The sequence below is a fragment of the Episyrphus balteatus genome, chromosome 2, assembly GCF_945859705.1.
Source record: "Episyrphus balteatus chromosome 2, idEpiBalt1.1, whole genome shotgun sequence".
NCBI lineage: Eukaryota > Metazoa > Arthropoda > Insecta > Diptera > Syrphidae > Episyrphus > Episyrphus balteatus.
Genome location: NC_079135.1, coordinates 82,207,271 through 82,279,359, shown reverse-complemented (window position 1 = coordinate 82,279,359; position 72,089 = coordinate 82,207,271). Strand labels below are relative to the sequence as shown.

Sequence of the window (72,089 nt, the reverse complement as noted above, 5' to 3'; positions counted from 1 at the left end):
TTTTGGACTTGTAGTTTTGTTTTTAAAGAATTTTGAATTTTGCAAGTTTGATAGTGTTTAGACGCTTGGTTAAGGAGTTATGACGATTTAAACATTTTTAAAAGTCATTTTCTCCAAACGTGAATTTTTCAACTCCAATTGAATTGTATGCGAAGGATATCGACTCACAGAGCACAAAAATGTATTTTCTATAAGTTTTGGACTTGTAGTTTTGTTTTTAGAGAATTTTGAATTTTGCAAGTTTGATAGTGTTTAGACGCTTGGTTAAGGAGTTATGACGATTTAAACATTTTTAAAAGTCATTTTCTCCAAACGTGAATTTTTGCAAGTTTGATAGTGTTTAGACGCTTGGTTAAGGAGTTATGACGATTTAAACATTTTTAAAAGTCATTTTCTCCAAACGTGAATTTTTCAACTCCAATTGAATTGTATGCGAAGGATATCGACTCACAGAGCACAAAAATGTATTTTCTATAAGTTTTGGACTTGTAGTTTTGTTTTTAGAGAATTTTGAATTTTGCAAGTTTGATAGTGTTTAGACGCTTGGTTAAGGAGTTATGACGATTTAAACATTTTTAGAAGTCATTTTCTCCAAACGTGAATTTTTCAACTCCAATTGAATTGTATGCGAAGGATATCGACTCACAGAGCACAAAAATGTATTTTCTATAAGTTTTGGACTTGTAGTTTTGTTTTAAGAGAATTTTGAATTTTGCAAGTTTGCAAGGAGTTATGACGATTTAAACATTTTTAAAAGTCATTTTCTCCAAACGTGAATTTTTGCAAGTTTGATAGTGTTTAGACGCTTGGTTAAGGAGTTATGACGATTTAAACATTTTTAAAAGTCATTTTCTCCAAACGTGAATTTTTCAACTCCAATTGAATTGTATGCGAAGGATATCGACTCACAGAGCACAAAAATGTATTTTCTATAAGTTTTGGACTTGTAGTTTTGTTTTTAGAGAATTTTGAATTTTGCAAGTTTGATAGTGTTTAGACGCTTGGTTAAGGAGTTATGACGATTTAAACATTTTTAAAAGTCATTTTCTCCAAACGTGAATTTTTCAACTCCAATTGAATTGTTTGCGAAGGATATCGACTCACAGAGCACAAAAATGTATTTTCTATAAGTTTTGGACTTGTAGTTTTGTTTTTAGAGAATTTTGAATTTTGCAAGTTTGATAGTGTTTAGACGCTTGGTTAAGGAGTTATGACGATTTAAACATTTTTAAAAGTCATTTTCTCCAAACGTGAATTTTTGCAAGTTTGATAGTGTTTAGACGCTTGGTTAAGGAGTTATGACGATTTAAACATTTTTAAAAGTCATTTTCTCCAAACGTGAATTTTTCAACTCCAATTGAATTGTATGCCAAGGATATCGACTCACAGAGCACAAAAATGTATTTTCTATAAGTTTTGGACTTGTAGTTTTGTTTTTAGAGAATTTTGAATTTTGCAAGTTTGATAGTGTTTAGACGCTTGGTTAAGGAGTTATGACGATTTAAACATTTTTAGAAGTCATTTTCTCCAAACGTGAATTTTTCAACTCCAATTGAATTGTATGCGAAGGATATCGACTCACAGAGCACAAAAATGTATTTTCTATAAGTTTTGGACTTGTAGTTTTGTTTTTAGAGAATTTTGAATTTTGCAAGTTTGATAGTGTTTAGACGCTTAGTTAAGGAGTTATGACGATTTAAACATTTTTAAAAGTCATTTTCTCCAAACGTGAATTTTTCAACTCCAATTGAATTGTATGCGAAGGATATCGACTCACAGAGCACAAAAATGTATTTTCTATAAGTTTTGGACTTGTAGTTTTGTTTTTAGAGAATTTTGAATTTTGCAAGTTTGATAGTGTTTAGACGCTTGGTTAAGGAGTTATGACGATTTAAACATTTTTAAAAGTCATTTTCTCCAAACGTGAATTTTTCAACTCCAATTGAATTGTATGCGAAGGATATCGACTCACAGAGCACAAAAATGTATTTTCTATAAGTTTTGGACTTGTAGTTTTGTTTTTAGAGAATTTTGAATTTTGCAAGTTTGATAGTGTTTAGAAGCTTGGTTAAGGAGTTATGACGATTTAAACATTTTTAAAAGTCATTTTCTCCAAACGTGAATTTTTGCAAGTTTGATAGTGTTTAGACGCTTGGTTAAGGAGTTATGACGATTTAAACATTTTTAAAAGTCATTTTCTCCAAACGTGAATTTTTCAACTCCAATTGAATTGTATGCGAAGGATATCGACTCACAGAGCACAAAAATGTATTTTCTATAAGTTTTGGACTTGTAGTTTTGTTTTTAGAGAATTTTGAATTTTGCAAGTTTGATAGTGTTTAGACGCTTGGTTAAGGAGTTATGACGATTTAAACATTTTTAGAAGTCATTTTCTCCAAACGTGAATTTTTCAACTCCAATTGAATTGTATGCGAAGGATATCGACTCACAGAGCACAAAAATGTATTTTCTATAAGTTTTGGACTTGTAGTTTTGTTTTAAGAGAATTTTGAATTTTGCAAGTTTGCAAGGAGTTATGACGATTTAAACATTTTTAAAAGTCATTTTCTCCAAACGTGAATTTTTGCAAGTTTGATAGTGTTTAGACGCTTGGTTAAGGAGTTATGACGATTTAAACATTTTTAAAAGTCATTTTCTCCAAACGTGAATTTTTCAACTCCAATTGAATTGTATGCGAAGGATATCGACTCACAGAGCACAAAAATGTATTTTCTATAAGTTTTGGACTTGTAGTTTTGTTTTTAGAGAATTTTGAATTTTGCAAGTTTGATAGTGTTTAGACGCTTGGTTAAGGAGTTATGACGATTTAAACATTTTTAAAAGTCATTTTCTCCAAACGTGAATTTTTCAACTCCAATTGAATTGTTTGCGAAGGATATCGACTCACAGAGCACAAAAATGTATTTTCTATAAGTTTTGGACTTGTAGTTTTGTTTTTAGAGAATTTTGAATTTTGCAAGTTTGATAGTGTTTAGACGCTTAGTTAAGGAGTTATGACGATTTAAACATTTTTAAAAGTCATTTTCTCCAAACGTGAATTTTTGCAAGTTTGATAGTGTTTAGACGCTTGGTTAAGGAGTTATGACGATTTAAACATTTTTAAAAGTCATTTTCTCCAAACGTGAATTTTTCAACTCCAATTGAATTGTATGCCAAGGATATCGACTCACAGAGCACAAAAATGTATTTTCTATAAGTTTTGGACTTGTAGTTTTGTTTTTAGAGAATTTTGAATTTTGCAAGTTTGATAGTGTTTAGACGCTTGGTTAAGGAGTTATGACGATTTAAACATTTTTAGAAGTCATTTTCTCCAAACGTGAATTTTTCAACTCCAATTGAATTGTATGCGAAGGATATCGACTCACAGAGCACAAAAATGTATTTTCTATAAGTTTTGGACTTGTAGTTTTGTTTTTAGAGAATTTTGAATTTTGCAAGTTTGATAGTGTTTAGACGCTTAGTTAAGGAGTTATGACGATTTAAACATTTTTAAAAGTCATTTTCTCCAAACGTGAATTTTTCAACTCCAATTGAATTGTATGCGAAGGATATCGACTCACAGAGCACAAAAATGTATTTTCTATAAGTTTTGGACTTGTAGTTTTGTTTTTAGAGAATTTTGAATCTTGCAACTTTGATAATGTTTAGACGCTTGGTTAAGGAGTTATGACGATTTAAACATTTTTAAAAGTCATTTTCTCCAAACGTGAATTTTTCAACTCCAATTGAATTGTATGCGAAGGATATCGACTCACAGAGCACAAAAATGTATTTTCTATAAGTTTTGGACTTGTAGTTTTGTTTTTAGAGAATTTTGAATTTTGCAAGTTTGATAGTGTTTAGACGCTTAGTTAAGGAGTTATGACGATTTAAACATTTTAAAAGTCATTTTCTTCAAACGTGAATTTTTCAACTCCAATTGAATTGTATGCGAAGGATATTGACTCACAGAGCACAAAAATGTATTTTCTATAAGTTTTGGACTTGTAGTTTTGTTTTTAGAGAATTTTGAATTTTGCAAGTTTGATAGTGTTTAGACGCTTGGTTAAGGAGTTATGACGATTTAAACATTTTTAAAAGTCGTTTTCTCCAAACGTGAATTTTTCAACTCCAATTGAATTGTATGCCAAGGATATCGACTCACAGAGCACAAAAATGTATTTTCTATAAGTTTTGGACTTGTAGTTTTGTTTTTAGAGAATTTTGAATTTTGCAAGTTTGATAGTGTTTAGACGCTTGGTTAAGGAGTTATGACGATTTAAACATTTTTAAAAGTCAACGTGAATTTTTCAACTCCAATTGAATTGTATGCGAAGGATATCGACTCACAGAGCACAAAAATGTATTTTCTATAAGTTTTGGACTTGTTGTTTTGTTTTTAGAGAATTTTGAATTTTGCAAGTTTGATAGTGTTTAGACGCTTGGTTAAGGAGTTACAACGATTTAAACATTTTTAAAAGTCATTTTCTCCAAACGTGAATTTTTCAACTCCAATTGAATTGTATGCGAAGGATATCGACTCACAGAGCACAAAAATGTATTTTCTATAAGTTTTGGACTTGTAGTTTTGTTTTTAAAGAATTTTGAATTTTGCAAGTTTGATAGTGTTTAGACGCTTGGTTAAGGAGTTATGACGATTTAAACATTTTTAAAAGTCATTTTCTCCAAACGTGAATTTTTCAACTCCAATTGAATTGTATGCCAAGGATATCGACTCACAGAGCACAAAAATGTATTTTCTATAAGTTTTGGACTTGTAGTTTTGTTTTTAGAGAATTTTGAATTTTGCAAGTTTGATAGTGTTTAGACGCTTGGTTAAGGAGTTATGACGATTTAAACATTTTTAAAAGTCAACGTGAATTTTTCAACTCCAATTGAATTGTATGCGAAGGATATCGACTCACAGAGCACAAAAATGTATTTTCTATAAGTTTTGGACTTGTTGTTTTGTTTTTAGAGAATTTTGAATTTTGCAAGTTTGATAGTGTTTAGACGCTTGGTTAAGGAGTTACAACGATTTAAACATTTTTAAAAGTCATTTTCTCCAAACGTGAATTTTTCAACTCCAATTGAATTGTATGCGAAGGATATCGACTCACAGAGCACAAAAATGTATTTTCTATAAGTTTTGGACTTGTAGTTTTGTTTTTAGAGAATTTTGAATTTTGCAAGTTTGATAGTGTTTAGACGCTTGGTGAAGGAGTTATGACGATTTAAACATTTTTAAAAGTCATTTTCTCCAAACGTGAATTTTTCAACTCCAATTGAATTGTATGCGAAGGATATCGACTCACAGAGCACAAAAATGTATTTTCTATAAGTTTTGGACTTGTAGTTTTGTTTTTAAAGAATTTTGAATTTTGCAAGTTTGATAGTGTTTAGACGCTTGGTTAAGGAGTTATGACGATTTAAACATTTTTAAAAGTCATTTTCTCCAAACGTGAATTTTTCAACTCCAATTGAATTGTATGCGAAGGATATCGACTCACAGAGCACAAAAATGTATTTTCTATAAGTTTTGGACTTGTAGTTTTGTTTTTAGAGAATTTTGAATTTTGCAAGTTTGATAGTGTTTAGACGCTTGGTTAAGGAGTTATGACGATTTAAACATTTTTAAAAGTCATTTTCTCCAAACGTGAATTTTTCAACTCCAATTGAATTGTATGCCAAGGATATCGACTCACAGAGCACAAAAATGTATTTTCTATAAGTTTTGGACTTGTAGTTTTGTTTTTAGAGAATTTTGAATTTTGCAAGTTTGATAGTGTTTAGACGCTTGGTTAAGGAGTTATGACGATTTAAACATTTTTAAAAGTCAACGTGAATTTTTCAACTCCAATTGAATTGTATGCGAAGGATATCGACTCACAGAGCACAAAAATGTATTTTCTATAAGTTTTGGACTTGTTGTTTTGTTTTTAGAGAATTTTGAATTTTGCAAGTTTGATAGTGTTTAGACGCTTGGTTAAGGAGTTACAACGATTTAAACATTTTTAAAAGTCATTTTCTCCAAACGTGAATTTTTCAACTCCAATTGAATTGTATGCGAAGGATATCGACTCACAGAGCACAAAAATGTATTTTCTATAAGTTTTGGACTTGTAGTTTTGTTTTTAGAGAATTTTGAATTTTGCAAGTTTGATAGTGTTTAGACGCTTGGTGAAGGAGTTATGACGATTTAAACATTTTTAAAAGTCATTTTCTCCAAACGTGAATTTTTCAACTCCAATTGAATTGTATGCGAAGGATATCGACTCACAGAGCACAAAAATGTATTTTCTATAAGTTTTGGACTTGTAGTTTTGTTTTTAAAGAATTTTGAATTTTGCAAGTTTGATAGTGTTTAGACGCTTGGTTAAGGAGTTATGACGATTTAAACATTTTTAAAAGTCATTTTCTCCAAACGTGAATTTTTCAACTCCAATTGAATTGTATGCGAAGGATATCGACTCACAGAGCACAAAAATGTATTTTCTATAAGTTTTGGACTTGTAGTTTTGTTTTTAGAGAATTTTGAATTTTGCAACTTTGATAGTGTTTAGACGCTTGGTTAAGGAGTTATGACGATTTAAAAATTTTTAAAAGTCATTTTCTCCAAACGTGAATTTTTCAACTCCAATTGAATTGTATGCGAAGGATATCGACTCACAGAGCACAAAAATGTATTTTCTATAAGTTTTGGACTTGTAGTTTTGTTTTTAGAGAATTTTGAATTTTGCAAGTTTGATAGTGTTTAGACGCTTAGTTAAGGAGTTATGACGATTTAAACATTTTAAAAGTCATTTTCTTCAAACGTGAATTTTTCAACTCCAATTGAATTGTATGCGAAGGATATCGACTCACAGAGCACAAAAATGTATTTTCTATAAGTTTTGGACTTGTAGTTTTGTTTTTAGAGAATTTTGAATTTTGCAAGTTTGATAGTGTTTAGACGCTTGGTTAAGGAGTTATGACGATTTAAACATTTTTAAAAGTCGTTTTCTCCAAACGTGAATTTTTCAACTCCAATTGAATTGTATGCCAAGGATATCGACTCACAGAGCACAAAAATGTATTTTCTATAAGTTTTGGACTTGTAGTTTTGTTTTTAGAGAATTTTGAATTTTGCAAGTTTGATAGTGTTTAGACGCTTAGTTAAGGAGTTATGACGATTTAAACATTTTTAAAAGTCATTTTCTCCAAACGTGAATTTTTCAACTCCAATTGAATTGTATGCGAAGGATATCGACTCACAGAGCACAAAAATGTATTTTCTATAAGTTTTGGACTTGTAGTTTTGTTTTTAGAGAATTTTGAATTTTGCAACTTTGATAGTGTTTAGACGCTTGGTTAAGGAGTTATGACGATTTAAACATTTTTAAAAGTCATTTTCTCCAAACCTGAATTTTTCAACTCCAATTGAATTGTATGCGAAGGATATCGACTCACAGAGCACAAAAATGTATTTTCTATAAGTTTTGGACTTGTAGTTTTGTTTTTAGAGAATTTTGAATTTTGCAAGTTTGATAGTGTTTAGACGCTTGGTTAAGGAGTTATGACGATTTAAACATTTTTAGAAGTCATTTTCTCCAAACGTGAATTTTTCAACTCCAATTGAATTGTATGCGAAGGATATCGACTCACAGAGCACAAAAATGTATTTTCTATAAGTTTTGGACTTGTAGTTTTGTTTTTAGAGAATTTTGAATTTTGCAAGTTTGATAGTGTTTAGACGCTTAGTTAAGGAGTTATGACGATTTAAACATTTTTAAAAGTCATTTTCTCCAAACGTGAATTTTTCAACTCCAATTGAATTGTATGCGAAGGATATCGACTCACAGAGCACAAAAATGTATTTTCTATAAGTTTTGGACTTGTAGTTTTGTTTTTAGAGAATTTTGAATTTTGCAACTTTGATAGTGTTTAGACGCTTGGTTAAGGAGTTATGACGATTTAAACATTTTTAAAAGTCATTTTCTCCAAACGTGAATTTTTCAACTCCAATTGAATTGTATGCGAAGGATATCGACTCACAGAGCACAAAAATGTATTTTCTATAAGTTTTGGACTTGTAGTTTTGTTTTTAGAGAATTTTGAATTTTGCAAGTTTGATAGTGTTTAGACGCTTGGTTAAGGAGTTATGACGATTTAAACATTTTTAAAAGTCGTTTTCTCCAAACGTGAATTTTTCAACTCCAATTGAATTGTATGCCAAGGATATCGACTCACAGAGCACAAAAATGTATTTTCTATAAGTTTTGGACTTGTAGTTTTGTTTTTAGAGAATTTTGAATTTTGCAAGTTTGATAGTGTTTAGACGCTTGGTTAAGGAGTTATGACGATTTAAACATTTTTAAAAGTCAACGTGAATTTTTCAACTCCAATTGAATTGTATGCGAAGGATATCGACTCACAGAGCACAAAAATGTATTTTCTATAAGTTTTGGACTTGTTGTTTTGTTTTTAGAGAATTTTGAATTTTGCAAGTTTGATAGTGTTTAGACGCTTGGTTAAGGAGTTACAACGATTTAAACATTTTTAAAAGTCATTTTCTCCAAACGTGAATTTTTCAACTCCAATTGAATTGTATGCGAAGGATATCGACTCACAGAGCACAAAAATGTATTTTCTATAAGTTTTGGACTTGTAGTTTTGTTTTTAGAGAATTTTGAATTTTGCAAGTTTGATAGTGTTTAGACGCTTGGTGAAGGAGTTATGACGATTTAAACATTTTTAAAAGTCATTTTCTCCAAACGTGAATTTTTCAACTCCAATTGAATTGTATGCGAAGGATATCGACTCACAGAGCACAAAAATGTATTTTCTATAAGTTTTGGACTTGTAGTTTTGTTTTTAAAGAATTTTGAATTTTGATAGTGTTTAGACGCTTGGTTAAGGAGTTATGACGATTTAAACATTTTTAAAAGTCATTTTCTCCAAACCTGAATTTTTCAACTCCAATTGAATTGTATGCGAAGGATATCGACTCACAGAGCACAAAAATGTATTTTCTATAAGTTTTGGACTTGTAGTTTTGTTTTTAGAGAATTTTGAATTTTGCAAGTTTGATAGTGTTTAGACGCTTGGTTAAGGAGTTATGACGATTTAAACATTTTTAAAAGTCATTTTCTCCAAACGTGAATTTTTCAACTCCAATTGAATTGTATGCGAAGGATATCGACTCACAGAGCACAAAAATTTATTTTCTATAAGTTTTGGACTTGTAGTTTTGTTTTTAGAGAATTTTGAATTTTGCAAGTTTGATAGTGTTTAGACGCTTGGTTAAGGAGTTATGACGATTTAAACATTTTTAAAAGTCATTTTCTCCAAACGTGAATTTTTCAACTCCAATTGAATTGTATGCGAAGGATATCGACTCACAGAGCACAAAAATGTATTTTCTATAAGTTTTGGACTTGTAGTTTTGTTTTTAGAGAATTTTGAATTTTGCAAGTTTGATAGTGTTTAGACGCTTAGTTAAGGAGTTATGACGATTTAAACATTTTTAAAAGTCATTTTCTCCAAACGTGAATTTTTCAACTCCAATTGAATTGTATGCGAAGGATATCGACTCACAGAGCACAAAAATGTATTTTCTATAAGTTTTGGACTTGTAGTTTTGTTTTTAGAGAATTTTGAATTTTGCAAGTTTGATAGTGTTTAGACGCTTAGTTAAGGAGTTATGGCGATTTAAACATTTTTAAAAGTCATTTTCTCCAAACGTGAATTTTTGCAAGTTTGATAGTGTTTAGACGCTTGGTTAAGGAGTTATGACGATTTAAACATTTTTAAAAGTCATTTTCTCCAAACGTGAATTTTTCAACTCCAATATAATTGTATGCGAAGGATATCGACTCACAGAGCACAAAAATGTATTTTCTATAAGTTTTGGACTTGTAGTTTTGTTTTTAAAGAATTTTGAATTTTGCAAGTTTGATAGTGTTTAGACGCTTGGTTAAGGAGTTATGACGATTTAAACATTTTTAAAAGTCATTTTCTCCAAACGTGAATTTTTCAACTCCAATTGAATTGTATGCGAAGGATATCGACTCACAGAGCACAAAAATGTATTTTCTATAAGTTTTGGACTTGTAGTTTTGTTTTTAGAGAATTTTGAATTTTGCAAGTTTGATAGTGTTTAGACGCTTGGTTAAGGAGTTATGACGATTTAAACATTTTTAAAAGTCATTTTCTCCAAACGTGAATTTTTCAACTCCAATTGAATTGTTTGCGAAGGATATCGACTCACAGAGCACAAAAATGTATTTTCTATAAGTTTTGGACTTGTAGTTTTGTTTTTAGAGAATTTTGAATTTTGCAAGTTTGATAGTGTTTAGACGCTTAGTCAAGGAGTTATGACGATTTAAACATTTTTAAAAGTCATTTTCTCCAAACGTGAATTTTTCAACTCCAATTGAATTGTATGCGAAGGATATCGACTCACAGAGCACAAAAATGTATTTTCTATAAGTTTTGGACTTGTAGTTTTGTTTTTAGAGAATTTTGAATTTTGCAAGTTTGATAGTGTTTAGACGCTTGGTTAAGGAGTTATGACGATTTAAACATTTTTAAAAGTCATTTTCTCCAAACGTGAATTTTTCAACTCCAATTGAATTGTATGCGAAGGATATCGACTCACAGAGCACAAAAATGTATTTTCTATAAGTTTTGGACTTGTAGTTTTGTTTTTAGAGAATTTTGAATTTTGCAAGTTTGATAGTGTTTAGACGCTTGGTTAAGGAGTTATGACGATTTAAACATTTTTAAAAGTCAACGTGAATTTTTCAACTCCAATTGAATTGTATGCCAAGGATATCGACTCACAGAGCACAAAAATGTATTTTCTATAAGTTTTGGACTTGTAGTTTTGTTTTTAGAGAATTTTGAATTTTGCAAGTTTGATAGTGTTTAGACGCTTGGTTAAGGAGTTATGACGATTTAAACATTTTTAAAAGTCGTTTTCTCCAAACGTGAATTTTTCAACTCCAATTGAATTGTATGCCAAGGATATCGACTCACAGAGCACAAAAATGTATTTTCTATAAGTTTTGGACTTGTAGTTTTGTTTTTAGAGAATTTTGAATTTTGCAAGTTTGATAGTGTTTAGACGCTTAGTTAAGGAGTTATGACGATTTAAACATTTTTAAAAGTCATTTTCTCCAAACGTGAATTTTTCAACTCCAATTGAATTGTATGCGAAGGATATCGACTCACAGAGCACAAAAATGTATTTTCTATAAGTTTTGGACTTGTAGTTTTGTCTTTAGAGAATTTTGAATTTTGCAAGTTTGATAGTGTTTAGACGCTTGGTTAAGGAGTTATGACGATTTAAACATTTTTAAAAGTCATTTTCTCCAAACGTGAATTTTTCAACTCCAATATAATTGTATGCGAAGGATATCGACTCACAGAGCACAAAAATGTATTTTCTATAAGTTTTGGACTTGTAGTTTTGTTTTTAAAGAATTTTGAATTTTGCAAGTTTGATAGTGTTTAGACGCTTGGTTAAGGAGTTATGACGATTTAAACATTTTTAAAAGTCATTTTCTCCAAACGTGAATTTTTCAACTCCAATTGAATTGTATGCGAAGGATATCGACTCACAGAGCACAAAAATGTATTTTCTATAAGTTTTGGACTTGTAGTTTTGTTTTTAGAGAATTTTGAATTTTGCAAGTTTGATAGTGTTTAGACGCTTGGTTAAGGAGTTATGACGATTTAAACATTTTTAAAAGTCATTTTCTCCAAACGTGAATTTTTCAACTCCAATTGAATTGTTTGCGAAGGATATCGACTCACAGAGCACAAAAATGTATTTTCTATAAGTTTTGGACTTGTAGTTTTGTTTTTAGAGAATTTTGAATTTTGCAAGTTTGATAGTGTTTAGACGCTTAGTCAAGGAGTTATGACGATTTAAACATTTTTAAAAGTCATTTTCTCCAAACGTGAATTTTTCAACTCCAATTGAATTGTATGCGAAGGATATCGACTCACAGAGCACAAAAATGTATTTTCTATAAGTTTTGGACTTGTAGTTTTGTTTTTAGAGAATTTTGAATTTTGCAAGTTTGATAGTGTTTAGACGCTTGGTTAAGGAGTTATGACGATTTAAACATTTTTAAAAGTCATTTTCTCCAAACGTGAATTTTTCAACTCCAATTGAATTGTATGCGAAGGATATCGACTCACAGAGCACAAAAATGTATTTTCTATAAGTTTTGGACTTGTAGTTTTGTTTTTAGAGAATTTTGAATTTTGCAAGTTTGATAGTGTTTAGACGCTTGGTTAAGGAGTTATGACGATTTAAACATTTTTAAAAGTCAACGTGAATTTTTCAACTCCAATTGAATTGTATGCCAAGGATATCGACTCACAGAGCACAAAAATGTATTTTCTATAAGTTTTGGACTTGTAGTTTTGTTTTTAGAGAATTTTGAATTTTGCAAGTTTGATAGTGTTTAGACGCTTGGTTAAGGAGTTATGACGATTTAAACATTTTTAAAAGTCGTTTTCTCCAAACGTGAATTTTTCAACTCCAATTGAATTGTATGCCAAGGATATCGACTCACAGAGCACAAAAATGTATTTTCTATAAGTTTTGGACTTGTAGTTTTGTTTTTAGAGAATTTTGAATTTTGCAAGTTTGATAGTGTTTAGACGCTTGGTTAAGGAGTTATGACGATTTAAACATTTTTAAAAGTCAACGTGAATTTTTCAACTCCAATTGAATTGTATGCGAAGGATATCGACTCACAGAGCACAAAAATGTATTTTCTATAAGTTTTGGACTTGTTGTTTTGTTTTTAGAGAATTTTGAATTTTGCAAGTTTGATAGTGTTTAGACGCTTAGTTAAGGAGTTATGACGATTTAAACATTTTTAAAAGTCATTTTCTCCAAACGTGAATTTTTCAACTCCAATTGAATTGTATGCGAAGGATATCGACTCACAGAGCACAAAAATGTATTTTCTATAAGTTTTGGACTTGTAGTTTTGTTTTTAGAGAATTTTGAATTTTGCAAGTTTGATAGTGTTTAGACGCTTAGTTAAGGAGTTATGACGATTTAAACATTTTTAAAAGTCATTTTCTCCAAACGTGAATTTTTGCAAGTTTGATAGTGTTTAGACGCTTGGTTAAGGAGTTATGACGATTTAAACATTTTTAAAAGTCATTTTCTCCAAACGTGAATTTTTCAACTCCAATATAATTGTATGCGAAGGATATCGACTCACAGAGCACAAAAATGTATTTTCTATAAGTTTTGGACTTGTAGTTTTGTTTTTAAAGAATTTTGAATTTTGCAAGTTTGATAGTGTTTAGACGCTTGGTTAAGGAGTTATGACGATTTAAACATTTTTAAAAGTCATTTTCTCCAAACGTGAATTTTTCAACTCCAATTGAATTGTATGCGAAGGATATCGACTCACAGAGCACAACAATGTATTTTCTATAAGTTTTGGACTTGTAGTTTTGTTTTTAGAGAATTTTGAATTTTGCAAGTTTGATAGTGTTTAGACGCTTAGTTAAGGAGTTATGACGATTTAAACATTTTTAAAAGTCATTTTCTCCAAACGTGAATTTTTCAACTCCAATTGAATTGTATGCGAAGGATATCGACTCACAGAGCACAAAAATGTATTTTCTATAAGTTTTGGACTTGTAGTTTTGTTTTTAGAGAATTTTGAATTTTGCAAGTTTGATAGTGTTTAGACGCTTGGTTAAGGAGTTATGACGATTTAAACATTTTTAAAAGTCATTTTCTCCAAACGTGAATTTTTCAACTCCAATTGAATTGTTTGCGAAGGATATCGACTCACAGAGCACAAAAATGTATTTTCTATAAGTTTTGGACTTGTAGTTTTGTTTTTAGAGAATTTTGAATTTTGCAAGTTTGATAGTGTTTAGACGCTTGGTTAAGGAGTTATGACGATTTAAACATTTTTAAAAGTCGTTTTCTCCAAACGTGAATTTTTCAACTCCAATTGAATTGTATGCCAAGGATATCGACTCACAGAGCACAAAAATGTATTTTCTATAAGTTTTGGACTTGTAGTTTTGTTTTTAGAGAATTTTGAATTTTGCAAGTTTGATAGTGTTTAGACGCTTAGTTAAGGAGTTATGACGATTTAAACATTTTTAAAAGTCATTTTCTCCAAACGTGAATTTTTCAACTCCAATTGAATTGTATGCGAAGGATATCGACTCACAGAGCACAAAAATGTATTTTCTATAAGTTTTGGACTTGTAGTTTTGTCTTTAGAGAATTTTGAATTTTGCAAGTTTGATAGTGTTTAGACGCTTGGTTAAGGAGTTATGACGATTTAAACATTTTTAAAAGTCATTTTCTCCAAACGTGAATTTTTCAACTCCAATATAATTGTATGCGAAGGATATCGACTCACAGAGCACAAAAATGTATTTTCTATAAGTTTTGGACTTGTAGTTTTGTTTTTAAAGAATTTTGAATTTTGCAAGTTTGATAGTGTTTAGACGCTTGGTTAAGGAGTTATGACGATTTAAACATTTTTAAAAGTCATTTTCTCCAAACGTGAATTTTTCAACTCCAATTGAATTGTTTGCGAAGGATATCGACTCACAGAGCACAAAAATGTATTTTCTATAAGTTTTGGACTTGTAGTTTTGTTTTTAGAGAATTTTGAATTTTGCAAGTTTGATAGTGTTTAGACGCTTAGTTAAGGAGTTATGACGATTTAAACATTTTTAAAAGTCATTTTCTCCAAACGTGAATTTTTCAACTCCAATTGAATTGTATGCGAAGGATATCGACTCACAGAGCACAAAAATGTATTTTCTATAAGTTTTGGACTTGTTGTTTTGTTTTTAGAGAATTTTGAATTTTGCAAGTTTGATAGTGTTTAGACGCTTGGTTAAGGAGTTATGACGATTTAAACATTTTTAAAAGTCATTTTCTCCAAACGTGAATTTTTCAACTCCAATTGAATTGTATGCCAAGGATATCGACTCACAGAGCACAAAAATGTATTTTCTATAAGTTTTGGACTTGTAGTTTTTTTTTAGAGAATTTTGAATTTTGCAAGTTTGATAGTGTTTAGACGCTTGGTTAAGGAGTTATGACGATTTAAACATTTTTAAAAGTCGTTTTCTCCAAACGTGAATTTTTCAACTCCAATTGAATTGTATGCGAAGGATATCGACTCACAGAGCACAAAAATGTATTTTCTATAAGTTTTGGACTTGTTGTTTTGTTTTTAGAGAATTTTGAATTTTGCAAGTTTGATAGTGTTTAGACGCTTAGTTAAGGAGTTATGACGGACGATTTAAACATTTTTAAAAGTCATTTTCTCCAAACGTGAATTTTTCAACTCCAATTGAATTGTATGCGAAGGATATCGACTCACAGAGCACAAAAATGTATTTTCTATAAGTTTTGGACTTGTAGTTTTGTTTTTAGAGAATTTTGAATTTTGCAAGTTTGATAGTGTTTAGACGCTTGGTTAAGGAGTTATGACGATTTAAACATTTTTAAAAGTCATTCTCCAAACGTGAATTTTTCAACTCCAATTGAATTGTATGCGAAGGATATCGACTCACAGAGCACAAAAATGTATTTTCTATAAGTTTTGGACTTGTAGTTTTGTTTTTAGAGAATTTTGAATTTTGCAAGTTTGATAGTGTTTAGACGCTTGGTTAAGGAGTTATGACGATTTAAACATTTTTAAAAGTCATTTTCTCCAAACGTGAATTTTTCAACTCCAATTGAATTGTATGCGAAGGATATCGACTCACAGAGCACAAAAATGTATTTTCTATAAGTTTTGGACTTGTAGTTTTGTTTTTAGAGAATTTTGAATTTTGGAAGTTTGATAGTGTTTAGACGCTTGGTTAAGGAGTTATGAAGATTTAAACATTTTTAAAAGTCATTTTCTCCCAACGTGAATTTTTCAACTCCAATTGAATTGTATGCGAAGGATATCGACTCACAGAGCACAAAAATGTATTTTCTATAAGTTTTGGACTTGTAGTTTTGTTTTTAGAGAATTTTGAATTTTGCAACTTTGATAGTGTTTAGACGCTTGGTTAAGGAGTTATGACGATTTAAACATTTTTAAAAGTCATTTTCTCCAAACGTGAATTTTTCAACTCCAATTGAATTGTATGCGAAGGATATCGACTCACAGAGCACAAAAATGTATTTTCTATAAGTTTTGGACTTGTAGTTTTGTTTTTAGAGAATTTTGAATTTTCCAAGTTTGATAGTGTTTAGACGCTTGGTTAAGGAGTTATGACGATTTAAACATTTTTAAAAGTCGTTTTCTCCAAACGTGAATTTTTCAACTCCAATTGAATTGTATGCGAAGGATATCGACTCACAGAGCACAAAAATGTATTTTCTATAAGTTTTGGACTTGTAGTTTTGTTTTTAGAGAATTTTGAATTTTGCAAGTTTGATAGTGTTTAGACGCTTAGTTAAGGAGTTATGACGGACGATTTAAACATTTTTAAAAGTCATTTTCTCCAAACGTGAATTTTTCAACTCCAATTGAATTGTATGCGAAGGATATCGACTCACAGAGCACAAAAATGTATTTTCTATAAGTTTTGGACTTGTAGTTTTGTTTTTAGAGAATTTTGAATTTTGCAAGTTTGATAGTGTTTAGACGCTTGGTTAAGGAGTTATGACGATTTAAACATTTTTAAAAGTCAACGTGAATTTTTCAACTCCAATTGAATTGTATGCGAAGGATATCGACTCACAGAGCACAAAAATGTATTTTCTATAAGTTTTGGACTTGTAGTTTTGTTTTTAGAGAATTTTGAATTTTGCAAGTTTGATAGTGTTTAGACGCTTGGTTAAGGAGTTATGACGATTTAAACATTTTTAAAAGTCATTTTCTCCAAACGTGAATTTTTCAACTCCAATTGAATTGTATGCCAAGGATATCGACTCACAGAGCACAAAAATGTATTTTCTATAAGTTTTGGACTTGTAGTTTTGTTTTTAGAGAATTTTGAATTTTGCAAGTTTGATAGTGTTTAGACGCTTAGTTAAGGAGTTATGACGGACGATTTAAACATTTTTAAAAGTCATTTTCTCCAAACGTGAATTTTTCAACTCCAATTGAATTGTATGCGAAGGATATCGACTCACAGAGCACAAAAATGTATTTTCTATAAGTTTTGGACTTGTAGTTTTGTTTTTAGAGAATTTTGAATTTTGCAAGTTTGATAGTGTTTAGACGCTTGGTTAAGGAGTTATGACGATTTAAACATTTTTAAAAGTCATTTTCTCCAAACGTGAATTTTTCAACTCCAATTGAATTGTATGCGAAGGATATCGACTCACAGAGCACAAAAATGTATTTTCTATAAGTTTTGGACTTGTAGTTTTGTTTTTAGAGAATTTTGAATTTTGCAAGTTTGATAGTGTTTAGACGCTTGGTTAAGGAGTTATGACGATTTAAACATTTTTAAAAGTCATTTTCTCCAAACGTGAATTTTTCAACTCCAATTGAATTGTATGCCAAGGATATCGACTCACAGAGCATAAAAATGTATTTTCTATAAGTTTTGGACTTGTAGTTTTGTTTTTAGAGAATTTTGAATTTTGCAAGTTTGATAGTGTTTAGACGCTTGGTTAAGGAGTTATGACGATTTAAACATTTTTAAAAGTCAACGTGAATTTTTCAACTCCAATTGAATTGTATGCGAAGGATATCGACTCACAGAGCACAAAAATGTATTTTCTATAAGTTTTGGACTTGTTGTTTTGTTTTTAGAGAATTTTGAATTTTGCAAGTTTGATAGTGTTTAGACGCTTGGTTAAGGAGTTATGACGATTTAAACATTTTTAAAAGTCATTTTCTCCAAACGTGAATTTTTCAACTCCAATTGAATTGTATGCCAAGGATATCGACTCACAGAGCACAAAAATGTATTTTCTATAAGTTTTGGACTTGTAGTTTTGTTTTTAGAGAATTTTGAATTTTGCAAGTTTGATAGTGTTTAGACGCTTAGTTAAGGAGTTATGACGGAAGATTTAAACATTTTTAAAAGTCATTTTCTCCAAACGTGAATTTTTCAACTCCAATTGAATTGTATGCGAAGGATATCGACTCACAGAGCACAAAAATGTATTTTCTATAAGTTTTGGACTTGTAGTTTTGTTTTTAGAGAATTTTGAATTTTGCAAGTTTGATAGTGTTTAGACGCTTGGTTAAGGAGTTATGACGATTTAAACATTTTTAAAAGTCATTTTCTCCAAACGTGAATTTTTCAACTCCAATTGAATTGTATGCGAAGGATATCGACTCACAGAGCACAAAAATGTATTTTCTATAAGTTTTGGACTTGTAGTTTTGTTTTTAGAGAATTTTGAATTTTGCAAGTTTGATAGTGTTTAGACGCTTGGTTAAGGAGTTATGACGATTTAAACATTTTTAGAAGTCATTTTCTCCAAACGTGAATTTTTCAACTCCAATTGAATTGTATGCGAAGGATATCGACTCACAGAGCACAAAAATGTATTTTCTATAAGTTTTGGACTTGTAGTTTTGTTTTTAGAGAATTTTGAATTTTGCAAGTTTGATAGTGTTTAGACGCTTGGTTAAGGAGTTATGACGATTTAAACATTTTTAAAAGTCATTTTCTCCAAACGTGAATTTTTCAACTCCAATTGAATTGTATGCGAAGGATATCGACTCACAGAGCACAAAAATGTATTTTCTATAAGTTTTGGACTTGTAGTTTTGTTTTTAGAGAATTTTGAATTTTGCAAGTTTGATAGTGTTTAGACGCTTGGTTAAGGAGTTATGACGATTTAAACATTTTTAAAAGTCATTTTCTCCAAACGTGAATTTTTCAACTCCAATTGAATTGTATGCGAAGGATATCGACTCACAGAGCACAAAAATGTATTTTCTATAAGTTTTGGACTTGTAGTTTTGTTTTTAGAGAATTTTGAATTTTGCAAGTTTGATAGTGTTTAGACGCTTGGTTAAGGAGTTATGACGATTTAAACATTTTTAAAAGTCATTTTCTCCAAACGTGAATTTTTCAACTCCAATTGAATTGTTTGCGAAGGATATCGACTCACAGAGCACAAAAATGTATTTTCTATAAGTTTTGGACTTGTAGTTTTGTTTTTAGAGAATTTTGAATTTTGCAAGTTTGATAGTGTTTAGACGCTTAGTTAAGGAGTTATGACGATTTAAACATTTTTAAAAGTCATTTTCTCCAAACGTGAATTTTTCAACTCCAATTGAATTGTATGCGAAGGATATCGACTCACAGAGCACAAAAATGTATTTTCTATAAGTTTTGGACTTGTAGTTTTGTTTTTAGAGAATTTTGAATTTTGCAAGTTTGATAGTGTTTAGACGCTTGGTTAAGGAGTTATGACGATTTAAACATTTTTAAAAGTCATTTTCTCCAAACGTGAATTTTTCAACTCCAATTGAATTGTATGCGAAGGATATCGACTCACAGAGCACAAAAATGTATTTTCTATAAGTTTTGGACTTGTAGTTTTGTTTTTAGAGAATTTTGAATTTTGCAAGTTTGATAGTGTTTAGACGCTTAGTTAAGGAGTTATGACGATTTAAACATTTTTAAAAGTCATTTTCTCCAAACGTGAATTTTTCAACTCCAATTAAATTGTATGCGAAGGATATCGACTCACAGAGCACAAAAATGTATTTTCTATAAGTTTTGGACTTGTAGTTTTGTTTTTAGAGAATTTTGAATTTTGCAAGTTTGATAGTGTTTAGACGCTTGGTTAAGGAGTTATGACGATTTAAACATTTTTAAAAGTCATTTTCTCCAAACGTGAATTTTTCAACTCCAATTGAATTGTATGCGAAGGATATCGACTCACAGAGCACAAAAATGTATTTTCTATAAGTTTTGGACTTGTAGTTTTGTTTTTAGAGAATTTTGAATTTTGCAAGTTTGATAGTGTTTAGACGCTTGGTTAAGGAGTTATGACGATTTAAACATTTTTAAAAGTCATTTTCTCCAAACGTGAATTTTTCAACTCCAATTGAATTGTATGCCAAGGATATCGACTCACAGAGCACAAAAATGTATTTTCTATAAGTTTTGGACTTGTAGTTTTGTTTTTAGAGAATTTTGAATTTTGCAAGTTTGATAGTGTTTAGACGCTTAGTTAAGGAGTTATGACGGACGATTTAAACATTTTTAAAAGTCATTTTCTCCAAACGTGAATTTTTCAACTCCAATTGAATTGTATGCGAAGGATATCGACTCACAGAGCACAAAAATGTATTTTCTATAAGTTTTGGACTTGTAGTTTTGTTTTTAGAGAATTTTGAATTTTGCAAGTTTGATAGTGTTTAGACGCTTGGTTAAGGAGTTATGACGATTTAAACATTTTTAAAAGTCATTTTCTCCAAACGTGAATTTTTCAACTCCAATTGAATTGTATGCCAAGGATATCGACTCACAGAGCACAAAAATGTATTTTCTATAAGTTTTGGACTTGTAGTTTTGTTTTTAGAGAATTTTGAATTTTGCAAGTTTGATAGTGTTTAGACGCTTAGTTAAGGAGTTATGACGATTTAAACATTTTTAAAAGTCATTTTCTCCAAACGTGAATTTTTCAACTCCAATTAAATTGTATGCGAAGGATATCGACTCACAGAGCACAAAAATGTATTTTCTATAAGTTTTGGACTTGTAGTTTTGTTTTTAGAGAATTTTGAATTTTGCAAGTTTGATAGTGTTTATACGCTTGGTTAAGGAGTTATGACGATTTAAACATTTTTAAAAGTCATTTTCTCCAAACGTGAATTTTTCAACTCCAATTGAATTGTATGCGAAGGATATCGACTCACAGAGCACAAAAATGTATTTTCTATAAGTTTTGGACTTGTAGTTTTGTTTTTAGAGAATTTTGAATTTTGCAAGTTTGATAGTGTTTAGACGCTTGGTTAAGGAGTTATGACGATTTAAACATTTTTAAAAGTCGTTTTCTCCAAACGTGAATTTTTCAACTCCAATTGAATTGTATGCGAAGGATATCGACTCACAGAGCACAAAAATGTATTTTCTATAAGTTTTGGACTTGTAGTTTTGTTTTTAGAGAATTTTGAATTTTGCAAGTTTGATAGTGTTTAGACGCTTAGTTAAGGAGTTATGACGAATTAAACATTTTTAAAAGTCATTTTCTCCAAACGTGAATTTTTCAACTCCAATTGAATTGTATGCGAAGGATATCGACTCACAGAGCACAAAAATGTATTTTCTATAAGTTTTGGACTTGTAGTTTTGTTTTTAGAGAATTTTGAATTTTGCAAGTTTGATAGTGTTTAGACGCTTGGTTAAGGAGTTATGACGATTTAAACATTTTTAAAAGTCGTTTTCTCCAAACGTGAAATTTTCAACTCCAATTGAATTGTATGCGAAGGATATCGACTCACAGAGCACAAAAATGTATTTTCTATAAGTTTTGGACTTGTAGTTTTGTTTTTTAGAGAATTTTGAATTTTGCAAGTTTGATTGTGTTTAGACGCTTGGTTAAGGAGTTATGACGATTTAAACATTTTTAAAAGTCATTTTCTCCAAACGTGAATTTTTCAACTCCAATTGAATTGTATGCGAAGGATATCGACTCACAGAGCACAAAAATGTATTTTCTATAAGTTTTGGACTTGTAGTTTTGTTTTTAGAGAATTTTGAATTTTGCAAGTTTGATAGTGTTTAGACGCTTAGTTAAGGAGTTATGACGATTTAAACATTTTTAAAAGTCATTTTCTCCAAACGTGAATTTTTCAACTCCAATTGAATTGTATGCTAAGGATATCGACTCACAGAGCACAAAAATGTATTTTCTATAAGTTTTGGACTTGTAGTTTTGTTTTTAGAGAATTTGAATTTTGCAAGTTTGATAGTGTTTAGACGCTTAGTTAAGGAGTTATGACGATTTAAACATTTTTAAAAGTCATTTTCTCCAAACGTGAATTTTTCAACTCCAATTGAATTGTATGCCAAGGATATCGACTCACAGAGCACAAAAATGTATTTTCTATAAGTTTTGGACTTGTAGTTTTGTTTTTAGAGAATTTTGAATTTTGCAAGTTTGATAGTGTTTAGACGCTTGGTTAAGGAGTTATGACGATTTAAACATTTTTAAAAGTCATTTTCTCCAAACGTGAATTTTTCAACTCCAATTGAATTGTATGCTAAGGATATCGACTCACAGAGCACAAAAATGTATTTTCTATAAGTTTTGGACTTGTAGTTTTGTTTTTAGAGAATTTTGAATTTTGCAAGTTTGATAGTGTTTAGACGCTTAGTTAAGGAGTTATGACGGACGATTTAAACATTTTTAAAAGTCATTTTCTCCAAACGTGAATTTTTCAACTCCAATTGAATTGTATGCGAAGGATATCGACTCACAGAGCACAAAAATGTATTTTCTATAAGTTTTGGACTTGTAGTTTTGTTTTTAGAGAATTTTGAATTTTGCAAGTTTGATAGTGTTTAGACGCTTGGTTAAGGAGTTATGACGATTTAAACATTTTTAAAAGTCATTTTCTCCAAACGTGAATTTTTCAACTCCAATTGAATTGTATGCGAAGGATATCGACTCACAGAGCACAAAAATGTATTTTCTATAAGTTTTGGACTTGTAGTTTTGTTTTTAGAGAATTTTGAATTTTGCAAGTTTGATAGTGTTTAGACGCTTGGTTAAGGAGTTATGACGATTTAAACATTTTTAGAAGTCATTTTCTCCAAACGTGAATTTTTCAACTCCAATTGAATTGTATGCGAAGGATATCGACTCACAGAGCACAAAAATGTATTTTCTATAAGTTTTGGACTTGTAGTTTTGTTTTTAGAGAATTTTGAATTTTGCAAGTTTGATAGTGTTTAGACGCTTGGTTAAGGAGTTATGACGATTTAAACATTTTTAAAAGTCATTTTCTCCAAACGTGAATTTTTCAACTCCAATTGAATTGTATGCGAAGGATATCGACTCACAGAGCACAAAAATGTATTTTCTATAAGTTTTGGACTTGTAGTTTTGTTTTTAGAGAATTTTGAATTTTGCAAGTTTGATAGTGTTTAGACGCTTGGTTAAGGAGTTATGACGATTTAAACATTTTTAAAAGTCGTTTTCTCCAAACGTGAATTTTTCAACTCCAATTGAATTGTTTGCGAAGGATATCGACTCACAGAGCACAAAAATGTATTTTCTATAAGTTTTGGACTTGTAGTTTTGTTTTTAGAGAATTTTGAATTTTGCAAGTTTGATAGTGTTTAGACGCTTAGTTAAGGAGTTATGACGATTTAAACATTTTTAAAAGTCATTTTCTCCAAACGTGAATTTTTCAACTCCAATTGAATTGTATGCGAAGGATATCGACTCACAGAGCACAAAAATGTATTTTCTATAAGTTTTGGACTTGTAGTTTTGTTTTTAGAGAATTTTGAATTTTGCAAGTTTGATAGTGTTTAGACGCTTGGTTAAGGAGTTATGACGATTTAAACATTTTTAAAAGTCATTTTCTCCAAACGTGAATTTTTCAACTCCAATTGAATTGTATGCGAAGGATATCGACTCACAGAGCACAAAAATGTATTTTCTATAAGCTTTGGACTTGTAGTTTTGTTTTTAGAGAATTTTGAATTTTGCAAGTTTGATAGTGTTTAGACGCTTAGTTAAGGAGTTATGACGATTTAAACATTTTTAAAAGTCATTTTCTCCAAACGTGAATTTTTCAACTCCAATTAAATTGTATGCGAAGGATATCGACTCACAGAGCACAAAAATGTATTTTCTATAAGTTTTGGACTTGTAGTTTTGTTTTTAGAGAATTTTGAATTTTGCAAGTTTGATAGTGTTTAGACGCTTGGTTAAGGAGTTATGACGATTTAAACATTTTTAAAAGTCATTTTCTCCAAACGTGAATTTTTCAACTCCAATTGAATTGTATGCGAAGGATATCGACTCACAGAGCACAAAAATGTATTTTCTATAAGTTTTGGACTTGTAGTTTTGTTTTTAGAGAATTTTGAATTTTGCAAGTTTGATAGTGTTTAGACGCTTGGTTAAGGAGTTATGACGATTTAAACATTTTTAAAAGTCGTTTTCTCCAAACGTGAATTTTTCAACTCCAATTGAATTGTATGCGAAGGATATCGACTCACAGAGCACAAAAATGTATTTTCTATAAGTTTTGGACTTGTAGTTTTGTTTTTAGAGAATTTTGAATTTTGCAAGTTTGATAGTGTTTAGACGCTTAGTTAAGGAGTTATGACGAATTAAACATTTTTAAAAGTCATTTTCTCCAAACGTGAATTTTTCAACTCCAATTGAATTGTATGCGAAGGATATCGACTCACAGAGCACAAAAATGTATTTTCTATAAGTTTTGGACTTGTAGTTTTGTTTTTAGAGAATTTTGAATTTTGCAAGTTTGATAGTGTTTAGACGCTTGGTTAAGGAGTTATGACGATTTAAACATTTTTAAAAGTCGTTTTCTCCAGACGTGAATTTTTCAACTCCAATTGAATTGTATGCGAAGGATATCGACTCACAGAGCACAAAAATGTATTTTCTATAAGTTTTGGACTTGTAGTTTTGTTTTTTAGAGAATTTTGAATTTTGCAAGTTTGATTGTGTTTAGACGCTTGGTTAAGGAGTTATGACGATTTAAACATTTTTAAAAGTCATTTTCTCCAAACGTGAATTTTTCAACTCCAATTGAATTGTATGCGAAGGATATCGACTCACAGAGCACAAAAATGTATTTTCTATAAGTTTTGGACTTGTAGTTTTGTTTTTAGAGAATTTTGAATTTTGCAAGTTTGATAGTGTTTAGACGCTTAGTTAAGGAGTTATGACGATTTAAACATTTTTAAAAGTCATTTTCTCCAAACGTGAATTTTTCAACTCCAATTGAATTGTATGCTAAGGATATCGACTCACAGAGCACAAAAATGTATTTTCTATAAGTTTTGGACTTGTAGTTTTGTTTTTAGAGAATTTGAATTTTGCAAGTTTGATAGTGTTTAGACGCTTAGTTAAGGAGTTATGACGATTTAAACATTTTTAAAAGTCATTTTCTCCAAACGTGAATTTTTCAACTCCAATTGAATTGTATGCGAAGGATATCGACTCACAGAGCACAAAAATGTATTTTCTATAAGTTTTGGACTTGTAGTTTTGTTTTTAGAGAATTTTGAATTTTGCAAGTTTGATAGTGTTTAGACGCTTGGTTAAGGAGTTATGACGATTTAAACATTTTTAAAAGTCATTTTCTCCAAACGTGAATTTTTCAACTCCAATTGAATTGTATGCTAAGGATATCGACTCACAGAGCACAAAAATGTATTTTCTATAAGTTTTGGACTTGTAGTTTTGTTTTTAGAGAATTTGAATTTTGCAAGTTTGATAGTGTTTAGACGCTTAGTTAAGGAGTTATGACGAATTAAACATTTTTAAAAGTCATTTTCTCCAAACGTGAATTTTTCAACTCCAATTGAATTGTATGCGAAGGATATCGACTCACAGAGCACAAAAATGTATTTTCTATAAGTTTTGGACTTGTAGTTTTGTTTTTAGAGAATTTTGAATTTTGCAAGTTTGATAGTGTTCAGACGCTTGGTTAAGGAGTTATGACGATTTAAACATTTTTAAAAGTCATTTTCTCCAAACGTGAATTTTTCAACTCCAATTGAATTGTATGCGAAGGATATCGACTCACAGAGCACAAAAATGTATTTTCTATAAGTTTTGGACTTGTAGTTTTGTTTTTAGAGAATTTTGAATTTTGCAAGTTTGATAGTGTTTAGACGCTTAGTTAAGGAGTTATGACGATTTAAACATTTTTAAAAGTCATTTTCTCCAAACGTGAATTTTTCAACTCCAATTGAATTGTATGCGAAGGATATCGACTCACAGAGCACAAAAATGTATTTTCTATAAGTTTTGGACTTGTAGTTTTGTTTTTAGAGAATTTTGAATTTTGCAAGTTTGATAGTGTTTAGACGCTTGGTTAAGGAGTTATGACGATTTAAACATTTTTAAAAGTGATTTTCTCCAAACGTGAATTTTTCAACTCCAATTGAATTGTATGCGAAGGATATCGACTCACAGAGCACAAAAATGTATTTTCTATAAGTTTTGGACTTGTAGTTTTGTTTTTAGAGAATTTTGAATTTTGCAAGTTTGATAGTGTTTAGACGCTTGGTTAAGGAGTTATGACGATTTAAACATTTTTAAAAGTCATTTTCTCCAAACGTGAATTTTTCAACTCCAATTGAATTGTATGCGAAGGATATCGACTCACAGAGCACAAAAATGTATTTTCTATAAGTTTTGGACTTGTAGTTTTGTTTTTAGAGAATTTTGAATTTTTCAAGTTTGATAGTGTTTAGACGCTTAGTTAAGGAGTTATGACGAATTAAACATTTTTAAAAGTGATTTTCTCCAAACGTGAATTTTTCAACTCCAATTGAATTGTATGCGAAGGATATCGACTCACAGAGCACAAAAATGTATTTTCTATAAGTTTTGGACTTGTAGTTTTGTTTTTAGAGAGTTTTGAATTTTGCAAGTTTGATAGTGTTTAGACGCTTGGTTAAGGAGTTATGACGATTTAAACATTTTTAAAAGTCATTTTCTCCAAACGTGAATTTTTCAACTCCAATTGAATTGTATGCGAAGGATATCGACTCACAGAGCACAAAAATGTATTTTCTATAAGTTTTGGACTTGTAGTTTTGTTTTTAGAGAGTTTTGAATTTTGCAAGTTTGATAGTGTTTAGACGCTTGGTTAAGGAGTTATGACGATTTAAACATTTTTAAAAGTCATTTTCTCCAAACGTGAATTTTTCAACTCCAATTGAATTGTATGCGAAGGATATCGACTCACAGAGCACAAAAATGTATTTTCTATAAGTTTTGGACTTGTAGTTTTGTTTTTAGAGAATTTTGAATTTTGCAAGTTTGATAGTGTTTAGACGCTTAGTTAAGGAGTTATGACCATTTAAACATTTTTAAAAGTCATTTAATCCAAACGTGAATTTTTCAACTCCAATTGAATTGTATGCGAAGGATATCGACTCACAGAGCACAAAAATGTATTTTCTATAAGTTTTGGACTTGTAGTTTTGTTTTTAGAGAATTTTGAATTTTGCAAGTTTGATAGTGTTTAGACGCTTGGTTAAGGAGTTATGACGATTTAAACATTTTTAAAAGTCATTTTCTCCAAACGTGAATTTTTCAACTCCAATTGAATTGTATGCGAAGGATATCGACTCACAGAGCACAAAAATGTATTTTCTATAAGTTTTGGACTTGTAGTTTTGTTTTTAGAGAATTTTGAATTTTGCAAGTTTGATAGTGTTTAGACGCTTAGTTAAGGAGTTATGACGATTTAAACATTTTTAAAAGTCATTTTCTCCAAACGTGAATTTTTCAACTCCAATTGAATTGTATGCGAAGGATATCGACTCACAGAGCACAAAAATGTATTTTCTATAAGTTTTGGACTTGTAGTTTTGTTTTTAGAGAATTTTGAATTTTGCAAGTTTGATAGTGTTTAGACGCTTAGTTAAGGAGTTATGACGATTTAAACATTTTTAAAAGTCATTTTCTCCAAACGTGAATTTTTCAACTCCAATTGAATTGTATGCGAAGGATATCGACTCACAGACCACAAAATGTATTTTCTATAAGTTTTGGACTTGTAGTTTTGTTTTTAGAGAATTTTGAATTTTGGAAGTTTGATAGTGTTTAGACGCTTGGTTAAGGAGTTATGACGATTTAAACATTTTTAAAAGTATTTTCTCCAAACGTGAATTTTTCAACTCCAATTGAATTGTATGCAAAGGATATCGACTCACAGAGCACAAAAATGTATTTTCTATAAGTTTTGGACTTGTAGTTTTGTTTTTAGAGAATTTTGAATTTTGCAAGTTTGATAGTGTTTAGACGCTTGGTTAAGGAGTTATGACGATTTAAACATTTTTAAAAGTCATTTTCTCCAAACGTGAATTTTTCAACTCCAATTGAATTGTATGCGAAGGATATCGACTCACAGAGCACAAAAATGTATTTTTTATAAGTTTTGGACTTGTAGTTTTGTTTTTAGAGAATTTTGAATTTTGCAAGTTTGATAGTGTTTAGACGCTTGGTTAAGGAGTTATGACGATTTAAACATTTTTAAAAGTCATTTTCTCCAAACGTGAATTTTTCAACTCCAATTGAATTGTATACGAAGGATATCGACTCACAGAGCACAAAAATGTATTTTCTATAAGTTTTGGACTTGTAGTTTTGTTTTTAGAGAATTTTGAATTTTGCAAGTTTGATGGTGTTTAGACGCTTGGTTAAGGAGATATGACCATTTAAACATTTTTAAAAGTGATTTTCTCCAAACGTGAATTTTTCAACTCCAATTGAATTGTATGCGAAGGATATCGACTCACAGAGCACAAAAATTTATTTTCTATAAGTTTTGGACTTGTAGTTTTGTTTTTAGAGAATTTTGAATTTTGGAAGTTTGATAGTGTTTAGACGCTTGGTTAAGGAGTTATGACGATTTAAACATTTTTAAAAGTGATTTTCTCCAAACGTGAATTTTTCAACTCCAATTGAATTGTATGCGAAGGATATCGACTCACAGAGCACAAAAATGTATTTTCTATAAGTTTTGGACTTGTAGTTTTGTTTTTAGAGAGTTTTGAATTTTGCAAGTTTGATGGTGTTTAGACGCTTGGTTAAGGAGTTATGACGATTTAAACATTTTTAAAAGTCATTTTCTCCAAACGTTAATTCTTCAACTCCAATTGAATTGTATGCGAAGGATATCGACTCACAGAGCACAAAAATGTATTTTCTATAAGTTTTGGGCTTGTAGTTTTGTTTTTAGAGAATTTTGAATTTTGCAAGTTTGATAGTGTTTAGACGCTTGGTTAAGGAGTTATGACGATTTAAACATTTTTAAAAGTGATTTTCTCCAAACGTGAATTTTTCAACTCCAATTGAATTGTATACGAAGGATATCGACTCACAGAGCACAAAAATGTATTTTCTATAAGTTTTGGACTTGTAGTTTTGTTTTTAGAGAGTTTTGAATTTTGCAAGTTTGATGGTGTTTAGACGCTTGGTTAAGGAGATATGACCTTTTAAACATTTTTAAAAGTGATTTTCTCCGAACGTGAATTTTTCAACTCCAATTGAATTGTATGCGAAGGATATCGACTCACAGAGCACAAAAATGTATTTTCTATAAGTTTTGGACTTGTAGTTTTGTTTTTAGAGAGTTTTGAATTTTGCAAGTTTGATGGTGTTTAGACGCTTGGTTAAGGAGTTATGACGATTTAAACATTTTTAAAAGTCATTTTCTCCAAACGTTAATTCTTCAACTCCAATTAAATTGTATGCGAAGGATATCGACTCACAGAGCACAAAAATGTATTTTCTATAAGTTTTGGACTTGTAGTTTTGTTTTTAGAGAATTTTGAATTTTGCAAGTTTGATGGTGTTTAGACGCTTGGTTAAGGAGATATGACCATTTAAACATTTTTAAAAGTGATTTTCTCCAAACGTGAATTTTTCAACTCCAATTGAATTATATGAGATATGACCATTTAAACATTTTTAAAAGTGATTTTCTCCAAACGTGAATTTTTCAACTCCAATTGAATTGTATGCGAAGGATATCGACTCACAGAGCACAAAAATGTATTTTCTATAAGTTTTGGACTTGTAGTTTTGTTTTTAGAGAATTTTGAATTTTGCAAGTTTGATGGTGTTTAGACGCTTGGTTAAGGAGATATGACCATTTAAACATTTTTAAAAGTGATTTTCTCCAAACGTGAATTTTTCAACTCCAATTGAATTATATGAGATATGACCATTTAAACATTTTTAAAAGTGATTTTCTCCAAACGTGAATTTTTCAACTCCAATTGAATTGTATGCGAAGGATATCGACTCACAGAGCACAAAAATGTATTTTCTATAAGTTTTGGACTTGTAGTTTTGTTTTTAGAGAATTTTGAATTTTGCAAGTTTGATAGTGTTTAGACGCTTGGTTAAGGAGTTATAACGATTTAAACATTTTTAAAAGTCATTTTCTCCAAACGTAAATTCTTCAACTCCAATTGAATTGTATGCGAAGGATATCGACTCACAGAGCACAAAAATGTATTTTCTATAAGTTTTGGACTTGTAGTTTTGTTTTTAGAGAATTTTGAATTTTGCAAGTTTGATGGTGTTTAGACGCTTGGTTAAGGAGATATGACCATTTAAACATTTTTAAAAGTGATTTTCTCCAAACGTGAATTTTTCAACTCCAATTGAATTGTATGCGAAGGATATCGACTCACAGAGCACAAAAATGTATTTTCTATAAGTTTTGGACTTGTAGTTTTGTTTTTAGAGAGTTTTGAATTTTGCAAGTTTGATGGTGTTTAGACGCTTGGTTAAGGAGTTATGACGATTTAAACATTTTTAAAAGTCATTTTCTCCAAACGTTAATTCTTCAACTCCAATTAAATTGTATGCGAAGGATATCGACTCACAGAGCACAAAAATGTATTTTCTATAAGTTTGGGACTTGTAGTTTTGTTTTTAGAGAGTTTTGAATTTTGCAAGTTTGATGGTGTTTAGACGCTTGGTTAAGGAGATATGACCTTTTAAACATTTTTAAAAGTGATTTTCTCCAAACGTGAATTTTTCAACTCCAATTGAATTGTATGCGAAGGATATCGACTCACAGAGCACAAAAATGTATTTTCTATAAGTTTTGGACTTGTAGTTTTGTTTTTAGAGAGTTTTGAATTTTGCAAGTTTGATGGTGTTTAGACGCTTGGTTAAGGAGATATGACCATTTAAACATTTTTAAAAGTGATTTTCTCCAAACGTGAATTTTTCAACTCCAATTGAATTGTATGCGAAGGATATCGACTCACAGAGCACAAAAATGTATTTTCTATAAGTTTTGGACTTGTAGTTTTGTTTTTAGAGAATTTTGAATTTTGCAAGTTTGATAGTGTTTAGACGCTTGGTTAAGGAGTTATGACGATTTAAACATTTTTAAAAGTCATTTTCTCCAAACGTGAATTTTTCAACTCCAATTGAATTGTATGCGAAGGATATCGACTCACAGAGCACAAAAATGTATTTTCTATAAGTTTTGGGCTTGTAGTTTTGTTTTTAGAGAATTTTGAATTTTGCAAGTTTGATAGTGTTTAGACGCTTGGTTAAGGAGTTATGACGATTTAAACATTTTTAAAAGTGATTTTCTCCAAACGTTAATTTTTCAACTCCAATTGAATTGTATACGAAGGATATCGACTCACAGAGCACAAAAATGTATTTTCTATAAGTTTTGGACTTGTAGTTTTGTTTTTAGAGAGTTTTGAATTTTGCAAGTTTGATGGTGTTTAGACGCTTGGTTAAGGAGATATGACCTTTTAAACATTTTTAAAAGTGATTTTCTCCGAACGTGAATTTTTCAACTCCAATTGAATTGTATGCGAAGGATATCGACTCACAGAGCACAAAAATGTATTTTCTATAAGTTTTGGACTTGTAGTTTTGTTTTTAGAGAGTTTTGAATTTTGCAAGTTTGATGGTGTTTAGACGCTTGGTTAAGGAGTTATGACGATTTAAACATTTTTAAAAGTCATTTTCTCCAAACGTTAATTCTTCAACTCCAATTAAATTGTATGCGAAGGATATCGACTCACAGAGCACAAAAATGTATTTTCTATAAGTTTTGGACTTGTAGTTTTGTTTTTAGAGAATTTTGAATTTTGCAAGTTTGATGGTGTTTAGACGCTTGGTTAAGGAGATATGACCATTTAAACATTTTTAAAAGTGATTTTCTCCAAACGTGAATTTTTCAACTCCAATTGAATTATATGAGATATGACCATTTAAACATTTTTAAAAGTGATTTTCTCCAAACGTGAATTTTTCAACTCCAATTGAATTGTATGCGAAGGATATCGACTCACAGAGCACAAAAATGTATTTTCTATAAGTTTTGGACTTGTAGTTTTGTTTTTAGAGAATTTTGAATTTTGCAAGTTTGATGGTGTTTAGACGCTTGGTTAAGGAGATATGACCATTTAAACATTTTTAAAAGTGATTTTCTCCAAACGTGAATTTTTCAACTCCAATTGAATTATATGAGATATGACCATTTAAACATTTTTAAAAGTGATTTTCTCCAAACGTGAATTTTTCAACTCCAATTGAATTGTATGCGAAGGATATCGACTCACAGAGCACAAAAATGTATTTTCTATAAGTTTTGGACTTGTAGTTTTGTTTTTAGAGAATTTTGAATTTTGCAAGTTTGATAGTGTTTAGACGCTTGGTTAAGGAGTTATAACGATTTAAACATTTTTAAAAGTCATTTTCTCCAAACGTAAATTCTTCAACTCCAATTGAATTGTATGCGAAGGATATCGACTCACAGAGCACAAAAATGTATTTTCTATAAGTTTTGGACTTGTAGTTTTGTTTTTAGAGAGTTTTGAATTTTGCAAGTTTGATGGTGTTTAGACGCTTGGTTAAGGAGATATGACCATTTAAACATTTTTAAAAGTGATTTTCTCCAAACGTGAATTTTTCAACTCCAATTGAATTGTATGCGAAGGATATCGACTCACAGAGCACAAAAATGTATTTTCTATAAGTTTTGGACTTGTAGTTTTGTTTTTAGAGAGTTTTGAATTTTGCAAGTTTGATGGTGTTTAGACGCTTGGTTAAGGAGTTATGACGATTTAAACATTTTTAAAAGTCATTTTCTCCAAACGTTAATTCTTCAACTCCAATTAAATTGTATGCGAAGGATATCGACTCACAGAGCACAAAAATGTATTTTCTATAAGTTTGGGACTTGTAGTTTTGTTTTTAGAGAGTTTTGAATTTTGCAAGTTTGATGGTGTTTAGACGCTTGGTTAAGGAGATATGACCTTTTAAACATTTTTAAAAGTGATTTTCTCCAAACGTGAATTTTTCAACTCCAATTGAATTGTATGCGAAGGATATCGACTCACAGAGCACAAAAATGTATTTTCTATAAGTTTTGGACTTGTAGTTTTGTTTTTAGAGAGTTTTGAATTTTGCAAGTTTGATGGTGTTTAGACGCTTGGTTAAGGAGATATGACCATTTAAACATTTTTAAAAGTGATTTTCTCCAAACGTGAATTTTTCAACTCCAATTGAATTGTATGCGAAGGATATCGACTCACAGAGCACAAAAATGTATTTTCTATAAGTTTTGGACTTGTAGTTTTGTTTTTAGAGAATTTTGAATTTTGCAAGTTTGATAGTGTTTAGACGCTTGGTTAAGGAGTTATGACGATTTAAACATTTTTAAAAGTCATTTTCTCAAAACGTAAATTCTTCAACTCCAATTGAATTGTATGCGAAGGATATCGACTCACAGAGCACAAAAATGTATTTTCTATAAGTTTTGGACTTGTAGTTTTGTTTTTAGAGAATTTTGAATTTTGCAAGTTTGATGGTGTTTAGACGCTTGGTTAAGGAGATATGACCATTTAAACATTTTTAAAAGTGATTTTCTCCAAACGTGAATTTTTCAACTCCAATTGAATTGTATGCGAAGGATATCGACTCACAGAGCACAAAAATGTATTTTCTATAAGTTTTGGACTTGTAGTTTTGTTTTTAGAGAATTTTGAATTTTGCAAGTTTGATAGTGTTTAGACGCTTGGTTAAGGAGTTATAACGATTTAAACATTTTTAAAAGTCATTTTCTCCAAACGTAAATTCTTCAACTCCAATTGAATTGTATGCGAAGGATATCGACTCACAGAGCACAAAAATGTATTTTCTATAAGTTTTGGACTTGTAGTTTTGTTTTTAGAGAATTTTGAATTTTGCAAGTTTGATGGTGTTTAGACGCTTGGTTAAGGAGATATGACCATTTAAACATTTTTAAAAGTGATTTTCTCCAAACGTGAATTTTTCAACTCCAATTGAATTGTATGCGAAGGATATCGACTCACAGAGCACAAAAATGTATTTTCTATAAGTTTTGGACTTGTAGTTTTGTTTTTAGAGAATTTTGAATTTTGCAAGTTTGATGGTGTTTAGACGCTTGGTTAAGGAGTTATGACGATTTAAACATTTTTAAAAGTCATTTTCTCCAAACGTAAATTCTTCAACTCCAATTGAATTGTATGCGAAGGATATCGACTCACAGAGCACAAAAATGTATTTTCTATAAGTTTTGGACTTGTAGTTTTGTTTTTAGAGAATTTTGAATTTTGCAAGTTTGATGGTGTTTAGACGCTTGGTTAAGGAGTTATGACGATTTAAACATTTTTAAAAGTGATTTTCTCCAAACGTGAATTTTTCAACTCCAATTGAATTGTATGCGAAGGATATCGACTCACAGAGCACAAAAATGTATTTTCTATAAGTTTTGGACTTGTAGTTTTGTTTTTAGAGAGTTTTGAATTTTGCAAGTTTGATGGTGTTTAGACGCTTGGTTAAGGAGATATGACCTTTTAAACATTTTTAAAAGTGATTTTCTCCAAACGTGAATTTTTCAACTCCAATTGAATTGTATGCGAAGGATATCGACTCACAGAGCACAAAAATGTATTTTCTATAAGTTTTGGACTTGTAGTTTTGTTTTTAGAGAATTTTGAATTTTGCAAGTTTGATGGTGTTTAGACGCTTGGTTAAGGAGATATGACCATTTAAACATTTTTAAAAGTGATTTTCTCCAAACGTGAATTTTTCAACTCCAATTGAATTGTATGCGAAGGATATCGACTCACAGAGCACAAAAATGTATTTTCTATAAGTTTTGGACTTGTAGTTTTGTTTTTAGAGAGTTTTGAATTTTGCAAGTTTGATGGTGTTTAGACGCTTGGTTAAGGAGTTATGACGATTTAAACATTTTTAAAAGTCATTTTCTCCAAACGTTAATTCTTCAACTCCAATTGAATTGTATGCGAAGGATATCGACTCACAGAGCACAAAAATGTATTTTCTATAAGTTTTGGACTTGTAGTTTTGTTTTTAGAGAGTTTTGAATTTTGCAAGTTTGATGGTGTTTAGACGCTTGGTTAAGGAGATATGACCTTTTAAACATTTTTAAAAGTGATTTTCTCCAAACGTGAATTTTTCAACTCCAATTGAATTGTATGCGAAGGATATCGACTCACAGAGCACAAAAATGTATTTTCTATAAGTTTTGGACTTGTAGTTTTGTTTTTAGAGAATTTTGAATTTTGCAAGTTTGATGGTGTTTAGACGCTTGGTTAAGGAGATATGACCATTTAAACATTTTTAAAAGTGATTTTCTCCAAACGTGAATTTTTCAACTCCAATTGAATTGTATGCGAAGGATATCGACTCACAGAGCACAAAAATGTATTTTCTATAAGTTTTGGACTTGTAGTTTTGTTTTTAGAGAGTTTTGAATTTTGCAAGTTTGATGGTGTTTAGACGCTTGGTTAAGGAGATATGACCATTTAAACATTTTTAAAAGTGATTTTCTCCAAACGTGAATTTTTCAACTCCAATTGAATTTTATGCGAAGGATATCGACTCACAGAGCACAAAAATGTATTTTCTATAAGTTTTGGACTTGTAGTTTTGTTTTTAGAGAATTTTGAATTTTGCAAGTTTGATAGTGTTTAGACGCTTGGTTAAGGAGATATGACCATTTATACATTTTTAAAAGTGATTTTCTCCAAACGTGAATTTTTCAACTCCAATTGAATTGTATGCGAAGGATATCGACTCACAGAGCACAAAAATGTATTTTCTATAAGTTTTGGACTTGTAGTTTTGTTTTTAGAGAATTTTGAATTTTGCAACTTTGATGGTGTTTAGACGCTTGGTTAAGGAGATATGACCATTTATACATTTTTAAAAGTGATTTTCTCCAAACGTGAATTTTTCAACTCCAATTGAATTGTATGCGAAGGATATCGACTCACAGAGCACAAAAATGTATTTTCTATAAGTTTTGGACTTGTAGTTTTGTTTTTAGAGAGTTTTGAATTTTGCAAGTTTGATGGTGTTTAGACGCTTGGTTAAAGAGTTATGACGATTTAAACATTTTTAAAAGTCATTTTCTCCAAAACTCCAATTGAATTGTATGCGAAGGATATCGACTCACAGAGCACAAAAATGTATTTTCTATAAGTTTTGGACTTGTAGTTTTGTTTTAGAGAATTTTGAATTTTGCAAGTTTGATAGTGTTTAGACGCTTGGTTAAGGAGTTATGACGATTTAAACATTTTTAAAAGTCATTTTCTCCAAACGTGAATTTTTCAACTCCAATTGAATTGTATGCGAAGGATATCGACTCACAGAGCACAAAAATGTATTTTCTATAAGTTTTGGACTTGTAGTTTTGTTTTTAGAGAATTTTTGAATTTTGCAAGTTTGATAGTGTTTAGACGCTTGGTTAAGGAGTTATGACGATTTAAACATTTTTAAAAGTCATTTTCTCCAAACGTGAATTTTTCAACTCGAATTGAATTGTATGCGAAGGATATCGACTCACGAGCACAAAAATGTATTTTCTATAAGTTTTGGACTTGTAGTTTTGTTTTTAGAGAATTTTTGAATTTTGCAAGTTTGATAGTGTTTAGACGCTTGGTTAAGGAGTTATGACGATTTAAACATTTTTAAAAGTCATTTTCTCCAAACGTGAATTTTTCAACTCCAATTGAATTGTATGCGAAGGATATCGACTCACAGAGCACAAAAATGTATTTTCTATAAGTTTTGGACTTGTAGTTTTGTTTTTAGAGAATTTTGAATTTTGCAAGTTTGATAGTGTTTAGACGCTTGGTTAAGGAGTTATGACGATTTAAACATTTTTAAAAGTCATTTTCTCCAAACGTGAATTTTTCAACTCCAATTGAATTGTATTGGAAGGATATCGACTCAGAGAGCACAAAAATGTATTTTCTATAGGTTTTGGAATTGTAGAATTGTTTTTAGAGAAGTTTTAATTTTATGGGATTTTGAATTTTGCATAGTTTGTCCAGTACATGTCCGGCATATATCCGGGACAAGCCCAGGACATCTCCGGGATAAGTCCGGGACATTCCTGAGGCATGTGCGGGACATCTTCGGGACGGGTCGAACTAAAAACAGCTAGTTAAAATCCGAGTGTAAGAATAAAATGATCTCAAAAACGGTAACCGTTTTAGGTAGAATACAAATTTTAACAAAAACTATTTATTATATAAAGAAGAACAGACAAACACTTATAAATATGGATCCCATCCTGGATACAAACGGCACAGGTTGTGCACATTAATCGCTTCGTTAATTAATCTTTGAATTTGTACTTCCACATTTGGAGTGCCCATTTTACCTTCTTCTTTGCCTTCCAGCTTATCTTGAACTCTTAGCAATGCACGTTGTGCAGTCAAATTTTTCCCTTCACCTATTAAAAATTAATATATAATATAAAAGAGATTTTGTTTTTTTTTGAATTCTATGTTCATACTATCTTCATCTCTATCTCCGTCCAGGTGTTTCTGAGAAGACCATTTCCAGACATACAAAGGATCGTAAAGTAAAACTTCCAATATTGTTGTTAAAAATACTTGATTCTTTCGCATGATTTTCATGGTTTTTTCACAAGCTTTTCGGAAAATTCCATCAGTTTCGGATACTCCCATTGGGGCAACAATATCACGTGTAAGACGGAATGGTACTGTTTCAGGAGTTGGCATGATTTTTCCTTGTTCAAAGGCGATTCCTATGAAAATACATTATTGTTTAATTCTTTAATGACTCTCCGCACTTGTAAACTGCTTTAAACTTACCAAAATCAATGTGGATAACCTCTGCCGTTATTTGGTCTATCAAAATATTTTGAACATGTCGATCACCTAGACCAAGAATAAATCCTACAATAGAAGTTGTAGCAATACTAAAAAAAAACAAAAAAGGTTATTTGGTTGAAAAAAGTTCGATATTTTAGTACAAGATCCCACCATATATGTACATCAGTCTTCACTTATCGAGTTCCACGGTAAACTTTTGTGGTGTGCAATATATTTTGGATAAAAACAAAACGAGCTCAGGTTACCCTCTATATCCCAACAGGGTTGCCATGTGTTAACAAGTAAGTTTTCCTTACCCTTAGAATGTGAATATCAATTAGATATACTGTATGAATTTTTACCTAGAGTTCCTTAACAAAAATTAAAGACTTTAATGGTTGCTAGAATTTAATTTTTTCTTCTGCATGTGAAAAACATAAAAGATAAACAAAAGCAAAGAAACGGCCTCGACACAGGAGAAAAATCATATTGAAAAGAAGGGTTTTTGTTCTTGCGGTATGACAGAACGAAAGATACTGGGCGGGTTCAGAAAACTTAGGGACCTAATATTTAGTAAATTTCGTACCTATGATTGGTAAGCTGTAAAAAAAATCCTTCCAATTTAGGCAATTTTATTGGAAATTTAGACAAGAAAAATCTCCCTATACTCGATTTACTCGTCTACCAAAATTTACGTTCAGAAAAGCGATACATAAACTTATTCTGTTTTTTTTTTTTTTAACAAACTTCCATGAAGTTTTTTAACCGTACATTTTCAAAAACAAAATTTTTGTGCTTATCTTGACGATTTGTTGCCCACAAAAATATTTGAATTTGGAACTCGATAAATGACGGTCGCTGCATGGTACCTACATATATCATAAACTATTACTATTTTTTTTTTTTTGTATTACCTTTTTGTGTAGGCAAGCCGACGTTCAAACCAAATACCGGGAGCTAGGAATTTTTCAAAGAAAAAATAGTGCAATACTGGTTTAACTTTTTCACAAATATGCTGATAAACTTGTAAACGCTGGTTGAAATCCTGCTTTAATGCTTCCTGTAAATACAAAAACAAAGATGAAATAAAAACCGAATTTAAAGAAAATACGTTGTTGCTTTCAATATTGCTTTCAATGTTGCTTTCAATATTCGGCGTTAACAGATCACAAGTTATAAGAAAAATGCGGTTATGATTATCAATAATGCTTGAGCCGTTTACAAAATTTATGGAAATAAAGCCTTAACTACTTCAACCTGAAATGTGAAAAAGTACAAACGTGAAAATTCAAACTGATTTTGTGATGATTTCCCGAAATGGAAAATTTACAAAACTGATCTAAAAAACAATTGGTATACTCTTTTTTTACAAACAAATTGCGCCAGCGAAAAAAAATATTTTCACTTTTGTAGGTACCTACTTTTGCAAAAAGTGGCCAGTGTAATTAAGGCTTAGCAAAAAAAAAGGTTTAAATTCTCAAAGAAACATACGATAACATGATTTTACTTGTGTTTCAAAATAGTAATAGTTTTTTTTTTTTTTTTTAATGGACCAAAAATAGGTCCTACAAAAATCAAAAAAGATCCGCAACAGACGGTCGTTATCTCAATTTTAATTCTTTTCTCGAGTTTGAATTTTTGTAAAGAATTTTAGACTTTACATATATAAAGTTAAATGGAAGTAGAAGCTTTATAAAAGCTAATAAATCCATTGCACTTACCATCGATAGTGATCTGCATTTTGCAACAGTATAATCATTTGGCCTGTATTTCTTATGAGCACCTTCATTTTTCTTATCACCACAAAGATATAGCCCAAGGGGCACAGTATTTTCACACCATTCTAATATACCACTTCGCTGAAATAAAAAATATATTTATGATATTTTTTACAAACATAAAAAACAAAATAATTTATTTTTAAAAATTACCATAGAAAGTGGTACAATTCGATAAGTACGTAATATTAGATTCTGGTTATTTGTTTCAGGATCACTCTTCAGCAACTCATTTACCATTGAAAGAACTTGCTGCATAACTGCATCTTGACGAAGATCATCTTTACCCTTCAAGAGTTGTGGCCGAGAAATTCCATCCGAACACACACACATTAGTTTTTTGGGAGCATTTATTCCTCCAACTAAACCAACATTGTCTTCCCACTTTCTAATGTCTATTAAAATTGTTATATTAAAAAAAAGACTCAATTATAAGATGTTTTTAATTACATGTTAATGAGTACATCTTATTCATAGAAATCGGCAAATCTATTGTAGGACATTGTACATTTTCCAGATTTTTTAATTTCTTTACTTTATCATTCAGTGATAATGAAGAATTTTTACCACTTTCCTTGTTTGCAAAGTCAATTAGAGCTTTAAATAAAAAAAACAATGATAAATATTTGTTGGTAAGGAAGTTTAAAAAAAAAATTACCAATAAACATGGACTCCATTTGTTTTATGCAAGAAGTGTGCATTTTACTCTTAACTTTGTTTATCATGTGTTTTGCTATATTAACGCGATCAGATGTAGAGGTATTCCTATGGTAAGAAAAGTTTTTATTAGATAGGAACTTGTGTAACATGAAATAACTTACTTGGGGTCATCAGCATATGCATATACTAGAGCAAGTATTTTGTTCAACGTATGATGGGGATGGTCATAAATACATCGAACTGTTAAAAACATAATTATAAGATATACTTAGTATGAAAAGAATATTATAATGCAATAATTTACTCAATATCTCTTCAAGTAGTTCTAGAAATGATGGATTTTTAGAACTTAGTCTAGCAGACATTTGATTTAGAACGCATAGGAACTTATAACTGGGTATCCCATCAATATTTTCTTTAATTTTTGAATGCAGCTTGTGATCATGTTTGTTTGCAAACCATAGAGCTATTATACGATACACAGCAGGAGTAGTTATGTCTTTATCCAGTTTACAAAATTGCATGTAGTTTCTGAAAGAAAAAATAGCACACAAATGCAGTAAGGAGTAAGAACGTTTGTAATTAAAAATTAGTTTGGTAAACAACTCTTGGAAATATTCTAAAAAAAAAAATATGTTTCTACTCTAAAAACAATTTAAGGAGAAATACGAGCTATAACAGCTATTTAAAGAAAAAAATTAGCTCATAGTTTAAGACTTCATATATGGAATTTCTTAACCCATTATATTTTTCTTGTACGTAGGGTGCTTTCATAATTGCATGGTTTCTTTGTTTACATGCGGTCATTTGCGATCAGACTAATGTCAGAAAAACTATTTGCGCATGTATTTTACTTTGAATTTATGAACACTTAGCCTCTTCTCCGAAATTAACAATATTATCTTAATTCCATCCTTTAAGAAAAAAAACTTTTTTTAAGCATTTCTGTCAATATTTACAAATTTAATATTTTCAAGAAATTCGCGGATGTTTTTGTTATTTTGACTTTAACTTTGAATTTCCAATTAATATTTTGACAGAATTGAGAAACAAAGAAAAGCTGTATCATCTTTTACGTCATGTTCCTTCTTTCTTTAAGTTTAAATTCATTGCGCATGAGAATTTTTTCATTTGCACATTTGCGCTGAAAATATTTGCGTTTTACATTTATGAACACCTGACATTTGTCATTTGCATTAAGGAAAGCTTTGCATTCGTCAGACTTGCGCAACCATGCATTTATGAAAGCGCCCGTACTTATTTTTGGGTTTTCTTAAAAAATAAACTTTTTAACTATATTCCACTTGCGACACGAGTACTTTGTTCTTTATGAATTCACGCTACTTATTTTAGACTTTCACGTGAATCGAATAGCAGAATAGAGCCGATTATAATAGGTAAACAATAGTATTAATATTTTTTTTTCGGACAACTATTTTGATTTTAACAAAATTTTCTATTGAAAAGATATAGCAATTTTAATGTAAAAATTATAATATTTGGAAATTAATTCTTTAATTCAAGAACCAACGGTTAAGAAAAGGTTGAGTCGTTCATGATTAAGTAAGAAATAAAAAAAAGGTTCTATGGCAGGTACCATTTAAAGACGGAATTTTTTGACTAAATTTTGTAGCATTCTCTATCATTGTAATGATCGTTATCTATAGTTTGATTTTTTACGTATTCTAAACGATCGCAAGTAAAGTTGGTTTGTGGGGTGTACACCACCTCCACCATCAGACGTTATAGAAATTTTATGAAATATTAAAGAGCAAAACAGATTATTTGTCTCTTTCTCTCAGATTTGATGACGTCACGTTATTATAATGTAGAAATATTTGTGGATTATTTGCGTATAATGTACATCGTTAAAAAGTAAACCAATTTTATTAAAAAAGGACATAATTTCGTATATGTATTTTTGTTAATAATTAAAAATATGTTTGCAATTAAACTATACTATAATGGTCACCGCAAAGCGTATCCTTTGACCGAAAAAAAGTGTTTCTGCTTTACTTTACTCAAAGAACATATAGTATTAAATTTTTTTTTGAAAAAAATCACTGCACTTTGCGGGTTGCTCTGGGTGACAATGTTGTAGGTACTGCTTGACTGCTAACCCATGGGGATGGGATTATATGAGGTAATGGTCATCTTATTCTCAATTCACTGTACCAAAAAAAAAATTAATTTTATTCCTTCTAACTACTGCCTTGCAGTTTCCATTTAGACTGTAGGTATTACAGGCCACCCAAAACAAGTACTTACTCCATTGCAATACACAAATTTTCTGATCTCTTTAGTTCCAACATTTTAATTTCTTTGTCATCGATACCACAATTTCTTAGCATAACATTTATTCCAATTGATTTATCACGTTCTTTTGATTGCCGGGCTAGACTTTGTGCTTCTTCTTTATTTTTCATCATAATTTGTACTTTCGTACGGAATGTTTCCGAATTAAGGTATGTATCCAACTATAGATATAAAAATACTCATTAAAGTTAGTTTGGTTTATGTTAATGTTTTTTAACTTTGTTTAACCTGAACATATTCTTTATCAGCATATTTTGCTATAGTGGCAAAAGCTAATTTACGACTTTCTTGATTAAACGTCTCAAATTCATGAACATCAAAAGAAGCCGATTTTAAGACCCTATCTCTATGCTCCGAGTACTTATTAAGAAGTTCAATGGATCGAACAAAAAATTCTTGATGAACAACTTCAAATGTTTCGTTATTCGTTTCCAGCAGCAATTCTCCATACATTCTTTAAAAGAAAAAATATTAATTAAAAAAATCAAATCAATGATATCAAGTTAAGGGTACCTGTGTGCTTGAATTCTTTCAAGGCAATATACAAAATCTTTGTTTGACATAACATTGTGAAGTATTGCTTTTGCCATTCTTGATTTTCCAGTCTTCCAACAGATTTCTGCATCTTCTATTAAAGCTTTTGCCTATTTAAGAAATTCAATTAAATGAATCGAACACTAATTTTTGTTTATTCCAACCTTGAGTTGCTCTGATGTGTCAATATTTCTTAAAAGCGTTATATTTCTTATCGCCAAATTGATATTACCAGCATCCTTGCATTCATTTATGCATTTCAATATACATTCTCCAATGGGACTTTTATCCTATGAAAAATATATTCTTGATCTAAACATTTGTGCAATTCATTCAGTTGGTTTTACCTTAAAGAATTCATTTATTTTCCTTCCAGCTCGAATACCAGCTGTTTTATAAAGGGCCATTTGCTGAGAGAGAACAAGTTCTTTACAGTTAAAGTTTCCGTACGTAAGTTCTTGTGAAATGTTCCATTTTTCTAATATTGGTTCAGCCTTAGCACCATGAGAAAATTGGATCTGAAAAGGGAAATTCATTTAAAATACTTAAACAAAACAAATTTATAATATTTGTCTAACCTGGCAAAAGTCTTCAGCCTGTTGTAGCATTTGCAGCCAAGTAAGATATTTGTAAATATTCTGTAGACATTCAATACTGATTTCTTTCAAGATCGAAACTATAGCCTGTCGAGCTTTATCAATTGCCGACATGCAATTAACTTCTTCTCTGTTATGTATTGACTTTAATGCATTGAAATGATTTTTTTCAAATTCAAACTCCAAGTCAAGCAAATTACCAATTTTTGAATTTTTTTCTATTGCTGTTTCCCATTGGCCAAGGCGCCAACAACATTCATAATCGACTTGACTTGTAAACTTATCTGAACTTGATAACAAAAGCAAACCGTTTCTACAAAAAGAATAGCTGTTTAATAAATTGTTACTTATATCAGACTAGGTGTTAAGCTTACTTTTTTAAAGTCTGGACATAAAGATCTTTGTTGAAATCATTGGATGCATCTGTTTCCATTAAAACTTGTGACCAATCACCTTCTAAATTAAGATATTCAATTCTTGAATTTAAAGGATCCAAAAATCCAGAAATTGCTTCTGCACAATCTATAGATTTGAAAGCCTGTTTATGTTTATTAGTTTTTTCTTACAGTAACAATACAATGGTGTGTAAGTTCAGGCGCTTACCTGGGTTGCAATTTCTTGAAATATTGCATTTCTTATTATATCTATGTTTTTAGATTTTTCCTTATCCTTTTCAACGAGTGCCCACATTTCCAAGTATATAATTCCCATGAAATAGGCTTGACAATAAATGCATGCTTTGGCAACATTCAATAGGTTAATTGGTACGTTCCTTAAATGAAAAAAAAAACATTGTTTTATATTACTCATAATGTAATAATAAGATTTGTTTTTGAAAATAGGACAATCTCTAGTTTGTTGTAAATGAACTAAAATAGTAGTTGACACACTGTGGGGAATTTTGCGAAAGAACCCTGAACAGCAACACCTACTGCAAAAAAATTTGGTAGCTAATTCATCCCGAATCTTTATCAATTTCGTTAAAAAAATCAATTATGGATGGTGGGGGATGAGGGGGATGTGGTTCAAAATAGGGGTTTATAAAGATGCATTCGTGCAAAAATGAACTTGAAATACCAAGCCAACATTTCACTACGAATAAATTAGGTCTCACAATTCTGACTGAATCGTAAGCCACGTAGGTACTAAACGAATGAACTGATTTCCTCCAATCTTCGTATATTTTCGGTACTTTCCAGGGTCGATTTTGGTCAAACAAATGTTTTTTTTTTAATGTTTATGAACAGTTCTATTCATAGAACCCTGTTTTAGAATAAAAAAAATCTCTTAAACGACTAAGTCCCAATTTATACAAACTTGATTAAAATTAAAGTAAAAGGGAAGGGGACATTTTTCAAAATAAATTAATTGCATTTAATGCTCAATTTTTTCACTCCCTATTACATTTAAAGTCGCAATTAAAATTGATGGGGTGAGAATAAATTGGGATTAAGTTTTACATAAAACCTTTTGAAAAAGCAAATGGGCCTTTAAGAACTAATTTTATGTTTTTGCTTCAATTTTATTTATATTTTTAACTTAATTAATAGTTTTTGAGCATCGAACTAATTTTAATTACTGCTGTACAAGGGCAAGTACTTCCGATCCAGACAAGATTCGATTTTATTATTATGACCAAACCGACGTCAGTTAAGATTTTATACGAAGTGTTTAAAATAGGCATTATAATGAATCTAGTAAAATTAAAACAAAAACATCTTTATATCTTAAAAAACGTGTTGACGTTTTAAATTTAGTTTTTTACTAGTTTTCAAAAAAAACCATTTAAGAAATATAACTAAATAACCATTAGATAGGTCAATTTATTTTACAGTTTTATTAAGTAGCTAAATACAAAATCGAAAAAATGTATCAACCCATTTTGATTTTTTTTTTTTCTTTATTTATTAAACTGGCAAGTTTTTGCAATTCATATTAGGGCCTATTAATCGACACATAGAAGCATCGACTCGTTTTTAGAGATTGGGTTATAGAAGCTTTGTCGACTATGAAAAAAAGATAAAATTCGACTATGTTTCCAATATAAAATGAAAATAAAGTCGATTCTACCTTATTTCTCTCTAGCTTAATTCACGGTACCGCAAAAATGTGAAGTTTTATTTCATCTCAAAAGTTCGAACTCTCAGAACAGAAAAACTATTTGCAGATTGTTTTCAAGTGTATTAAACTTCAATAATTAAGCCTCATTCATAGTTATAAAATAGCGGTACATTTTCTAAAAAAAACCGCCTTTCATCGCATTCATCCGCTCATGCGGAAAAGAAACGGACTCAGCCAAAAGACAAAGCTTCTCCTGTACAAGCAGCCCATCCGGCCTATCATACCCTACTGTTTTCCTATCTGGTTCGCTGTGATAAAATCCCATCTTAACAAGTTAGCAATACTGGAGAGGAAGATCTTAAGGATCTGTACAGGCATGCACTACGACAGGATACGCAGGAAACACGTCAGCAACAAGAGACTGTATGAAGAAGCCAAAATTATAAAACTCGACAAATATCTTATCCAATCAAGCAGAAGATGCCTACAGAACCTGAGCAACCACCCTAACCCAATAATAGGAAGAATCATGAACCAGCCAAGACATCCTAACCAGCGGTACTTAGAAGCTAAGGAACTTTTGGATGAGGATTTGATATCAACTAACGACGAAGAGAACATTCCCTTCTACGCTGATCGGGGGTCAGCTCACTATCGTGGCTGAAAGCCTCACCTCTCCCTAATTCAACCTTTACAATGACAGCCAGACCTGAACAACCTGAGTTAAGAAGCTGCCAACAGAAATTATATTTAAAACAAACACAATGACAATTAACTGTAAATTTAGAAAATTGTATATATACACTTCGCGTCACTTGAATAGAAACAACAATTTTTCTTTAGAAAATACCGATTGGCGCTTCGGTGAGGTAACTTAGTAGATTTTTGGTTTTGCATTTTCAAAGAGGAACTTTTAACAAACAAAGTTGTAAAAACAAAAAACCCAAAACAGAAACCGTATGGCTACTAGTTGCGTTTTTTCGCATTACTTCACAAAAAAACAGTGTTTTTTTTGCGTCACTTGAATAGAAACAAGCTCTTAAATTAGATAAAAATGATAAAAAATCATGGACAACACTAATTTTTGTGAAGCAGTCTTAAACTTTGACATTATGTGCACATTATAACCAATAATGGGCTACGAGCTACCATTAGGCATCACAGAAAATGCATAAATAGCAGCTAACATTGGAAATGCACTTGCACTATGCAAAATCGCGAAAGATATTGGAAAATTTGCCAAATTTGCATGAGAATATTTTTGAAATATCGTAAACTAGTGATTGAATAAAAAAATAAGACAGGTGAGACCCAAATCAAGAGCAGAGAAAAAAATAATTTAAAAACTAGCAGAAATTTCCTTCACTTTGCCGCTAAAATCGGTCAAAAACGTGGTGTTAGTGCGATGGTAATGTGTTGGTTTGTTCCATCATGGAAGTTATAAAAGGTGCACAACATTTAAAAAGCCTCAAAATGCAAAATAACAACATTTTAAGTTCTACTAAGATTACAAAAAAGTTAACTATTTTATAGTTGCATTCGAACTGAAAAGAAGTGAGGTAAAGAGTGGTTTTTTAAAGGAAAACATACCGACTCAGATGGACCACGTTAATATTAGTCCTATTTCATTGGTTTATGAAAAAATAACTTTTATCGCATCGCCACCAAAGGGCACTAAAATGTGTTATAGTAATACACTTTGTTTTTATGATGTGCAATAGCAAAATTGAAGCTTCACGCTTTGAAAAAAGATGCAAACTTTTACAAAGAAATAATGGAAGAAGCTCTTGGGAAGTTTAGGAACGTGGAAAAACAACCCTCTTAGAGATTGCACAAGGATAGTTCAGAGAAAAACAACGCAATAGAAACAAAACAGATGCATTCCGGATGAAAACGAAAGTTTATTTCACTTATTCAAACCTTAAATTGTAGAAAATGTCATTTTCTTAATTTGTAAGAAGTTACCAAACACTATAGTCACTTTCTCCAATTAGGTCCCCGATTGTGTACAGTACAAGTGCATTTTCAATGTTTAATTCTATTTATGCATTTTCTGTGATGCCTAATGGTAGCTCGTAGCCCATTATTGGTTATAATGTGCACATAATGTCAAAGTTTAAGACTGCTTTACAAAAATTAGTGTTGTCCATGATTTTTTATCATTTTTATCTAATTTAAGAGCTTGTTTCTATTCAAGTGACGCAAAAAAAACACTGTTTTTTGTGAAGTAATGCGAAAAAACGCAACTAGTAGCCATACGGTTTCTGTTTTGGGTTTTTTGTTTTTACAACATTGTTTGTATTTTCTAAAGAAAAATTGTTGTTTCTATTCAAGTGACGCGAAGTGTAATAACTGTTCAATAAAAATATCGTTAAATCGTTATATCGTTTTCTAAAAAAAACCCTAAAAATGTTATTTTAATAGCTTTTCTAAATTGATTTCAAAAGTAAGAACACATTTTTTTTAACAAATCGTAGAAGTTTGAAACAAAAAGAATCTTGAAGCCAAACAAATAGCCTTTCTAAAAATAATAATCATTTTATCACAAAAAATTTTCTCACTTTTTTAAGAGAAAAAAAAAATTTGGATAGTTTTGGTTTTTGAACAGTTCCAACGATTTAGCTACTTTACCATTAGAAATAAAATATTTCTTCACAAAATCCTCAAATTAGAAGAATGTAGCTTTCTTATGCTTTTTGTTTTATCAGGATACGATCATTTTTTACATCCTATCAAAAATCACTAAAAAATCGCGATTTTTTTATTCTTAATAAATATCAGTATACAACTGTTATTATAATTACCAGTTGTTATGAATACGTATGCATTCGCAAATATTCAGAAAATATTTGATTGTTCGCTTGTCGCTATATATATTTTGAGATTCTTTCCATTTCTCCTGTTAAATAAAATAAATAACAAATTATATTTTGATTCAAAAAGATGTAAATTATTTTCTTATTCATACATCTCGTATTACTTCAAAAGTCCGAGAGAAGAAATACTCCAACTAAAATATAGAGTTAAAATGTTAGTTTATTTTTTTTGTGTATTGTTCTGTAATCTCTCACCATAGCTAAAATATTATCGAAATGATTTTTCTTGTTTGCTAGTAATATCTTAAAGATGGGTACGGAAGCAGATTCACTAAAGGAAAACTAAAATAATAAAAATACAGAAAAAGAAAAATTAGCCTTAAAAAAAATGAAACAAAAAAAAAATTATAAAGAAGCTCACATTTTGCTTGCATAATTTAGCAAATGAATCCCACTGACATTTTTCAAAAACCTTCGAAGAAAATGCTTTAGTAAATTCGTCGTACTTTAAATTTTCATGTTCTTGTAAAATTTCAACAAAGTTAAAAGAAGCAATTGATGAGTAACTGTCTAAAACACTAACATGACCTTGTTTTAAAAACAAACCAAGTAATGGAAATGAACCTAAAATAAAAAAAAAATAAAAAAATAAAAGAAAATGATCGAATATCAATTAATATTAAAACATAATATACTTACGAAGAACTTTTGAACCAATTTTCGAACTTGCCAGATCTTTACAAACTGCATACATTTCTACTACAGATTCTGGGTCATATTGGAGCAATAATTTATCCATCAATTTAAACAAACTTTCAGCAAGGAACGTCATTTCATCTTGGTATGAAAATTCCTATAAAAATTGGAACTATAAATAAAGTTTATAATAAACAAAATTTATAGAAAGTACCATGCTATAGAAATTTGTATCACTTTCAAAATAGAAAGCTATATCAGCAATTTTTAAAGATCCTATTTCTCCTAAGCACTTAGCTGCTTCTATTGCTAAATTGAGATCTGAACTCCGAACCATATTTATTAATTTTTTCAAAACATCATAGAGTAAATTCGAAGATCTGGATGTGTCCGATGAAATATGTTCAAAATTACATTTTTCTTCTGCAATCTGAAATGACAAATTCAATTCAAATTCATCAAGAAAATATTAGATTTTTTTGATTAATATCTTACACATTGTTTTAGCGATCTTATCCCTTCAGCACCTTTGGTAGTTGTATTTAAAAAATCTTTGGCAACCCATCGTAGTTCTGTTTCCCGATTTTTATTAATGCCTTGCACAACACTTCGAAGATTTCGATAGATATCCAAATCAGGGAATTTATCCAAAAGTTTAATAGATTCGGAAAATCTCTCGGTGTTTTTGCATATGAGCAGCTCTAACAAATTAATAGCCATTTCTTGGATGATAGATGGTTCATTGTTTTGGGTTATTGACACCAAAGTACAAGCAATATCATTTAAATGGTTATTAATTATTACGGAAAACGTAGAAATATATTGATCGAGAATTTGATGGAGGAAATGCAAGCTGACTTTTAATATTTCTCGTTCTCCTAGAAAAATTAATACATTATTTAAAGTAATCATCCAATAGAAATCGTCTTATTACCCTTTTCCATTGATTTGAGAATAAAAAACAAAATATCACGAAGAAAGAAAGTTTGTGTACTATTTAAACCCGACTTAGAAATCTGGTCTGATGTAGATTCTATTAAAATCTCTGATAATGAACAAAACCAATAAAATGACTTTAATCTATCGCTTAGAAATATAAAATCACTAAATTCTAGTTTGAAGGCAGCAAAAACTTTAAGTAAAGCCATTGGATCGTTTTTAATGAGCATAAGGACACATTCAGGAAGAGTTTTTGACGAAGGAATAGAGTAACATTTTTGCTGGAAAAGTTAAAGTTTATGATACAGAAAATACTATTCATGTGATTTACAAACTTACTAAATAGTATCTTAAAATATGTTTAAGGCTTATGAAATTCACGGATAAAACTGGTGTTATTACACATGGATTTATTCCAAATAAAGCAGAATAGTGACATTCATCCCAGAGTTGCTTAGTAGCATGATATATAGTTCCCCAGTGAACTTTTGTATTTGTAGCAATCAAATCACAGCCCAAATTATTTAAATTTTTTAATGTGGTTTTAGCTTCGGTTAGATAAGTAGCTGAAGGACTTTGGGGATTTTTTGATAGTTCACTAAGTAAATATGCATAGCAGATGGGAAATGCTTTCTAAACAAAAAAGAAAAAAGGACCGAGAGCCGACAGCATATTTTGGCAGTTTTGATATAACCGAAATTCGAGTGTGCACATATCTAGATATGCACCACAGTATGTCAACGGAACAAGTCTGGCAGTGATCTTTTTCAGCTTTCCCTTGCCAGACGCATCCAAAGTGCAGCAAAAAATCAATTTTTGGCGTTTTGGTATAACCGAATAAATGATACACCAAAAAATCATAAAAAATCCCCTGATTTCGAATCTGTGGGTACCGCAAGTTTCTTTTTCAGCATTCCCCCCGCCAGACCGCTTTAAAGCATTTTTAAGTGCATTTTCCTAATAAAAAACCTAATTACTTATTTTCTGTTAGGTATAACCGTATGATGGTAACAAATTAATATTCTATGTCTATTCCAGGTCTAGAAAATATAATTTTTAGCCAGCTATTTTTCACCCTTCCCTCTGCCAGACGCATCCAAAGTGCAGTCAAAAACCAACTTTTGGCGTTTTTCTAGGTATTACCCCAATAAATGATACACCAAAAAATCATAAAAAATCCCCTGATTTCAAAAATGTGGGTACCAGAAGTTTTTTTTTAGCTTTCGCCCCGCCAGACCGCTTTGAAGCATTTTGAAATGCATTTTTCTAATAAAAAACCTAATAGCTTATTTTCTGTTGGGTATAACCGTATGACGGTAACAAATTAAAATTCTATGTCTATTCCTGGTTTAGAAAATATAAGTTTAAGCCAGATATTTTTCAGCCTTCCCTCTGCCAGACGCCCTTAAAGGTTTCCCAAACAGGTTTTTCCATAGAAAAAACACCTAGTTTCAGTTTTTTTCTTATAAAATTGAAATAATATTTTTTTGTTTAGAGTAACCATATGATGGCCAAATATTAACTTTCTCTGCCTTTTCCTGATTTAGAAAATGTAAGTTTAAGCCAGTTTTGTTTCAGCCTACCCTCTGCCAGACGCCCTAAAAGGTATCTCAATAGTACGGAAAAGTTAGATTTTGCTATATGGGGCATGGGGGTGTGGGAAAAAATCCGAAATGCATTTTGACTTCAGGGCTCGAAAGGCATAAAGACACGAGTCGTAAACCAAATTTTGTTCAATCGCACTAAGAGTCATTTGGCCGCCATTTTTTTTTTAATATAAATTTTAGTTTTTCACATAACTCGCGTATTTTTGAACCTACAAAAAAAACAATGTATGACAAACTTGAAATAATTTAATTTTCTACAATATATGTTAAATAACATTTTTATCCCTTTGGTTTAAAAGTTAGGGTGTTTTTTTTTAAACACGTCAAAAAGTGATTTTCTTATTTTTGTCATATCTCTTTTACTTGAGCGTTTTTTAAAAAATTTGTTCGTTGTAAAAGTTGTAGATCTTTTAATTACCTTCATTTGTTACAATATTGGTTTTTCGATTTGACAGACCGTTTTCGATCTGTAGGCAAAAAACTTCAAAAAATTGCAATTTTTTGTATAGGGACAAACAAAATGATTCTTGGTGCGGTTGTACAAAATGTGGTTTTAGACTCTTTCGATCCCTGGGTTTATGCTCTTTTAATCCCTGAAGACAAAATGCATTTCGTATTTTTTCCCAGACCCCCATGCCCCATATAGCAAAATCTAACTTTTCCGTACTATTGAGATACCTTTTAGGGCGTCTGGCAGAGGGTAGGCTGAAACAAAACTGGCTTAAACTTACATTTTCTAAATCAGGAAAAGGCAGAGAAAGTTAATATTTGGCCATCATATGGTTACTCTAAACAAAAAAATATTATTTCAATTTTATAAGAAAAAAACTGAAACTAGGTGTTTTTTCTATGGAAAAACCTGTTTGGGAAACCTTTAAGGGCGTCTGGCAGAGGGAAGGCTGAAAAATATCTGGCTTAAACTTATATTTTCTAAACCAGGAATAGACATAGAATTTTAATTTGTTACCATCATACGGTTATACCCAACAGAAAATAAGCTATTAGGTTTTTTATTAGAAAAATGCATTTCAAAATGCTTCAAAGCGGTCTGGCGGGGCGAAAGCTAAAAAAAAACTTCTGGTACCCACATTTTTAAAATCAGGGGATTTTTTATGATTTTTTGGTGTATCATTTATTGGGGTAATACCTAGAGAAACGCCAAAAGTTGGTTTTTGACTGCACTTTGGATGCGTCTGGCAGAGGGAAGGGTGAAAAATAGCTGGCTAAAAATTATATTTTCTAGACCTGGAATAGACATAGAATATTAATTTGTTACCATCATACGGTTATACCTAACAGAAAATAAGTAATTAGGTTTTTTATTAGGAAAATGCACTTAAAAATGCTTTAAAGCGGTCTGGCGGGGGGAAAGCTGAAAAAGAAACTTGCGGTACCCACAGATTCGAAATCAGGGGATTTTTTATGATTTTTTGGTGTATCATTTATTCGGTTATACCAAAACGCCAAAAATTGATTTTTTGCTGCACTTTGGATGCGTCTGGCAAGGGAAAGCTGAAAAAGATCACTGCCAGACTTGTTCCGTTGACATACTGTGGTGCATATCTAGATATGTGCACACTCGAATTTCGGTTATATCAAAACTGCCAAAATATGCTGCCGGCTCTTAGACTATTATTTTATTTAAATAAACAAAAGTCATTAAGAGCCAATTTTTCAATCTTCTAATAAACAGTCAGTTAACTGTTCGACGAATAAAGTTATTAGGCTCATAAACAATCAGATAAAAACATTGAATTTTTCAATCAAGAATAATTTATTCTACAGAATAACAAAAAAAAAATGTCAAATTCAAAAATATTTAAAATTAAACGTCATTTTTATTCATGATTGTTTTTGTTTTCTTGTTTTCCACTGTATTTTTTTCAAAATTCTTTCAAAACAGCTTTGACAACTGACACAATATTTTTATTGAGATTATTCCTTAGAATAATTTTATTCGTCTCTGAAAGAAGCAGATAGATTTATTCTTAGAATTAAGCTATATCTGCCTGTTGAAAAATTGATTTTTTCTCTATCCTTAGGAATAAGTACTAACTGACTGTTTAACTGACTATTGAAAAATTGGCCCTAAAAGAAAATAATTTACCGCTACAAGTTGTCGAGTAGTTCCATATTTTAGACGTTGAAGTTCTTCTAATCCTTGGTGTGATGAGAATCTTATTTGATAATAGCTTATACTGGACAGATGAGTTGTGAAACACTTTTCGATGTCATCCGCACAAAGGAAGTAAGGAAATCTGCAAATAATAAGATTTCATAAGCTAACTAGCTAATGTTGGAAAACTCAAATAACTTAAACATGATTAAATACTTTTTTACGTACTTTGTAATAGGTTGTTGCTTTTGGGCCCAGGCACAGAGTAATGCATCAATATAAGGCTTAGTTAATATTGAAATCGAAGAATTGAAAAATGCGGCAATGTCTCCAAATTTATAAAAGTAACCTTGAAAAAAAAAATAAGATTAAAAATTATGCCCTCCTTATTTTATATACATTTAACAGAAAAGTCTTACTTTCATTTAAACTCTGTGATGCACAATAGTAACCCAGTTCTTGAAAAGCAATTTCTCGATGAAAAGTACTAAATGCAAACAGAGAAGTTAGCAGTTGAACTGCTACAGCTGTGCTATTTACTTTTATATCATCGCTTTCCATCTAATTTAAAATATAAATAAATAAAAAAACAACAACAAAATATTAACAAATAAGTTTACATACAGGAAAATTGTTCCAATCCAATTTCGAATACAGCTGAGAAGTGAAAGTAAAATGTGTTTCCATGTGTGCACTCTGTATTGCAATCCATTTTGAATCCATTAAAGCAGTTATTGTATTAACAGCAGCAAATGAAATTGCAATACTTTGGGATGATAGAAATTTAGCCGGCATTAAGCAAATTATTTGAAAATTATCTTGATCAATTAAATTTGGGCAATAGTTTGCTATTTGACGAATGGATTTTATAAGTTTAGCAGCCAAGCTTGATGAATAATATTTCTTTGATGTGATTTTTAAGAAAGAGGAGATAATAATAAGGCAAATATCTAGTTCGGCTTGAAATGGTTCCACATATCGAACGATTTCTAGAAAGAAGAAATAAAATTCCGTTAAATTTTTATTATGGTATTGAAGAAATATAAATTTTGAGAATATTAAGAAAGTCGAAAAAGAGATAAGAAAATTAATAAAATACAAATTAAGGTTTTTTTTCCGGTCAATCTTACTTTGGCATCAGTTTACCTAAAACTACTTAGTTCGATAAAATGCAAAAGCTTGAAAAATATGAACACAAAAGAAATTTTGGGAAACTGATTCCATTTTTTTATTTAATCTTTTAATCTTATTAGCCCAAATCTAAGATCGATGTTATTGCCTGTGGCTGTGTTTCATCTAATGTCAAGTTTAATTAAAAACAGGGGCGTTCAAAAAAATAAAAACAAGTCATTGTTCGTTTTAAGCCGCAAGTAAAAAGGCCCAAAGGTATTTGCTAGGATGAATGTATCGCAAGTTTCATTCTATAAACAAAAGAGCTTAGCAACGAACTTTATTTTTATATTATCTTATTTTTTCTTTACCTACTTGAAAATAATTAAACAGTGTGTTTTAGAACGAGAACTGGCAGCCGATTCATATAAATATAACAAGGAGTTTCAGTTATATGGATATCAGAGCCTATCCTAGAAAAAGTGCCATAAAAGTGCAGTTTTTAAATGATTATGGAAATAGAATTTCCATAGCTGACATCACAAATAGAATTTATGAAAGTTTAAATAAAAGTCAGAAAAATTGATTTATGACTTCAATTTAATTCAAGCTTTGGCATGAAGTCCAGGAAGAAAATTTAGCTGAAAGTTGAAAAATGTTGGGTTCACTTTTTAATGGTTTCATTTTTTAAAATAAAGGTAAGCTTTTTTTCTAAAAATTATTAGTTTCACTATTTCGTTCATATAATTGGTAACGATGAAATTATAACTTTTTTATATATATGTATACGTATCTGCAGATGATTTTTTCTGTGACGTGAAGTGATCTAAATTTCAAAACTCAAAAAGTTAATAGAAGGCTTCTTTTATAAATTGACACTTCATTTTTCATTTCATATATTTAAGAATTTAAGGAAATTCGGAAAAAGACATCTAAAAGTTTTTTGAAACTATGGCTATGTAAGGCATTGTTAATAAGTTCATAGAATATATATGCATTAAAAATTTTTGTGAAGTCATACGGGTTATCTAAGAGTACCTTACTGACTTAAACATAAAGCAAAAAGGCTAGAAAACACTTTTTCCAAAAACATTTTTTTTTCGTGCTCACACTAATACTTTTAATATACAAAGCTTTTAAAAGCATTAAAAATTATCAAATATTTTTTCTTCTGAGGTAAAAAAAATATTAAAAATACATAAATACCTGGAAGAATATCGACTATTTGATCGCATAACTCTATATTCGAATAGTATAGTTGGCACATAGTTTTCAATTTTCCACCGAACCAAGTAGAAATTTCTTCATTTTGCTGTTGTTTGCAAAATATCTAAAAATGAAAAGATTAGTAAACCGACAACAAGAATGTTTTAATTTTACTTTTATTAATGATAAAATTCCATTAGAATTGTCTTTAGTTACTAAACGTTGTTGTTTAATAAAAGCAAATGCCTTTTTTGAATGAATTGTACTGGAACAGAATGTAGCGAGTAGTTTCATGGTATTCAAAGCTAACTGTTTTGAATCTTCGGATCTGTTATTTTCTGGTAAACAATAAAATTAAAATAAAGTATCATAAAAAATATTTAAATAAATATAAATTTAATAATTTACCAGCAAGTTTTAGAATACTGCCACAAAATGTTATCAATCCATCAATATTCTGCTTGTCTAAGAAGGCAAAGAAAGAGCTGCAGTCACATATACTGAGGAATATTTCTAAAAGTATTTCCACAACGTCTGCGAGTTCTGATTTTGAAATTTGTTGCACACTGACGCTTTTAAGTTGAAACTATTTAATTTAAAAAATTATAAAACCCGCTTTAGGAACAAGCTAATTACAATATCTACTCACATCTAAATTATCAAGAAAAAATCCAATTCTCTTCATAAGCGGACAAGTCAAATACGTGTTTGCATCGAAAATATCATAAAAGAAAAATTGTTTCAGCACCAAAACCATTTTAAGCAATCGAGATAAATCCACATTGATATTATGCACAGTTGCTTCTTTGGATGTTTCGAAATTAAGTAATCGCATCAAAAGTTCATAGTTACTTTGAATCAAACATCTAGAAGGTTTTTCTTTTTTCCGTAAGCCTTTTATTTTTTTCAAATCTTTACCATGTTCTTCAATGCATATATATTTTCGACAATATTTGTAATTCATAAGATTTGTTTGTTCTATTTGTTCTTCATCTTCTTTTTGTTGTTCCTCTACTTTAATATAAGAGTCAAGAAAATTAATAACCATCAGTGCACTTGTATCAGCAACAAGTTTTTCATCCAAAGGTTCAATATTCAATAGCAAACTTTTGCCATCGATTTTATCGTTGGTTTGATAGAGCCAGTTGAGAAGTTTTCCAATTATATCAGAGGTTTTGTCCAAGTTGCATTTTTCATTATTGAGTAGAATTTCTCTAATTGTTGAAACACATTCATTTCGACGCATTGTTGTTGTAATGAGCAAGAAATTTAAAAGAGTTGTGCAATCTTCAAAATCTAATTTATTTGCCTGTATTAGCTCCTGCAACAGCAAGTGCTTTTCCCTCAAAATATCTTTATTGCTATTTGTGTCGGCAATTAAAAATACAGCAATCTTTTTCCAGTTTTCGAATTGTAAATTTCCATTAGGAAAAAGTTTTGGTTCTAATTGAAGGAGTATAGCAAAACCAAGTCTAAGGCATTTTAAATTTTGCCAACAATTGAAGATCGATAAGCAATACTGATGGGATTCTAAAATTGTCATGAAATTTGATGGATTTATAAGATGTGGTTGAGTTACAATGAGTTCGGTGAAAATTTGTAATCTGAAATATTTTTGAATGTATTTATAAATTGTTATTATTTTTCAAAAAAAGAAAACATACGAAATTTGATTAATTGAAGTTTTGTCCTTCATTTTGGTAGTTTCCAAAATATTCTCAAGTGCATCAATGGTTCGTGAAATTTTAGCTCTAGGCTCCAAAATATCTTCTTCAGTGTTTCTATTATCTGCCCAATTTATCTAATAAATCAAATATTTTCTTTAAATGTGATTCAATTTTGAGTTTATAAAAATGTTATTACCAAATAAACTACCATTGCTGAAGTTTTAAGAAATATTTTCAATAGTTCATCGCTTTTGTAGTTTGTAGGACGTTGTAGTTGAATAGTTTGTTCTTTAGATTCTACTTCGACTATTGCATTTAGCTTTCGAATAACAGTTTTTGTCCAATTTTCATTGAGAGTGATACCAATGGGATTATAGTCTCCACTTGTGAGGTTCGGGTAGATTGCTTTCAGGGAACAATAAACACCAAGAAAAAAATGGGTCTATAGATGAGGAAGTCAGTTTCGGAAGACAAATATTTTATTTTTTTATATTAACCTTTGTTTCAGTTTTCATTCGAAAGCTATAATATTCACATAGAGTTGGTAAAACTTGTTGAATATGACCACAAACAGTGATGTGGTAATCTGCTGAGAGCTTAAAAAAAGAAAAAAATTAAAAACAATTAAAACATATTTCCTGTAATTTACTTTTAGATTGTATGCGATTAAGAATTTGAATAATAATAAGGAGAAAAGATCACTATTGTTCACTGCTTAAGATGACCAGAATTTTAATATGAAGAACAATTGCAGAGCGTAAGTAGATTTTTTCTCAAACAAAAAAAACCCTCACTAACTATACTCCCAGTAGTTTATTATTCAGTCTATGAGGTAACCCTTTACTTATTACCCCTACAAAGAACTAATTACGACACTTCAAAAGGATAAGGCAATAGCCAAAGAATTACATAATTACATTGAGGTGCGGGGAACTAAGTCCACTGAGGTAGTTAGTTCCCACTCAGTGGGAACGAAACCCACTTTAGTAAAGTGGAGTAAGTTCCCATGCTAGGTGGGAATCTTATTCCGGAAAAAAAACATGTGGTTTTCGTTCCCTCTGAATAAGTTAAATAATTTTTAATTTGAGTTTTTCATTTCGAGATCCAGTTTTCAAGAAACTGAAAAGAGTGTAACACCCACGGAACTAACCCAATTGGATGGTAGTTCCATTTAATTTGGAATCAACATCCACGGGACAAGGCACAGTTTAGTTTAAAAAGTGTTGTTATTGGCTGGCGACTTTACATACCCTTAGGGGAGCAACCAAGTTACGTGAGCGGGAAAGAGAACCCTTAAAGGGATTGAAAATACTGAGAACAAATGAAGCGACCCAGACAAGGTTTCAGTTAGTTAAAAAGACGCCAACATTGGCGACTTTAAATATCCTAAGTGGACCGCTCACGCTAGTTCGTTCTTCTGCTTAGGTAATGTTAGATCGCCAGGCAGACGCAAATGTTTGTATGCTATTGAAGTGTTATAATTTGGCAAACGCGAAGCGGAAAAACATTTGCTAACATGAGAATCTATTTAATTTGTACAACCCAAACGCGAAGCGGAAAAAATTTTTGCCCAGGAGAGAATCAATTTTGAGGTGTGAAAACAAAAATTCGGGCGAATTTTTATTTTCACACCTCAAAATTGATTCTCCCCTGGGCAAAATTTTTTCCCGCTTCGCGTAGTGAGGGACATACCTAAGTCCTGAATTGGATTCTAGTAACGTGGGACATAAATTCCGGAAAAAAAAAATCGGGACTTATGCCCCTGCGCGTTTTTTTTTTTACTAAAAAGTACTTTTACGAACAATCACGCTTATTTGATTACTTTCGTTTTTCGTTATTAAATCGTTGTTGAAAATAAATTCTATTTTAATTTGTTTGAGTGTGTACTAGGTTCCAATTAGAGAGTGGAATTCAATCCCACCTTGAATGGGAAAGAAAACCACTTCACTAAAGTGGATTTCGTTCCCACTCAATAAGAACGAAGTCCCTCAGTGGACTTAGTTCCCATGGACTTAGTTCCCTGCACCTAATTTTGAATGTGATTTTGTCTAAGGAAGAAGCTTTGAAAAATCTTAAAATATTGTGCAAGTACTTGCCAATCAATCACATTCTTACTAAGAAGAAACGTGAGTCAGTCAAAGAAAAATTTTAAAACCTTCAGATGAAGACGTTTAATTATTGCACGAAGTTTCATGACATGATTGTTTTTGACGACTACCTACGTTGTCCTGTTGTTTTAATATGTACATATGTATATTTAAAGAACTCGAGGTGGACAAACGAGATTGAATTTGTGAAAAAAAAATAATTTTTGGGGATTTTGGGGACTTTGAATTTTTCAGTACAAAATTTAATTTATCTTCTAAGCGTAGGGTGGTCAAACGCTGATTGTTAGAATATTTAAAAAAAACTCGAGATAGACAAATGGCAGCAGTTTGAATTTTTGATAAAAAAAATAATTTTTGAAGATTAAGAGGACTTTGAATATTTCAGTACAAATATCTCAATGTAGGGTAGACAAACAATGATTTTTAGTTTATATCCAGTTTAAGAGGTGGACGGACGATTGCAATTTTTTTAGCGTAAATACTGTTTCTTATTAGGGAGTTTTGTTCTACTTGAAGAAAATGCGAATAAAACAAGTTTTCGTTAGTGTTTCTTACTTCTTTAGGGGTATTTATTCAATTTAATTATTCAAAACATGATACACAGTTTGCTTCTCTTCTGTTCCTATTGCATATTTCCCGGAGACGAAAAAAACTCAAATATGATAATAACTGTTGAAAATTAACTGTCTATTCTCTTATATTATGTAAATATATTTCTGTTTCTTTCTCTCATTAATACTATCATACTTGAATTATATAATCTACATACTTGAATTACATAATCTTTACCAATACATACATAATGGCAATCCTATAAAAGCTCATACTTAAATCATTTTGATGTTCAGTTATTAGAAATATTACTTTATAACATTATCTTTTTTCTTAATTAAAGTTCTCGAATTTAACTCGGTTGTTTTATTTTCTCGGACATTTTTCTACATGGTGCCGAAACCCGGGAAATTCAATCGGTTAAAATCAAATTAAAAGAATAAAGGTCGTGTTTCGTATCGTGATATCGTGACTCATAAACGAAAACATGGAGCTATCAACACGCGCTGCTTATAGGGGTCAGGTGACCAAAATTGTGAAATCAGCTCTCGATTTTCTTAAAGATGATAGCTCACGTATCAATGAAGCAAATGAACCAAATTTCGATGAATTAGAAGAAGAGCTTGTTTCACACATCCAAAGATTGACGGTGGCAAACGATAATCTTAATACGGCTAACGAGGACATAAAAGAGAAAGGTCTTCTCAAAGAAGATGAAACTCTGAAAAGCATCGAATACCAAGACCAAGCGATAAATGCTCTTTCACGACTAAATGCAAGATTAGAAAGACTGCATAATAAAACACAGGTGCCTGCTACCGCTATCGCTGACGTTTCAGCTAACACAAGGTTAACGAGCACTGGATGCAAGCTTCCAAAACTCCCTCTTAAACGCTTTGACGGGAGCTATAGCGACTGGTTGCCCTTTTGGGAGCTATTCCGCAGTGCAGTTCATGAAAATGCAAATTTATCTGCTCCAGAAAAGTTCAACTACCTCGATTCAGTGCTAACCGGTGACGCTAAGAAATCTATATCAGGGTTCACACCTTCAGAAATGTGCTACGAAGCAGCTATTGGTCTTCTGCAAGAACGATATGGAAGTCCCGAAAAACTCATCGACAATCATATACAACAGCTAGTAAGTCTTTCATCAGTTCGTGACCGTAACGATACCTCTGGGTTACGAAATCTTTATGGAACTGTTGTAACTTGCACACGATCGCTAACGGCATTACAAGTGCCAACAAATCATTATTACGTCATGCTCAGATCCATTTTGCTTCGATGCTTGCCAACAGAACTTCGCATTGAATACCACAGACAAGATGAGAGCTCCACAAATACAGAAGAAGCCCTTGAAAATATGAGTGACAGCGCCTCTAATCTTTCACAAATTGGTGGTGGTGAAGTCAAAGACATCTTACGATTCTTAAAGCGAGAAATTGAATCTCTAGAGAAAAGTGGTGTTACACATACCAGTTCAAAGATTAAAACCGTTGCCCAATCTACAGCTTCTAGTTTAGTGACCGTAAGTGCAACCGAATCAGCATGCATTTTTTGCAAGTCTAATAAGCATAAAACAAAAGACTGCGATAGCAATATACCGATTGCAGACAAGAGACAAATTTTGCGTAGCAGCAGCAGGTGTTTTCGTTGTGCTAAACTTGGACATTCGTCTAAGAAGTGTAGAAGCGGTAAATTTCTCTTGTGTAACAAGTGCAAAGGTAAACATATGTCGTCATTGTGTGATCCAAATTGGAAAAATACCACTCGAGAGAGTGTTAGCATTAATCAAAACGGTGCTTTGAATTTGTGTGCACATAACATGACAGAAAATGTTTTTTTGAAAACAATAAGATGTGCTGTTGCTTCAACTACAAAAAAAATATGTATTCGCGCTATAATAGACGGTGGCAGCCAACACACATATATTCGCGAAAGTATTGCAAATAAATTAAATTTAAAATCAATCGGTACTGTAAACTTGTCTGTTATTCCATTTGGGTGTAACGAAGCAAAGCCTATGGAGAAATTTAACAAAGTAAAAATTAATGTAATAAATTTATTGAATCGCGATATGCAAGTCACTCTGGAAGCAGTTGTAGTACCTGAGATCTGCGTGGATGTGCTGACCGTTCCAGAAGCAGATTGCCCACTTTTTGAAGGCATTCAGTTGTCAGATGTTCCAAGTAACAATATACAAACAGAAGATGGACTAAGTCTACTTATTGGATCCGATTTTTATTGGAATATTGTGACAGGAAAACAACGCAGGCTAACTAAAAGACTGCGAGCTGTTGAAACCGTCTTTGGTTGGACGTTACAAGGCCTTCACGTTGCTGTAAGTGATAAAATTGATTCATTTAATAAAAGTTCTTGTTTCTCTTCCAGATGTCTACTTAATCTGACATCAGTGGAATCAAATGATCTCACACAGCTCTGGTCTTTAGAAGCAATCGGTATAAGAAACAACGAAGATGAGAACAATTTTCTCACAGAAAATCTTATCGACAAGTGCATAAAGAGAGAAGGCTCTCGTTACATAGCAAGGCTGCCATGGAAAAGTTACGATTCGGTTTTGCAAGATAACAAGGGTCATGCCATGCAGCGTTTGATGAATCTTATCCATCGACTCTCCAGAGATCCAGCGAAGCTTTTAAGCTACGATGAAGCTATCAGAAAACTTATCACTGATGGAGTAGCTGAACCAGTGTCATCTGCGTTAAATGGAAGTTGCCATCAACCTCGAGTTTTCTACCTTCCGCATCAGCCAGTGTACAAAGAAGAAGGCACTACAAAGCTTCGCGTGGTTTTCGACGCGTCGGCTCACATCAACGGAACTGGTTCTCTCAACGATCATCTTTGGACAGGTGCCAACTTGCTGCCGGACGTTTTGAAGGTTTTACTTAACTTTCGATTGGGCCTCCATGGCATTGTGGCAGACATCGAAAAGGCTTTTCTCCAAATAAGCTTATGCCAGGAGGACCGTGATAGCCATCGGTTCATCTGGTTTGGTAGCAAATTGACGTCTCCTAGTGATAGACCAAAGTTTACCATCTACCGGATGACTAGAGTGACGTTTGGTGTAAACTGTAGCCCGTTTCTGCTTTGTGCAGCGATCAAGTACCATCTACAGCTTGAACAAAAAGATTTTCCAACAACTTGCGGCACACTTTTGAACAGCATATACATGGATGATCTTGTGATCAGTACTGACTTTGAGCAAGAAGGCAGCAAAGTGTGCTCTGAAGCCGTTGACATCTTAAACAGAGCTTCAATGAATCTGCATAAATGGAACTCAAACAGTCAGGTGATTCGAGATGCAATGAACGTTGGAAACGCGCCAGCTGTGCAAAAGGTGTTGGGTCTCTCTTGGTTTACCTACAGTGATGAATTATCCGTTTCAATGGAATCTGTCCTAAGTCTCATTGAATCAAAATCAACAAAAGGGTCCAAGCGCAATGTGCTTCAAATTATTGCGAGGATATTCGATCCAATAGGCATTTTTGGTCCTTCAATTGTAAAATTAAAAATTCTTTTCCAGAAACTTTGGAAACAAAAGCTACAATGGGACGAAATTTTGACCGGAGACCTACTTAATGAATGGAACGATTCCGTAAAGGCTATTCTAGAGCTCAAAGATATGGCATTTTCGAGAGCTGCCATCTCTATTCCATTGAATGAAGGAACTTTCCAGATCCATATATTTGCAGATGCCAGTACAAAGGCATATGGTTCAGTGGCATTTGTTAAAAGTTTATCGCTCAGTGGAAAAACAAGTGTTTCATTTTTGTGTGCCAAAAATCGTGTCGCCCCCTTAAAGATGGATGGTTCCAACGAGTTGACGCTACCAAAACTCGAGCTTACAGCCGCACTTGTAGCTGCACGTCTTCATTCCTACCTGAAAGGATGTCTCAAGCTTTCTTCCGCTGAATATTTTCTCTGGACGGACTCAAAGATTACACTGAGCTGGATCCAAGGAGATGTAAGGCGCTGGCAGCCGTACGTCCAAAATAGAGTGGATGAAATTCGTCGAATTACTGAAATATCGCAATGGGCTCACTGTAGCGGAAAGGACAACCCAGCTGATCTGGTCACCCGAGGTGTAAGCGGTGGCATTCTCCAAAAGTCTGAATTGTGGGTTCATGGTCCCAACTGGCTTGAAAACAGTGACGACAGTTGGTTACATGATGAAGTCCAAGCTCCTGAAGTTCAAGCTCCTGCAGTCAGTACGATGTTGCTTACTCAATCCTCACCAGAACCCATCAGGCGACCACTCTTGTTGTATAACCACTACAGTAGCTGGACTCGTCTGACAAGAGTTACTGCATTTGTTTGAAAGAAAGATGAAACCAGTTAAAGTTCTACCAATTGACGATGTACCCCCTTTATGTGCAGTAGAAATCCAACAAGCTGAAAATCATTGGTTGAGGTATGTACAAAGTCAGTATTTTACTAACGAAATCAGTCTCTTGCAGAAAGGAAAACCTGTGTTGAAGTCGTCGCAGATTTTGGAGCTGTCACCTTTCTTAGACAACAACAATATAATGAGGTTGGGAGGCCGCCTCCAAGCACTTGATGAACCAATGGATGTAAAACACCCAATTGTTCTCCCATCACACTCCTATCTCCTCAATCTTATAATTGACGATTATCACGGACGTTCTTTGCATGCAGGCGTTAATACTGTCCTAACGAAACTCCGAAAACGTTTTTGGATTGTCAAAGGACGCCAGGCCATCAACAGACGGATGAAAAAATGCGTAGTATGTCAAAAGCTTTGGGGTCCACCTGCATCCCAGCCTTTTGCCCCACTACCAATCGAAAGAATATCGCTATCAAGACCATTCGACAATGTGGGAGTCGATTTTGCTGGCCCGCTCTACTGCTATGATGATAACTCGAATGGGGCCAAGGTCTACATCGCAATTTTTACATGCTCTGCCGTACGCGCTGTACACCTTGAAATAACGAGAGGTTTATCTACTGACAACTTTTTGATGGCTCTCCGGCGTTTCATCGGGAGACGTGGTATACCATCGACGATTCTTTCCGACAATGCTCGAACGTTCAGAAGAGCTGCACTGGAGTTACGTAGCCCTGACTGTTTCTGGGATGAAGAAATCATTCAAGGGTTTCTTTCAAGAAGGAAGATACAATGGCAGTTCATAGTGGAACGTGCCCCATGGTGGGGTGGGTTCTGGGAGAGGCTCATTCGGACTATGAAGAACCTGATGAAAGTCACAATCGGTAAGGCAAAACTTAATTTTGAACAACTTAGGACTATTGTTATAGAAACCGAAGAAGTTATGAACAACCGGCCACTAACATATATAAGCGCCGATCCATTGGACTTGTCACCACTGACGCCAGCCGATTTTTTAATTGAATCCCGAGGATGGAGTTCGGAAACACCGATGAAAGACCCTGACGCAGACCTACTTCGAAATGTCTGGAAGAGCCGGATGAAGTACAAAACAAAGTTGAGAAAAAGATGGCAATCGGAGTATCTCCAACTTCTTCGGTCTTTCCATAACTTGCCCAAAAATGGATCTACACAACAATTGAAAGCTGGAGACGTTGTTATTCTCTTCGACCAAGCAACCCCAAGAATCAACTGGAAGATGGCCATCGTAGAGCAAGCATATGAAGGAAGAGACTTGAAGGTCAGGTCTTGCCAAATTCGATTATCTGATGGGAAGCAGCTTCGACGTCCTATCCAGTTGCTTTATCCACTAGAAGTTCAGCCTAGCCCGCCCCCCGAGGATGTTGAAAATTAACTGTCTATTCTCTTATATTATGTAAATATATTTCTGTTTCTTTCTCTCATTAATACTATCATACTTGAATTATATAATCTACATACTTGAATTACATAATCTTTACCAATACATACATAATGGCAATCCTATAAAAGCTCATACTTAAATCATTTTGATGTTCAGTTATTAGAAATATTACTTTATAACATTATCTTTTTTCTTAATTAAAGTTCTCGAATTTAACTCGGTTGTTTTATTTTCTCGGACATTTTTCTACAATAACCACTTATATCACAGCTGGGTATGAGGTCCTGAATAAATTGAATAAACCCTTGAAGGAGTAAGAAACACTTACGAAACGTTGAGAAAAATAAAATGCACCACTGGGTCGCACGAACTTGCTCTTAGAGTTAAAGTTGCTTAATTTTGTAAGACTTTTTATATAGAAATTTGGAAAAAAATTAAATTCGTTTTTTTTTAAATAAAATAAAATCTGAAATCAAATTGCCCTCCAAAACAAGTATGCAGTTTTGATTGATATATTGCATTTTTAGAAAAAAATTTTCAAAATCGTTACAGCCGTTTTTTGAAAAACTAATTTTTTATAAATAATTTTTTGGAAAAAAAGTTTTAAAATAAAATTGGTATGCCATTTTATAGAAATCTAACTAATCAACATCTTAAAACAAAATTTCAAAAAAATTCAATGTCCCGTTTTCGAAAATTTGATTTTTCAAAAAAAAAAAATTTCAATTTTTTTTTAAATACAAAAATTATTTTTTTGGAAGTTTTATTTTTGGTTTATTTTTAAATTTAATAAATGCTTCTTCACAAAAAGTTTCGTTGAAATCGAATAAGCAGTTTCGGAGATAATCGGATTTGAAAAAAAAAAAAACGGTTCTATGGCAGGTACCATTAATAAAAAGATTAAAAGATAGACCTTAGCTTAAAACTAACATCTGAATTTTGTAAACAAAATCCTTGGAGCCGTTTTCGAGATATTTCAATTTTACTAAAATCGGTATATGACAAGTACCGTTATTTTTGGTCCAAAAAAATTAATTCCAAAAATCCCTCAAGAGAGTAGCCAAATAACGCTACATACCACGTTTGACATTAATCGGTCCATCCTATTAGGCTGTAGCTCCTTATACAGACAGACAGACAGACGGAATTCCGGGACCCACTTTTTTGGCATTCTCTACCATCGTAATGTCATGGAAAAATGTTATCTCAACTTTTTTTTTGTACGAATGCATAACTTGATATATATGTACATAGTACCTATATCGCATGTTATAATGGGATAAAACTTGTTTTATTCGCATTATCTTCAAGTAGACCAAAATAGTCTAATACAGAACTGTGGAATGATTGCAATTTATATAAAAAAAATATTTTTTCGGAATTTAAGTGGATTTTGAATTTTTCAGTTAAAAATTTGTTTTTGTTTTTGTTTTTAATATCTCCTAAATGGCCAAACCATAATTTTTCATGTGTGTATAAAGGCCTGTATATGGACAAACAATTGCAATTTCTTCTTTTATACGTGTATCTCTAAATTTGAGTGTTTTGGGCGATTCTTTAGAAATTCTTCATTATTCAGACTTCCTATATAAAAAAAAAAAAATTGGCTCTAAAAGTTTTTTGAAAGGTGGACAATTTATACTTATTTGGTTGAAAAAGATTGAGTTCGCAGTTCAGGCTTCACGAAGCTTACATATGTGCAAAGATAAGCCAAAAAGTGAGTTTCTTATCAGGAATTCAAAACACACTTTACTTCCAAAACGCCGTTATGATTTTTGATCTTCAATTTATAAATACTTTTTCAATATAAAGTATATCTTTCACAGTATCTTAAATTATAAACATAGTAGTCATCAGCAAATCATATCTGTGTTAAATACAAAAACAAGCATCGAAAATAAATAACATCACTTTAAAAAGTTTTCTTAGTACCTATTTCTATTAAAACTAGTTTTCAATAAACTAAAATTTAATCAAAATGCGAGAAAGGACTAGATATTTGAGTCGTTATATTTGAAAGTTATATAAGTCCATCTTAAAAAAAAAAACATTAAGTTCACTTTTAAACTAATCGCAATTTAACGGTGTCTTTTCCAGTTACTTCAATTTATTTTTTGTACATAAAAATGCGTTAAATTGTTGTTTTTGATTGAATGAAATGATATTTTTTGAAAAGAATGCAAAATGTGACTCATACCACTTTCAAATATAACGACTCATTTATACTTATTTTACAGGGGGAATCCGTGATATTACCGAGGCAGCTCTTAATTTAACCGGGGAAACAGAGGTGGAGCTACGGCATACGTACGTTAACGTTTTGACTATTGCTCTCTCTATTTAATCAAAGGAAAAAGATAGAGACATAAAGCGTCAATACGTTATCGTACGTATGCCATAGTTCGATCCCAGGTTACTCATCTACGTAACTTTATTCCTATAGCTACGTTTGCCGATAGATATACGCCTTGCTAACTTTCTGTGCGGCAAATCGTTCTCGAGATATTTTTCTACCTTCTTCTTCTCGTATCTCTGCCGATATAAGTAAGAAAACTAGAGTGCTAGTGTTAGAGCGAATGGATGTAATACCGAAACTAAGCTGACTTTTGGGTAATGAACCTAAATTTAATTTGTAAACTAATCAAATGTTAACTTTTTAAAAAAGAAATCGATTTTTTTGTTATCAAATATCCTATTGGGAGGAATCTGAACAAAAACTACAATATTAAAAATACCCACCTCTGATGTCAGCAAGTAAAACAACTTGATAACTTCCGCTTGTTGTTGCTCATCACGAGCTTCGCTAGCCAATGATATTGCATCAGGAAAGTAATCTCTCAAATCTAGCCCGACTTGAACATATTGCTGGCATAATTCAACAGTTTTATTAATACAACGAATCACAGCTAATTTCAAACTTTGATCATCTGGATTATTCATTTCAAATAGATATGATAATATTGCTAAAAGGAAGACAACTCAAATCTAAGGAATGAAACAAACAAAAACCACTTTCAACTTACAACTCAATTCAGAAGCTTTAATTCCTCGAATATTCTCTACAGAATCGTAAACTCCTCTTTCCAAGATTTGTAAAAACAATTTACCAAAATTCTTACGAACAACAACATTTCCATATCCGTATTTGAATGCAGTCAAGATAGTAGTCTGATCTAACAGATTACTATTATCTAAAAAAAACGGATTTAGTCGTATTATACACTGCCGGTCAATAGAATAGGTTCACCTTATAAACGACAAAGAAGATGTTTTTTATTTAAAAAAAAGCTTTGTAAATACCTTTCTGTGAATGCAGTTTCAAAGCATATCCTTTTCCCTTACTATAAATCAGATAGAGGGGGATAGAAAACTATAGTAACGGTAAATGTATATATCCTTTTTTGGAATGTTTCTTAATGGTTCACCCACTTTAAAGAGAGTTTGTGTTCAAAATAACTTTGATTAGTGGGTTTATTTAAACATTATTTAAGGAAAAATGAGACAGTCCAAGTGCCTTAGTTTTTTAGAAAAAATAAAAATCAAGTTGTAGACCGAACAAAAGTGTATGTGTAAAATTGACAAAAAATGAGAAATCGTAGAACCTAGTTAGCAGTTTTTTAAGAAATAAAAAAAAAAACTACGAAAAAGCTATACTAAAAATATGATACGAGGGCAAAAGAGCCTAAAAATTAAAAGAAAAGCGCACTATCCTTTGCTTGGTATTCGATTCTTCTGTAACAAAATTTTAAATTAAGTCTTCCCCTGTAACTAATCTTAGTCTTTGAACTGTAGAAAGATTGTTGAGTGCCCAAACCATGACCACATGCAAATCCAATGAGAAACTTCGTTAAAACCACAAAGAATCGAAAATAGGTTGAATTTCGAAAAGTGTCACACGAGTTAAAAAAGAGATTTGCAGCGTGTGTGTTCTTTTCGAGGAATTAAATAAATTTGTGTTTCCTTGAATGTTTAAATCATTTCTAATTTAATTTATCAAGGGGTGAACTGCTTTTGCAGCTACATTATAGTCATAAGGTCGAAGTAATGGTTATGGTCTTGAATTTCCATCCTCATGTTTCACTGCAAATTCATGCAAACTCACTCTCAAAATTACTTTTTCAAAGTTTAGTAACCTTTTAAGTAGACTTTTCCACAGGATTAAGAGGTATTCACACCGTCAGAATCGTTTTAAAGTATAAAAACTAGTAAAATCTCGAATTTTAGTCTTTCTACTTTTCGGACCTTTAAGTTGTTGGAAGAGGTCGGAAATGTCTTGCTCGTGTATTCTGTGATATTAGATAATAGCTTTCGAATAAAATATAATCAAAAATCGAATTAAAGAAGCCTGAAGAAAGTAAACTTAAATTACATGAAAAAGTTTTACTAACCGTTTTTTTTAAAACGTTTTTTTTTTCAATATGAATTCAGTAAAATAAAATCAATCTTATTAATAGAAACTATTTGACATTAACAATTTAGTCGTTTTCAGTTCATTTTCGCAAATAAGACAAGTGAACCTATTCTATTGACTGATGAAAAAAGGCCTTTTTTGGAAGTATTGCAATAAATTGTATTAATTTATTGTTTTAATAGTTTTGAGTCTGCTTTTTTCTTATAAATAATTTTTAAAAAGGGATATCCTTGAATATAAACCACTAAAAAGGGTATTCCCTTGGATTTTGTAAGTGCAAAATTCAATTCTTTATCGTCTGTAGGGTGAACCTATTCTATTGACCGGCAGTGTAAATAATTATTATTTTACTCGAGTTTTTTACCTTCAAGACTGTAATCAATAAGTCGATTGATGATGGAGCTGAAAATATGATTTCTATTGCGATGAGTCTGAAAGGTTTTGGTCCCCTCAGCATCTTGCACTTTATTTGCATGCTAAAAGTAAAATAAAAAATTGTCTAGATTCTAAAGGGATCAATATTTCTATAATTCATACATCGATGGCTGCATCAACAGAACAATTAAATACACGCTTCCAAGATGGATCTAATTTTGTTCCTTGATTTCCTCCATAAAGTTGCATTACATCGTTTTTAGAATTGACCAACAAAGTGTCCAATTTATCCAATGACCGGTTTCGATTGGAAATTTTGTCGGAACGAAGTTCGGCACATATTTGGCCAAGTTCATGGAGTAAATAAGATGTTGTCATGATGTTTGAGATGGATAATCGATATCATTTATAATTTCGTTTTCAATTATTTTTATTTATTTGAAGCCAACAAAAATCTACTGATAACAAATCGTACAAGAAATGCAGAAAAGTGCAAAACTGCGAATTAAAATTATTTGAAGTTGACCGCCAAACAAAAAAGCGAATAGATCAGTTCAGATTTCTGTTGTATTTTCACAGCTGGGTGACAAACGTCAAAATCTGGCAAAAAAAAAAACAAAAACAGTAAATTCGCCGTATTAAAGCCGAGTATACACCATAAACAAAAAATACCAAGACGGGAAACTCGGCGGTCAACTGACGTTTGCCTACAAGCTGCGAGGTGTGGTGAATGTCGTGAACCTATCGTTGTGTTCGTGTCAAATGTGTGGTGAATGTCGTGAATCTATAAATGTGTGCGTGTTAACGTCATTTACCAACGTGGTGGCTTTCACATATATTCACAGACAGCACTGTACTCAAAAGGGTTTCGGGGGAAAGACGTACGAAAGTTTCCAGTCTTGGTATTTTTTGTTTATGGTATACACCGGCAATCAAATATAATATC

General features: G+C 31.3%; 1 protein-coding gene across 1 annotated transcript; it reads right to left on the bottom strand.

The window, feature by feature from the left end:
* Positions 1–37,194: 37,194 nt before the first annotated feature.
* Positions 37,195–71,645, bottom strand: LOC129909197 (serine/threonine-protein kinase ATM). The gene is made up of 42 exons (XM_055986227.1): positions 71,306–71,645; positions 71,133–71,244; positions 69,381–69,548; positions 69,097–69,320; positions 58,406–58,504; positions 58,105–58,350; positions 57,906–58,042; positions 56,891–57,845; positions 56,650–56,827; positions 56,416–56,579; positions 56,242–56,365; positions 54,550–54,914; positions 54,345–54,486; positions 54,154–54,274; positions 53,917–54,067; positions 50,542–50,835; positions 50,198–50,483; positions 49,759–50,141; positions 49,478–49,693; positions 49,267–49,420; positions 48,989–49,191; positions 48,823–48,909; positions 48,720–48,761; positions 48,556–48,650; positions 44,294–44,462; positions 44,065–44,228; positions 43,673–44,003; positions 43,442–43,612; positions 43,259–43,384; positions 43,074–43,204; positions 42,789–43,014; positions 42,513–42,721; positions 40,549–40,775; positions 40,406–40,484; positions 40,243–40,349; positions 40,035–40,181; positions 39,738–39,979; positions 39,528–39,665; positions 38,721–38,866; positions 37,807–37,913; positions 37,485–37,739; positions 37,195–37,421 (listed from the first exon to the last, which is right to left on the bottom strand). The coding sequence occupies exons 1-42, from the start codon at positions 71,519–71,521 to the stop codon at positions 37,240–37,242; spliced, it is 8,319 nt and encodes a 2,772-aa protein (XP_055842202.1). The 5' UTR covers positions 71,522–71,645; the 3' UTR covers positions 37,195–37,239.
* Between the last annotated feature and the right edge of the window lie 444 nt (positions 71,646–72,089).

What these genes read in the sequence shown, in the direction of transcription:
- LOC129909197 (XM_055986227.1), bottom strand. Translation starts at nt 71,521, where the DNA reads ATGACAACATCTTATTTACTCCATGAACTTGGCCAAATATGTGCCGAA. An exon ending in CTTTTGAAGTAATACGAGAT is followed by an intron (nt 48,651 to 48,719) that starts GTATGAATAAGA and finishes TTTATTTAACAG; the next exon opens with GAGAAATGGAAAGAATCTCA. An exon ending in GGTTATCCACATTGATTTTG is followed by an intron (nt 37,740 to 37,806) that starts GTAAGTTTAAAG and finishes GTATTTTCATAG; the next exon opens with GAATCGCCTTTGAACAAGGA.